The sequence below is a fragment of the Nicotiana sylvestris genome, chromosome 2, assembly GCF_000393655.2.
Source record: "Nicotiana sylvestris chromosome 2, ASM39365v2, whole genome shotgun sequence".
NCBI classification, from domain to species: Eukaryota; Viridiplantae; Streptophyta; class Magnoliopsida; order Solanales; family Solanaceae; genus Nicotiana; species Nicotiana sylvestris.
This window is the reverse complement of record NC_091058.1, coordinates 71,362,150-71,434,238: the sequence shown is the minus strand read 5'-3', so window position 1 is coordinate 71,434,238 and position 72,089 is coordinate 71,362,150. Positions and strand designations below refer to the sequence as shown.

Sequence of the window (72,089 nt, the reverse complement as noted above, 5' to 3'; positions counted from 1 at the left end):
TTGGTTTAAATGGGCTTACGTCATTACTATTATTTGTTTCATTAACATTTTTATAGTTTTGCTTTCACGTTAGATTATCTTAGGAGCTACAAATTAATGATACGGAAGAACTATGGTCAGATGTTAATTCTTTAGAGATTTTCTTAGCGTTTAATGGGCCAACATTGGTATTGGATTCAATTTGCTAGATGTTAAGTGCACAGCCTATTGTTCTTGGTATTGGACATGATTTTGTCACACTATAGGAATTGGGTTGCTGTTCGTCAACTGAACTACGTCAAATTAGATTAAAGGGGCTCGGGTGTGCATTTCATGTGACCTTGCCATATTTTTGAATAATAATAAAAAGATAAACATGTTGCAAACCCGGGTTTGCATTTCATGTGACCCGATTCTAATTTTCAACAAGGTTAAACAAAACGTGTCGTGAACCACGGGTGCATTTCATGTAGCATGGCTTACCATGTGTTTTAAATAACCTTGAATTAATTCTTTAAGTAAGTAAAAGCAGTTTTCAAAAGTTAAAAGGCACATAGGTTTAAAAGTGTTTAAAATCAAATAATAGGCCAATTATAATGGTTTAAGGGACCGTGCTAGAACCACGGAACTCGGGAATGCCTAACACCTTCTCCCGAGTTAACAGAATTCCTTACCCAGATTTCTGTATTTTGCAGACTGTAAAATAGAGTCAATCTTTCCTCGATTCGGGATTTAAAATCGGTGACTTGGGACACCATAAATTATCCCAAGTGGCGAATCTGAATCTTAAATAAATAATTCTGTTTCGATTGTCACTTAAATTGGAAAAAACTCTCTTATACCCCTCTCGGGTGTAGGAAAAAGGAGGTGTGATAGCAGGTGTTACCCAGGAAAACTCAAACCAGGACTCCAGAACGGAGCGGAGCAAAGCCAGCAAACGAAGGCACGAACCAACCTCTCCTTACAAAACTTACAATTTTTCTTTGAGCTCGGGCACATTTGACGTAACAGTAGCATTCGCAAATATATTCAGGCAGCAAAATCACTATCAATAGGGCCACCAGACACCGAATATATCTCCAGTTAAGAAATATTCTACTCTTATTTGCTACCTATTCTTTGCACGGGACTAAGCCATGTCCTGCATATTGCATGAGACTAAGTTCTGTCTCCATCTGCATGAGGCTAAGCCCTGCCTCCATTTTTCATAAGGCTAAGCTCTGCCTTCCGTTTGCATAGGACTAAGCTCTGTCCCGAATTTTGCATGAGGCTAAGCCCTGCCTCCACATTTGCATAAGGCTAAGCACTACCTTCCGTTTTCATGGGACTAAGCTCTGTCCCGCATCTTGCATGAGACTAAGCTTTGTCTCCATCTGCATGAGGCTAAGCCATGCCTCCATATTTGCATAAGGCTAAGCACTACCTTCTGTTTACATGGGACTAAGCTCTGTCCCGAATTTTTCATGAGGCTAAGCCCTGCCTCCACATTTGCATAAGGCTAAGCACTACTTTCCGTTTGCATGGGACTAAGTCCTGTCCCAAATTCTACATGAGGCTAAGCCTTACCTCCATATCTGCATAAGGCTAAGTATTGCCTTCTCTCTACATGGGACTAAGCTCTGTCTCAAATCTTGCATAAGGCTAAGCCCTGCCTCCATGTTTGCATAAGGCTAAGCATCGCCTTCTCATGGGACTAAGCATTGTCCCTCCTTGCATAAATGTTGCTCTATTTTGGCACTATCTATTTGCTCAACTTTCGGACTAAGCTCTGCCCGCAACCTCACAAGACTAAGCCTTGTCTTGTTGATTTCGGCATCATATTGTTGCATCTTATAGGCTAAAACATCGCCAACTTGTCCAAAGGCGTCATTGTCTAAAGGCATCATCCTCATAGTTGGAAGACATCATGCCATGGCCAGAGGATCTCTCAAATTTGCATATCATTATTCAAAGGCGTCATGGTTCGGAGGCACCATTCTCATGGCCCGAGAACATCATTTCTTGGCCTGCGAATCTCCTATCTCACAATTCATGGCCCCGGACATCATAGTCTAAGGACGTAATCCGCACCGTCCGAAGACAATTCTCATGGTCTAAAGGGAATATGCATCATGTTTAAATTCCCGCACAAATATATGTTTGTAGTATTTTTTATCTACAGGTGACCTGATAAGCAACCGTTATCCCAACAGGAGCAATCCTGCTCCGATTCCTTCGACTATCTCAAACTTGGCCGCTCACCGTAACCATTCTTTCACCTATCCCGAAATCTCGTGTCCGTTCTTATAATGACTTCATCGGTATATTCCGCCGATGAGTTCGTAACTACATACGGCCTGATTCCTATAAAACCAGGGATATGTAGGCAGCTCAGAAACCAGAGTGCGGCCTAAATCTCTCAAACCATCTCGCCTAGTCAAAATTGGCCATCATATCTTTACCCGATAACTCTTTCATCCTTCCTGGGTAAAGAGAGACAGTTGTTGATATCCAATTTTTCCCTATATTATTTTTCAAAATGCATATATATCTTTAAAACTATGCATTAGCATCAAATGATATTTTTTCATAATTTCAATATTTTTAAATTAATTTATCCCAATATTTTATTTATGTAAACAATTACAAAATTGCATCACAAATGACTTCATAACATTTCTTAATTTAATTTTACTATTTATAGTCATATTAAGTTTAAATTATTTCACAAATGACCCGATTTACACTTTTTGGTTATAATTGCAACAACTTTGCAATTATAGCCCAACCATACATTATTACATTATTTTACCAAAAAATGGTCCATTGTATTTTTAAAATATCGAATAATTATTTCTAGGCATGAAAATTATTTTTTATAATTTGTTATTTATTTTATAAATTAATTTTTACTCAATTACCTGGCCATTTAATAAATAGCCCCTTTTGTTTTTCAGACTTAACTCAAAAGACCAACCCAAAACCTCTTTTAAAATTAGCCCAATCCCTTTAGGCCCAAATACACACCTGCCCGACCCAATACCCCTATTCAATCCTGACCGTTGATCATTCAGATCAACGGTCCATATTCCCGTTTCTTTAATTAAAGCTAGACCTAACCCCCCTCCCCCAAACCCTCTCATTCACTCCTCTCACCCGCCGTCATCACTACCCTCTTCTCTCAACTTTCTTGACCCAACCCTAGTTCCAAACGCTGTCACCAGCGTATATCTCAATCTTGTGATGTTTCCATGTCTTCTCCGGCCAGCCCTGGCCTTCTACGCACCATGGCTCTTTGACTTCTTAGATCCGTGAGACGATCTCAAGGAACCCTACCGGTTCTGATTTGAAACCTTGCTTGTTAGCCTGTCTCGGGTCATTTTCTCGACTGTGAGTAAGAATTTCCTTTTTGTTTTGTTACGAATTTATGGTCTCTTGACCTATTCTCGCATCTCCATTACTTTTCTAAAAACCCTAGTCTATTACCTTCGATCCTTCTCAGATCCGTACAGATCTGAGATGAATCAAGCTCTATTACCTGTTCTTCTTTGAGAATTTCAGATTTTAACTTATTATTCCGACTTTTCCCCAAAACTAGGGTTCATCCCAAGTTACTTTTCAAAGGTTTTTCTGACTCCTAAGTGTTTGATTAATTATTTTTCATCTTCGTGACTAATTTGTGCAAAAAATACTTAAACCTTAGTTGATTTTGTGTGATACTCTGATTTTCTAACCTTTGCTTCAATTTTGAGTATTTCTGTGTTACCAATCGTATTAATTTACTCTGTATTTTTGACTTACATATTGTTTTCTTTGTCAAATCCATTATTCTGTGGTTTTCTCCCTAATTAATCTCTATTAGGGTTCGAATCTGTTTCTCCGGCTAATTTCTATATTTTTGTAAGGTTTTACTTAGCCTAAGTTCTGTTTATGGAAGTTGAGTATTTCTTTCCAGAAATCAATGTTATTTTGAAAGTTTTGGCGGATTGATTTACTCTATTAGAGATCCGTATGCATAAATCTTGTGTGTTTCCTTGTTAATGACCTTAATTGGTCATCTCTGCCTTATTTGATTGCCCGTATAGTTGTGGATTCTTACAGATTCCTTTATATGGTATGATTGGGATTCTTTCCTTAATTAGACCCATGTTATTACCGTTTGATCAATTACCCCTAATTAAGGGGTCTATTTTGAACTCCTTTAATTGACTGAATGCTGATTCCTTTACCTTATTTTGTTCTACTCTTAAACTGCTATATATACACTCTTGTTTTACCTCTCAACACACGAACACTTAGTTCAGAATACACACACACACACACACACACACACACTTAGACTCTCTCTTCTTTCTCTGCTACTTGTGCTAACTATTGGTCTAGCTGGCTGAAAGCCAAGGCTAGACAGTAGCATTATACTTGCTTTACATTTTGCAGTTTGCCTCTTTAAACTGGTATGTCCCTAGTTCAATTTTGAAACTCAAACTCTGTGTGTTCCATGTCTATAAATCTATTCTTGCACAAGTTTGATTGGCTATGTATTCAATTTGTCTTCCTATTTACTGCTTTATTCAGCATGTCTAAATTTTGTCTTCTCTTGTTTAAACGTGTAATCAGCATGTCTAGGTCTCACTTGCTTGTTGGATACTTGACCAGCATGTTTATTAGTCTCTGTTTACTCTTTTCAATTGGGGTGATTATGTTAGTAACTTAGTCTCCTAATGTACTTGATTGATCCTAATCGTATGGCTAATCCTATCCAATGCACCCCTGTCTTCAACATGACGATTCCTACACTCTGCCTCTATGTCTTAATTGCCTATTATCATGACTAACCTGTTAGGTCTCTGAATCTGTAGACTCCTAATTATTCTGTGCATTTGTCGTCCATTCTCTTCCCCCTTGTACCCTGATCATGTGTCCCTGATGTGAGCTTTATATGTTCCTATCCCCCCTGACCCTTGTTTGTAAAGTTGCATGTTAAATGGTTGTGATTCTGGGCATTCCAAGTCTGTGCGATTGTATTTTGAATATTTGTTCTTCCCAGAATTGATTCAAAAATTGTTTTCCACTCTTAGTAGTTTCTCAAAATTGTTTCTATTCCTGAAAATCTTTTCACTCCTGAAAGTTATCTCTACACTGTTTTTACTAAGTGTTTTCTAAACTATGTCAAGCACTCTCACTTTACTCTTAGACTATTAAGTTCTGCCTATCTAGTGTGTGTACTGCCTAGGAATCCATGAGATTCCTCTGAACTCTGGCACACTGGGGCTGGCCCTTCCACACTGGACATAGCCAGTTATCTATTTTAAGAAAGGGTCTTGGTATGAGCACTACCTGGGATCCCTGAGGTCCTTAGGGAATTTTGACACACCAGGACACACCATTGGCTATGAGACTCTTGGCATTTGAGACTGTTCTGAAGGCTTGGCATCCCCAGGTTTACTTTGGGCCTAATTCAGGCTCTCTATAGATAGTTTATATTTATTTATGTAATTCATTCACTATTGGTCTGTATAATGATCTTTGTAAACAGATGTTGGGGAAATTAGTAAAAGGGAAGGGGATTCTTATATGATTTTTGTGAGGAAAATCGGGTAGAAATCATGCCCTTAGGATCACTATGCTCACTTGCATTAGAAATCATGCCTTAGGCTTATTATGTTTACTTGCTTTAGAAACCATGCTTTTAGGATTATTTGGCATACTAGAAAACATGTTATAGTCTCATCACCTCATTTGTTACGAAATTCTGCTTTTACATGATCATGATCACCTAGAAATTCTGTTATTAGATCACTGCTATAATGCTGCTTAACAAAACGTCTATTCATCATGTGCATTAGAGATCCTGCCCTGGGACTGTTATTGCATTCGCTTTAAAACCATGTATACATCGCGTAAATTAGTAAATATCCTGTTTAAGAAAGCAATCTCAACACCTAGATATCACGTTCTAGGATTTAATGTATGTAAACCAGCTATGTAATGTTCAACACCTAGACCAGCATGTCTATAGGACTTAATAAGTTCCAAAACTGTTTGTTTTAAATTGATCTGGTTTGCATTTAGGCAGTATGTTTAGAGGGTATCTCTGTCTAGGCAAGCCTATAGGTAATCAAGGTCTGTGAAACTGCTTTGCTTGTAACTGCTCAGGTTCAACAGGTTCTAAAAATTAGTAGGCAAACTGATTAGGACTTTAACACTTTTGCCTTAACTCAATATTGTATATGCTCTGCTTGTCATGCTCACCTAGATATCCTGTTCTAGGGCTTTTCTTAAATATCTGGAATTTATTGTTTGAGACATGAACTTGCTTGCTCTATTTGTGGAGGTAAAATGTGAGCCTTTTAATTGTTCTATATTTGGTCCAGTCCTATATGTTTTATATGTCGCCTAGAGTTTTGTCCTTTTAATTACTGTAGGAAAGTCTAGATCCACCTTAACTAGAAGTCCTAAATATCTCCGGACTATATAAATAGAGGGACGGGTAGTGCACGCATAGGATATATCTTAAGATTGCTAGAACGCTTTAGGCTATGACCAAGGGAAGGGAAATTGGGTAGTAAAAGGATGTGATGACATGTGCGCCAATGCCACGCGTAACCCCTCTGGTTGAGGAAGGCTTACCGAGTATGTACATATGTGATCCTATAGGCTAACAAACCTAGGACCTCACTCATCTTATTTATATATATATGCTTAGACTGCTTATTTGTCAAATTTTCTCTATTTTATATGTGTGCTTAAACTGCCTATTTGTTAAATGACTAATTCATATAATCGAGTTCGGCCGGGACCCACCGTTGTGGACCGTGAGGGGTGCCTAACACCTTCCCCTCAAGGTTATTTCGAGTCCTTACCCAATCTCTGGTAATGCAATAGTTATATGAGTTAATTGCTCTAGGTGCCCTAACGCACCTTAATCCGTTAGGTGGAGACTCTTCAAATACCCAATTCCAAAAGGAAACGAGTTGTTCCCAATGAATGTCGAAACCCGGACTCCGCGAGGAAAAAGGGGGCGCGACAATGTGAATATTTGTTTTTCTTGTTTCTTTTAAATTTTGGAGTTCCAATATACTGGTAGGTTGTTTGAGTCTTTGCTATCATTATATCCCTTTCACATTGATAAATTCTCATTTGAATTATGAAGCTATTTTATTAAAGGAGATAATCCCTTCGCCTATTTCTTTCTATTGTGTCAATTTAAGCAAAAGTGAGCATTTAGAAGTTTCCATGAATCCACTTTATAATTGTTAAGTGAAGAAAAAAATGAATTTTCTTTTGTGAATCTTCCATGACTAGCATGTTATTAATTTAGAGTGTCTATTAGTATTTGAATGACAGAAGATAGCTATTTTATCAAGGTGAATGTCTTGGATTTAATTTTGACATATGGACTATGAGTAAATTTAGTTAAAGAAAATTAAGAGGCCACTGATTACTCTTGTTGAGTGAATTGGGCCAAGGGAATAATGTGCGCAAATGAAATTAGATTTAATAAAAAAAAAGGGCCACGTTAGATCTTCAATATACATGAGAGTTGGTCTTGAATCATAATTTATTGGGTCGGGTTTAATAAAGATGCATATTGGCCCAAAGCCAATAAATAAGCAAGTGGCCCATATTTTTTTTCAATAAGTTGTTGGCCCATTCTCTTTATTCAACTGTTGGTGATTCCTCTGGTGGCTCATTTCCTCAAAACAAATAAAGTTGGTCTAAATTTATGTGTTGTATTTCTCTAAATAATAAATTTGAATAAGTTATTTTATTTAAATAATTAAAATAATTCAATCGCTTTCCTAATTAATTAATTTAAATGTCAGGCAATTAGTAGGTGCGCTTTAACTCACGGAATCGCTTGCGTAGCCTGATGTTTAACATTCAATAAATTAATTCAATAATCTCATATCATACTCATTAGTTTTAGTTAATTTTTAATTTAGTTAATTCTTTGCTAAAATCCGGATTCCCTTGCGTAGCGCCACAATTGAATTTTAATCTTCAATAGCTAATTTTCTCAAATATAGTAATTTCTCAAAAGTACTATAAATAATTGATTGTCATGATTTCGCTTTCGCTTGCGAAGCGCAATTATGATAAGTTAATTTTGTTATTCAGTCACGCATTCGATTGCGTAGTGTGGTTATGGCAACGTAATATTATATAAATCATTTTAATAATTCTAATAATCAAGAGATAAAAGCGGATAGGTAAAACATGAAAATCATATAAATCACAGTTTATCCAAAATTAATTCAAGCCAAGTTTTAAGTCAATAAAGCGACTGTGCTAGAACCACGGGACTGGGGGAATGCCTTGCACCTTCTCCCCGGTCAATAGAATTCCTTACCCGAACTTTATTTCGCGGACCGATAAAAAATAGAGTCAAATCTTCCTTTGACTAGGGATTTAAATAAATGGTGACTTGGAACACCGAAAAATAAATTCCAAGTGGCGAATCTGTAAATAAAATAATCCATACTCAAATTTGTCACTTCAATTGAAAAAACTCTTTAACCTACAATCCATAACATACATTCTTTTGGGGGTAAAAAGGGGTGTGACATTGAGTCCACTTAGAAATTGCATTATCCTTTGTTGCTGAAGTTGCTCGACATATTCCTTCGAATTTGGAATGGGCACCATTGCATCAAATTCTGCCCATAGCTCCGTAAGCTTGGTGAAATAGGTAGATAAATAATTTGTTCCCTGGGAGATGGTGGCTATTTCTCTGTGCAATTGAAAAATTCACACACGATTCACCTTGTCGAACCTTTCTGTCAGATCCACCCAAACCAAATGCACATTAGATGCGTATACAATGCCGCTAAGCAAATCCGGAGAAACTGTGTTCATAATCCAGGAAAGTACAGTTGCATTACATGTTTCCCAGTCCTCATGTAACTCAGACTTGAATGAGTCCTTTTTGCATGTCCTGAGCACAAACCCCAACTTCCTCTGAGCTTGCAGTGTAATTCGCATTGATCGACGCCACAGTTCATAATTTTCTAATCCTGTGAGCTTTACCGGAATCAAAATTGAATTAGGAGTATCTGAAGGATGAACGAACAAAGGATGCGTGTGATCGATTTTATTGCCCTCCATTGACGATCGTCAGTCAGAGCTTCGCGAGGAAGACGATGATGAAACTACTGTCAAATTGAATGAAATTTTGCAGAATTATAGATCTTCACCGCTCTGATACCATATGAGTTTGATGAGTCTGAGTCTATCTCTCATATTCATCCATGCATTCACAGATGAAGCTCAATTTAGGAAGAAACTTGAGAGAAGAAGATAGGTGCATAAAATGAGAGAAATGAATTCTATATATCACAAAATATAATTACAGGTGTATATGTATGTCACGACCCAATTCCCGAACCCGGTCGTGATGGCGCCTCTCGTGAAGACAAGGCCCGCAAGACCAAAATAGAACACCTCTTTTAAATAGTTAAATATCATAAATAGTTCTAAAGCATGATATAATATCCATAATTTGTGGAATTAACGATAACAACAGTAAAAGCCATCCCGACACATCCCAAACCGGGGTGTCACAAGTCATGAGCAACTAAGAAAAATCCTGATACAGTCTACTAATCACTAAACCCGATACAATAGTTCTAAGAACATGAAAATGATAAGATAAGGGAGGCACGGGGGCTGCGAACGCCAACAGCTACCTCGTGATCTCCGAAACGCTGTCTGGACGGGAAGATCAACACTCAGGAGCGGACTCTGCGATGCCTGAATCTGCACACACGGTGCAGGGAGTAATGTGAGTACTCCGACCCAGTGAGTAATAATTATAAATAATGGCTGAAAATATGAAAACACGTAAAGGCACAAAACAATTCTATATCAAAGCAGTAAAAATCATGTAAAGCAGTAAACAGTGAAGAAGTCAAGTGAAATCTCTTTAAATCAGGTAAAACAGGTAATTTAGCAGGTAAATAACAAGTAGAAATCCACCCCTCAGGCACAGTATCAATCACTCATAACAGTGTCAGCTCCTCGGGCTCACTCTTATCACTTAGTGCTCATCTCCAGCTCTCGACCCATATATCTCTCATAATAATAGAAATCAGAATAACCACTGCGGCGTGCAGCCCGATCCGTACATCACTGCGACGTGCCGCCCGATCCATATAGATGGTTGACTACGCTCACTGGGGCGTGCAAACTTCGGAGGGGCTCCTACAGCCCAAGCGCTATATTGCTTCGGCGTGCAGCCCGATCCATATAAGTATTGCTGCGGCGTACAGCCCGATCCATAACATACATAATATCCTCACCATTCGGTTCTCAACCCCTCTCAGTCATTAACCTCACAACCTCTCGGGCACAATAATAGAAGATAGGGATCTCAACCCACAAATTCCTCTCATTTAGGAATAGTAAGATAAAACCAACTCGTATCATTTAAAATAGATAGAAACATGACTGAGGATATGATTTTTAACAAGTATAGTGAGGAAATTCAGTCAAAATCCCCGAATGGTTTAAATAGTTGGCACGAAGCCCAAATATGACAATTAGCCCAAATCATGATGAAAACAAATAAGTTTCAGTCAAATACGCGGTAAAATCATCAGTCGAGATGGACCAAGTCTCAATCCCCAGTAGTAAAAGACCCCACGTTCATCATCCAGCGCGTGTCTCACCTCAATATAGCACTACGATGTGCAATCCGGGGTTTCAAACCCTCAAGACATCATTTACAACCATTACTCACCTCAAACCGGCTATAACTCTAGCTCGCGATGCCTTTGCCCCTCGAATCGGCCTCCACGCGCATCGAATCTATCCAAAATCAGAACGATACGTCACAATATGTTAAGGGAACAAAGCCCAAGCGAAAACAATCGAAAAATATCAAAAAACCCGAAATTAGCAAAACCCGAGCCCCGAGCCCACTTATCGAAACTCAGAAATTTTTACATCAACGGGTTCCTTATCCTCCCACGAGTTCATACATATCAAAAGTTCTCAAATCCGACCTCAAATGGCCCTTCAAATCTCTTTTGAACTTTAAATTCAAAATCTCAAGCCCTAGTTCTTCCATTTTTAGCTTAGGTTCCATGAATTTCTAGGTTAATTTCACAATAGAATCACGTTTTAGGTTCATAAATCTTACTTCCAATCACTTCTCCTTGAATCCCTCTTCAATATCCCTCAAAGAGCTCTCAAAATGATCAACTATGGTGCAAAAATGGCTCAAAATCGCGGATAAAATGTTTTATAAACTTACTGCCTAGTTCTGGTATTCCTTCATCGCGATCGTGGCCCAAGCCTCCCGATCGCGAAGAGCAAAATTCCACGACTCCAAAAATACACTATGCGAATGCGATGACTTCACTGCGAACGCGATGCTTGATTTCCTAGACCTGTGCGAACGTGACCCAACTGATGTGAACGCGAAGAACAAAACCACTGGACCCCCAAATACTTATCCGCGAAAGCGAAACACTGCATGCGAACGCGAAGCACAAGATCAAAGCCCTCCGCGAACGCGAGACCTCAAACGCGAACGTGAAGCGTAAACTCAGGCCAACCCAAAATCCTTCTACACGATCGTGATGGACCCTATGCGATCGCAAAGGCTTAAAACCTGCAACATCTGATCAGCCAATTCTACAACTTCTTAAAGCCAAAAATGGTCGAATTGACCATCCGAAACTTACCCGAGGCCCTCGGGACCTCAACCAAAAACACCAACACATCCTAAAACCTCATTCAAACTTGCTCCAATCATCAAAACACCTCAAACAACATCAAATTACCTAAAATTCATCGGATTCAAGCCTAAGTTTTCTAAAAACTTCCGAAATACGCTTTCGATCAAAAACCCAACCAACCACTTCCGAATGACCTGAAATTTTGCACACACATCACAAATGACATAACGAAGCTACAATAACTCTCGGATTTCCATTCCGACCCTCGAATCAAAATCTCGCCTAACAACCGAAAATCGCCAAAATACTAACTTCGCCAATTCAAGCCTAATTCTACACCGGACCTCCAAAACCAATCCTGATACACTCCTAAGCCATAAATCACCTCCCGAAGCTAACTGAACCATTGGAACTCTCATCCGATCCCTTTAATACACAAGTCAACATCCGGTTGACTTTTCCAACTTGAACCTTCTCAAAAGAGACTAAGTGTCTCATTTCTTACCAAATCCACTTCGAACGCAACCTACTCAACTAGATCATATAAAACATGGATAACGAAGCATAATAAAGCAGAAATGGGGGAAACAGAGCGGTAACTCATGAGACAATTGGCGGGTCATCACATCCTCCCCAACTTAAACAGACATTCGTCCTCGAACGAGTCAAGAAACATACATGAAGCCTCAAATAGGTGAGGATATCTGCTCCGCATCTCCTGCTCGGTCTCCCTAGTAGCCTCCTCCACGGGCCGACCTCTCCACTGCACTTTCACTGAAGCTATATCCTTTGACCTCAACTTACGAACCTGACGACCCAAAATAGTTACTGGCTCCACATCATAGGTCAAATCATCATCCAACTGAACCGTGCTAAAGTCCAAAACATGAGACGGATCTCCAATATACTTCCGGAGCATAGAAACATGAAATACCGGATGCACGCTAGACATGCTGGGTAGCAAAGCAAGCTCATAAGCCACCTCCCCAATCCTCCGAAGCACCTCAAAAGGCCCAATGAATCGCGGACTCAACTTTCCCTTCTTACCAAATCTCATAACACCCTTCATGGGCGAAACATTCAGCAAGACCTTCTCACCAACCATGTAGGATACATCTCGAACTTTCCGATCCGTATAACTCTTATGACGCGATTGCGCTGTACGAAGCCACTCCTGAATCACCTTCACCTTCTATAAGGCATCCTAAACCAAATCTGTCTCCAATAGTCTAGCTTCGCCGGGCTCGAACCAACCAACTGGAGATCTACACCGCCTCTCATACAAAGCCTCATACAGAGCCATCTGAATACTCGACTGGTAGCTGTTGTTGTAGGCAAACTCTGCAAGCAGTAGAAACTCATCCCATGAACCTTCGAAATCAATAATACAAGCACGCAACATGTCCTCCAATATCTGAATAGTACGCTCGGACTGCCCGTCCGTCTAAGGATGAAATGTTATGCTCAACTCCAGCTGAGTACCCAACTCTCTCTACACGGATCTCCGAACCTACGAAGTAAACTGAGTACCTCTATTTGAGACGATGGAAACTGGAACACCGTGCAACCGAACAATCTCCCGGATATAAATCCCTGCCAACCACTCTGAAGAATAGGTAGTACATACCGGAATGAAGTGCGCAGACTTGGTCAACCGATCCACAATCACCCAAATAGTATCAAACTTCTTCAAAGTCCGTGGGAGTCCAACAACAAAGTCCATAGTAATCCTCTCCCACTTCCACTCGGGAATAACTATCTGCTGAAGCAAGCCACCCGGTCTCTGATGCTCATATTTCACCTGCTGACAATTGAGACACCGAGTTACAAATCCCACAATATCTTTCTTCATTCTTCTCCACCAATAGTGCTGCCTCAAATCCTGGTACATCTTCGCGGCACTCGGATGAATAGAATACCGCGAGCTATGGGCCTCCTCCAGAATCAACTCTCTAAGCACATCTACATTGGGCACGCAAATCCAGCCCTGCATTTTCAACACCCCATCATCCCCGATGGTCACATCCCTGGCATCATCATGCTGAACTATGTCCTTAAGGACAAGCAAATGTGGATCATCGTATTGGCGCTCTTTGATGCGATCATATAAGGAAGACCGAGAAACCACACAAGCCAACACTGTTGATACCCAATTTTTCCCTATGTATTTCTTTTACATGCAAATACTTTCAAATATCATATACATACATATATAAGTATGCCCAAGTGTTTTAGTATTTTTCCAATTTTTTAAAAAAGATTTTTTAAATTGATTTATTGCTCAATAATTATTCCCAAAATTATCACTTTGGTGAATAACTTATTTTATTCTCATATTTATACCAAAATATAGGTAGGTTACTTTTCATATATTTTTACAAATTAATTTGGTATTTTAAAAGCTAAATTGCATATAATTGCAATTTTAGCCTGCTTTAAGATTTAATAGCAATTTTAGCATGCTTTAAGATTTAATAGCATTTTATAATTATGAAACTGGTTCCAATATTTTTTAATTAATATTTATATACTATTAACGGATCCAGTGCTTTTAATTTGCTTTCAAAATTATTTTTTACTATGTTTATAAAATAAAAAGGGAAAACTGGCTATTTAAATTTTGGCCTCAGTTCGTTTCAATTGTAGCCCCATTACATTTTGATTTTAGCCTAAAATTGACCCAATTTCAAACTCAAATTTGGACCAGCCCAATTACCACTCTAACCCAACCCAGCACTTATTCAACCGACCCAGCCCATAACCCCTTTTAATCCCGGTCGTTGATCATTTAGATCAACGGCCACCGTTGCTTCTTACCTTTTTTAATCCAAACGAACCTAAACCCTACCTCATTCTTTCATAGACGCCGCCTTTGAATCCCTTCTTTCTCTCAACTCTCTCTCAACTCACCTCAAACCCTAGCCGTCGCCTCTCACTGAAACCCTAATCCATGGCTTTTCAGGCTCATCAAAGGCCTATACCAGCCTCTCATGGCTTCTACGTGCTCGTTTCTGAGGTCCTATGACCAGATCTTGAAAGGTTTCGACCAAGCCTTTGCTTGATGACTGTTCTCCGGTCGTCTTCAGCCTTTGTCCGGCCAACCATGGCTATCCGAGTTCGACCTTCGACTCTCCTACTTAGATCGATGGTTTTCAAAGCCTTCCTCATCACCTGGTTTCTTACGAAACCCCAAACTCTAAGGTTCCTCCAATTTTATTTCAGATCTGCTCCGGATCTATGTGTGTTTTGAACTTTCTAAGCATTTTTTCTCGAAGTTTCTTTAATTTTGCTTTCAAAACTCTTTATTCTTCAACTAGGGTTTCATGTTAAGTTATTTCGAATCTCTACTCTGATTCTCGACATGTTTTGCTGTGTTTTGCTTGTGTTGTTTTTCTATTTGAGTTTGCATGTTGAAAACCCTAATTTTTTGAATTTTGTTTGAGTTTCTTAGTCTGTTTGTTTGTATTAGTTTGATTTACCTTGTTTACACCTGATTAGCGTTGAAAACCCTAATTTTTGGGGTTTATTTGAGATTCTGAATTCGCTTGTTTGTTTCACTTGTTTATCGCCTCTAAACTCGACTAATTTTCGAAAAACCTTAGTTCTTTGGGGCCTATTCGAGTCCCTTGAGTTTATTCGTGCAATTCGTCTGTCTGAAGTTGCTCAGCCTGATTCTTTTTGTTTCAGCATCTCTCTTCCTTATGTGATTCCTTTTTGTTCTGAGTTCCGACTATCTGTCAAACTCGACTGTGTTTTCAGAAAGGTTTTTACTTGATTCTTCGCATGCTTCTAATCTTTTCCTCTACTACTAAATCACTGAAACCTGACCTACGTGACTATCATGCTATAAATGTTTGCTCTATGCTATTACTGTATGATGTTCCTTCTTGCCATAGCTTGGCCTCGCATGCTTATTACTTGTGCACTTCATTTATATACTGAGTCCCTTCTGTGATTGATTTTCAAACTTGTGATTGATTTTCAAAACTTTTCCTTATGAAATTCTGATTTTTTTACTCGCCCGTTAAGGGTTAATTGATTCTCTCTCTTTGTTTGGCCTTACCAGATCCTTTCCAAAATAAGTACATTCCTGTATTTAGACTTAATCCCTTACTATATGGTTTTACTGCTCCTTCTATGGTAACAATCATTCTGCTTACAAATTGATCTTCTTTCCTTATATTAATCTTGTTAGTGTCCGTTTGAGCAGTAATCCCTTGATTAAAGGGGAATACCTGTGTTAATTGATTCTGACTGTGTTTATTTCCATGTTTGTGTTGAAACCTTATTTGTTACCTTATTCTCTACTCGTTTTCAAAACTATAAATACTTGTACCTCTTCTCTTTCAAAAAACAAGTTCGAACACACAGCATAAGTCACCACTTCTTCTCTCAAATACACTTAGGTTTTCTAAAAAGCATTCGAGTTTTCTCTGAACTCATAAGCTCTCTTCTTTGATTGTGTTTTGGCTGCAAGTATCCTGCTTTTCTTTGTACTTACTTTTCTGCAACTGGTATGTCTCTTCTTGTTTAAATTCTGCCCCTCTCTTATGTGTTTATGCTTCAGTCTTTTCTTTGTTTATTTTACTGCTTTCTGCAAGCTTGTTATTCCTTCTCCTATATGAATCCCCATCCCTGAACCCTTTGTCTGCTGAGTTATGGTTCAGAAAACATGACAACCCTTGACATTGTTGTTTATGTATATGGAATGGACCCCCTGAGTCCTAAACTCTTTCAATTCTCATTCCTTTTCCCCCTTATATGTATTCGGAGCTTGAGACCTTGGTCTGGCAGTGTCCTAATCACTGCCTAGACCACAATCTGACCTTCAATAGGTCTATACTCTTATTTGTTGGTTGAACAGGCTTGGTCAGGGGTGTGCCAGCCTACCTTGTGGCTAGGCATGACCACCAGCCTGCCATGGCATTCCCCAACCCCCTCTCTTGCACTTACACTCATTCTTAGAACCTAAGTTCTGCCCCTCTTTTGTGAGCCTTGATTTGGGATCCATGATCTCCCTCTGAACTTGTACACCTGAGGGCTGGCTCTTCCACACTGCACTGTAACTCTTTCTAATTAACATCTTGGGTGTAAGCACTGCCTAGAGTTCCTGAAACTCCTTGGATCTCTGAAACACCCTAGATAAGAGAAGGCTTTAGAAATCTGGATCTCGGAAGTGGTTCAATCTCATATTGTTAGATACTAAGTCTGAATTAGGCTGCTCGGATGTAGTTGTAATTTCTGATGTATTTTTTATTTCTGTCTTATTTTTTACTGGTCTGTAATAATTTGTATAAACTCATGGGATTTTAGTGAAAAGGGGAGGGGTTACTTTTCATGCACAAAAGGGTAGAAATCATGTCTATAGGTTTAATTTCTACACTGCACAATTTCACACGTAGAGACCATGCCTATAGGATTTAACTTCTAAACTTTCTGCAACTATGCATATAGATACCGTGCTCATAGGGGTTTACATTTCTGCACATAATGATATCATTAGGCAAACTGTAGGCTTAATTATAAAGTTGCATATAGATACCATATTTGTAAGACTCTTGTTAAAAAGTGTTAAAATTAGTTGACGTATAGAAAGCATGCCTATAGGAACTTCGAGTCGGAACTGTCTCATTTGTTCAAAACAGCACCAACCGTTTAAATTAATATATACTTTGGTAAAACTGGCAGTCTTCTGTGATTTTCTGAACCTCGTAAGTTAACAAACATTTTCTAAACCAAATTGGCATTTCTGAAACTCACTTTTTTCTGATAAGGTTTGTGAAAACTCTTTTTTTTCCAACTAGTATGCATGTCTTCTGAAGCTCCTTTCTTTTCTTTTAAATATTTTTCAAAACAGTACATTCTTTTTCTGAAACTCGTTTCACTCTGATAAAAAACTGGTAACTCTTCATAACCAGTTCGCTTTTCGAAATCGTTAGTTCTATCCAACACATAGCTGAAAGTAGACTAGTCCTTAAGAACTGCATTTGAGCGAGCCTAATGCGGACTTCCTGTCTAAAAGTATGTGTTGAACCAGTCCGCTTATCGCTTTAATTTTAAAGACCAAACCAGTACATGCAAGACATGCTAAACTCTATGGCTTATCCGACTTAAGGAGGTTTTTACTTGAGCCTTACTTGCTTATCTGCTTCCCCTTTTACTTGCATTATGTGTTTTGATTGACGCCTAGTGTTTTTGTCCTTTGAAAGCTCTCAAAAGGCCCCAAATATCTTTCCCTTTAGGATTAGTAGTCCTAAATGCCTCCGGGACTGATAGGATTGGGACGGGTACTAGCATGCAATAAGTAACGTAACTTTCCGCGTTTTAATACCTTAACGGGGTGGGATGCGTAGAATATGGATATGATGACCGGTGCGCTAATATCATGTGCGACCCCTCTTTGAGGAGTGGTTGCTGGATATTGCATTGATGTGATCCATATTATTTGTAAACCTAGGACCCTCTCCCCTTTACTTGTTAATTTTTAAGTTTTCTTTTAAATTAAATTTCCAAACTCTCTACTCCTTCAACTCTTAAACTTGTTTGCAAAACTATGTGAAAAATCCTTTTCTTTTCTACTTGTCTGCTTAAAGTCACAATTGTAGCATGGCCGGGAACCACACCAGTGGATCTTGAGGGGTGCCTAACACCTTCCCCTCGAGATAATTTCTAGCCCTTACCCAACCTCTGGTTCTTCATCTCAATTCTTTCTTAAAGTGTCCTAATGCACTATAATCATTAGGTGGCGACTCTTCAAATTCTAAACCCAATTCTTGAAAGGGAATAGAGTTGTCCTCCCAAATGTCGTATACCCGATTTCGACTCTTAGAAAAAGGGGGCATCGACAAACACTCGACTGGGTTCCAAAATATCTAATCTCACAAACCGATTGGCCAAGGCCTGAACATCAACTGCAAGGAGTCTCTCCCCAACTGGAATATATGCCAAACTCCCTATACTCACTGCCTTTCGGCTCAAAGCATCGGCCACCACATTGGCCTTTTCCGGATGGTACAATATGGTGATATCATAATCCTTAAGCAACTCTAACCATCTCCGCTGCCTCAAATTAAGATCCTTTTGCTTGAACAAATGTTGAAGATTGCGATGATCAGTGAATACCTCACAAGATACGCCATACAAGTAGTGCCTCCAAATCTTCAATGCATGAACTATGGCAGCCAACTCCAAATCATGAACAGGGTAATTCTTCTCATGGGGCTTCAACCGACGAGAAGCATAAGCAATAACTCTACCCTCCTGCATCAGTACACAACTAATCCCAACTCTCGAGGCATCACAATATACGGTATATGAACCTGAAGTTGATGGCAAAACCAATACTGGAGTTGTGGTCAAAGCTGTCTTGAGCTTTTGAAAGCTCTCCTCACACTCATCCGACCATACAAATGGAGAACCCTTCTGAGTCAACTTGGTCAAGGGCGATGCGATAGATGAGAATACCTGAACAAACCGGCGATAATAGCCTACCAACCCAGGAAAGCTACGAATCTCTATGACTGAGGACGGTCTAGGCCAACTCTGAACCGCCCATATCTTCTTTGGATCTACCTGAATACCCTTACTGGACACCACGTGTCCCAAGAAAGCCACTGAACTAAGCCAAAATTCACACTTAGAGAACTTTGCATAAAGCTTCTCCTCCCTCAGTCTCTGCAATACAACCCTCAAATGCTCCGCGTGCTCCTCCTAACTACGAGAGTATACCAAAATATCATCAATGAATACTATAATGAACGAATCCAGATAAGGCCGAAATACATTGTTTATCGAATGCATGAACGCTGCTGGGGCATTGGTCAGCCCGAAAGACATGACAAGAAACTCATAATGACCATATCTGGTCCTGAAAGCAGTCTTAAGAATATCTGAATCTCTGATCTTCAACTGGTGATAGCCCGAACGGAGATCAATCTTGGAGAACACTCTCGCTCCCTGAAGCTGGTCAAATAAATCATCAATGCGAGGCAAGGGATACTTGTTCTTAATCGTTACCTTGTTCAATTGCCTATAATCGATGTACATTCTCATTGTGTCATCCTTCTTCTTTACAAACAGAACCGGCGCACCCCAAGGTGACACACTGGCCGAATAAACCCCTTATTTAGGAGTTCCTGAAGCTGCTCCTTCAATTCTTTCAACTCTGTTAGTGCCATACGATACGGCAGAATAGAAATAGGCTGAGTGTCCGGCACCAGGTCAATACTAAAATCAATATCCTTGTCTGGTGGCATGCCCGGCAGGTCTGCAGGAAAAACATCGGGAAAATCCCTCACAACAGGAACAGAATCAATGCTAGGAGTCTCAGCTCCCGCATCCCTCACAAATGCTAATTATGAAAGGCAACCCTTCCCAACCATACGTTGGGCCTTCAAGAAAGATATCACTCAGCTAGGAACATAATCAGTCACACCACGCCACTCGATCCGCGGTACACCCGGTATAGCCAAAGTGACTGTCTTAGCATGACAGTCTAGAATAGCACGACATGGAGATAACCAATCCATGCCCAAAATGACATCAAAATCCCCCATGATCAATAGCAATAGATCCACTCGGGTCTCCAGACCCCCAAAAGTCACCACACATGACTGGTACACACGGTCTACAACAATAGTATCGCCCACCGGGGTAGATACATGAGCAAGTAAAGCAAGAAACTCTCGGGACGTACCCAAATGATGAGAAAAATACGAGGACACATAAGAATAGGTGGAACCGGGATCAAATAATACAGAGGCATCTCTGTGGCGGACTAAAACAATACCTGTAATGACAGCATCTGAAGCAATAGCATCTGTCCTGCCTGGAATAGCATAAAAATGAGCCTGGCCACCGCATGATTGACCTTCCCATCTGGAGCAACCCTTGGCTGTTGACCCCCACCCCTAGCTGGCTGGGCTGGTGGTGAAGTAACTGGAGCAGAAGTCGAGGGCAGTGCCTCCTCATATGTCCAAACTCTCTGCACTCATAACAACTACCCGGTGCTGGAGATGGGGACTGAAGGGAACCCCTGGCACCAGAATGACCAGTAGAAGGACATAGCATGGAAAAACCCTAGACTGATGGGGCACGTGACGAGATCTGGGCTGATAGGGCACTGAGTGATGACTGGCCCCACTGAGATCCATGATTACCATGACCCGAAGATGCCCCGCGATACTTTGGACGGGCCGACTGAGCGGGCCTGAAAGAACGACCTCTACTATGCTGGAACTGGCCCCTCGAAGGAGCACCACTGTAACTGTCAGACCCTCGAGGCCTCTTGGCCCCCCTCTCCTCTCGATCCTGATGGCGAACCGTCTCAATCTCGTGCGCGATATCAACCACCTTCTCACATGTAGCACCCAATACTCTCTCTCTAGTCATAAGAATACGGAGATGGTAGTTTAGGCCATCAACAAATCTCCTGATCCTCTCACGGTCTGTCGGAACCATCCAGACGACATGACGAGCCAACTCAGAATACCTCACCTCATACTGTGACATAGTCATATCTCCCTGCTTCAGCCACTCAAATTGCCTACGCAGCTCCTCTCTGCGGGACTGCATTACATACTTCTCCAAGAAGAGAGTGGAGAACTCCTGCCAAGAAAGGGGCACTGCACCAACCGGCCTACACCTCTCATACGCCTCCCACCAAGTGAAAGCAGCCCCAGTAAACTGAAAGGTAGTAAATGCCACACCACTAGTCTCAAGAATCCCTGTTATACGGAGCATCCGCTGACACTTATCAAGAAAACCCTGGGCATCCTCGCCCTCAGCACCACTGAATAACGGAGGCTGGAGTCTACCAAACCTCTCAAGATGACGTTGCTCATCCTCTGACATAACTGGTACAATGAACTCTTGAGCTGGTGTAACCGGCTGGGCTGGAGGTGCCCCCGATGTCTGTAGTCCCTGCACTACCTGCTCAGATGTGCGAGCAGTGGGGGTCTGATTGCCTCCACCGGCCTGTAAAGTAGTTGTTGTTGCTGTGGTGGCTGAAACTACCTGAGCCAAGCCAGTGCAAACTGTCAAGATCTGTGCCAAGGCCTCCTGTAGACCCGGGATCACGATGGGCACAACTGGTGCCTGAACTGGTGTCGCTGGAGCCTGATCCAGAGCTGGGGTAGCTAGTGGATCAACAAGTCCTGCCCTCGTTGCTCTGCCTCTGCTACGACTACGACCGCGTCCACGGCCTCTGGTAGCCTCAATGGGTGGCACTGGTGGTCGTCCACCTCGTCTGGTAGCTCGCGTCCTCACTATCTGTGAGAGAATAGAATAACAGAAGTTTAGTTCTCGGATCAACAAGGTCGCACGACAAGAATTTCAAGAATATGAAGTTTTTCCTAAAAAGGTTCTGCAGCCTCTCGAGGATAAATACAGATGTCTCCATACCGATCAGCGAGACTCTACTAAACCCGCTCATGACTCGTGAGACCTATGTAACCTAGGCTCTGATACCAACTTGTCACAACCCAATTTCCGAACCCGATCGTAATGGTGCCTCTTGTGAAGACAAGGCCAGCCCGACCAAAACAGAACACATCTTTTAAACAATTAAATATCATAAACAGTTTTAAAGCATGATATAATATCCATAATTTGCGGAATTAACGATAACAACAGTAAAAGCCATCCCGACACAGCCCAAACCGGGGTGTCACAAGTCATAAGCAACTAAGAGAAATCCTGATACAGTCTACTAATCACTAAACCCGATACAATAGTTCTAAGAACATGAAAATGATAAGATAAGGGAGGCATGGGGGCTGTGGACGCCAACAGCTACCTCGTGAGCTCCGAAACACTACCTGGACGGGAAGATCAGCACTCAGGAGCGGATCTGCGATGCCTGAATCTGCACACACGGTGCAGGGAGTAATGTGAGTACTCTGACCCAGTGAGTAATAATTATAAATAATGGCTGAAAGCATGAAAACACGTAAAGGCACAAAGCAATTCTATATCAAAGTAGTAAAAATCACGTAAAGCAGTAAATCAGTGAAGAAGTCAAGTGAAATCTCTTTAAATCAGGTAAAACAGGTAATTTAGCAGGTAAATAACAAGTAGAAATCCGCCCCTCGGGCACAGTATCAATAACTCAGAACAGTATCAGCTCCTCGGGCTCACTCTCATCACTTAGTGCTCATTCCCAGCTCTCGACCCATATATATGTCATAATAATAGAAATCAGAATAACCACTGCGGCGTGTAGCCCGATCCATATAGATAGTCGACTGCGCTCAGTGGGGGTGTGCAGACTCCGAAGGAGCTCCTATAGCCCAAACGCTATATTGTTGCGGTGTGTAGCCCGATCCAAATAAGTATTGCTGCGGCGTACAGCCCGATCCATAACATATATAATATCCTCACCATTGGGTTCTCAACCCCTCTCAGTCATTAACCTCACAGCCTCTCGGACACAATAATAGAAGATAGGGATCTCAGCCTGCAAATTCCTCTCATTTAGGAATAGTATGATAAAATAGCTCGAATCGTTTAAAACAGATAGAAACATGACTGAGGATATGAATTTTAACAAGTATAGTGAGGAAAATCAGTCAAAATTCCCGAAGGGTTCAAATAGTTGGCACGAAGCCCAAATATGGTAATTAGCCCAAATCATGATGATAACAAATAAGTTTCAGTCAATACGCAGTAAAATCATCAGTCGGGACGGACCAAGTCTCAATCCCCAGTAGTAAAAGACCTCATGCTCATCATCTAGCGTGCGTCTTACCTCAATATAGCACTACGATCTGCAATCCGGGGTTTCAAACCCTCAGGACATCATTTATAACCATTACTCACCTCGAACCGGCTACAACTCTAGCTCGTGACGCCTTTGCCCCTCGAATCGGGCTCCACGCGCATCGAATCTATCCAAAATCAGAACAAGTATATCACAATATGCTAAAGGAACAAAGCCCAAGCGAAAACAATCGAAAAATATCAAAAATCCCGAAATTAGCAAAACCCGAGCTTTGGGCCCACTTCTCGAAACTCAGAAATTTTTACATCAACGGGTTCCTTATCCTCCCACGAGTTCATACATATCAAAAGTTCTCAAATCTAACCTCAAATGGTCCTTCAAATCCCAATTTAAAAATTCAAAATCTCAAGCCCTAGTTCTTCCATTTTTAGCTTAGGTTCCATGAATTTCTAGTTTAATTTCACAATAGAATCATGTTTAGGTTCATAAATCTTACCTCCAATCACTTCTCCTTGAATCCCTCTTCAATTTCCCTCAAAGAGCTCTCAAAATGATCAACTATGGTGGAAAAATGGCTCAAAATCGCGGATGAAATGTTTTATAAACTTATTGCCCAGTTCTGGTATTCCTTCATCGCGATCGCGGCCCAAGCCTCGCGATCGCGAAGAGCAAAATTCCACGACTCCAAAAATACACTGTGAACGCGATGACTTCACTGCGAACGTGATGCTTGATTTCCCAGACCTGTGCGAACGCGACCCAACTGATGTGAACGCGAAGAACAAAACCACTGGACCCCCAAATACTTATACGCGAACGCGAAACACTACATGCGAACGCGAAGCACAAGATCAAATCCCTCCGCGAACGCGAGACCTCAAACACGAACGCGAAGGCTAAACTCAGGCCAACCCAAAATCCTTCTACGCGATCGCGATGGACCCTATGCGATCGCGAAGGCTTAAAACCTGCAACATCTAATCAGCCAATTCTGCAACTTCTCAAAGCCAAAAATGGTCCGATTGACCATCCAAAACTCACCCGAGGCCCTCGGGACTTCAACCAAAAACACCAACACATCCTAAAACCTCATTCAAACTTGCTACAATCATCAAAACACCTCAAACAATATCAAATTACCCAAAATTCATCGGATTCAAGCCTAAGTTTTCTAAAAACTTCCGAAATACGCTTTCGATCAAAAACCCAACCAACCACGTCCGAATGACCTGAAATTTTGCACACACATCACAAATGACGTAACGAAGCTACAACAACTCTCGAATTTCCATTCCGACCCTCGGATCAAAATCTCGCCTAACAACCGGAAATCGCCAAAATACTAACTTCGTCAATTCAAGCCTAATTCTACACCGGACCTCCAAAACCAATCTCGATCACACTCCTAAGCAAATCACCTCCCGAAGCTAACCGAACCATCGGAACTCTCATCCGAGCCCTCTAACACACAAGTCAACATCATGTTGACTTTTCCAACTTGAACCTTCTCAAAAGAGACTAAGTGTCTCATTTCTTACCAAATCCACTCCGAACGCAACCTACTCAACTCGTTCATCAAAAACAGGATAACGAAGCATAATAAAGCAGAAATGGGGGAAACGGAACGGTAACTCATGAGACGACTGGCCGGGTCGTCACAATGTACTACTAATTTAACTATGGTTCTAACAACTTAACAATGGTCAGCTGGGACCCACCACTAACTACTTTTTAACTAACTAAAGTCAAGCTTAATTAACCACTTATTAACCACTTAGTCTTCACAGGTTTATATAATTACGAGTCTCCAATTTCTATTCCTTGCTATCACACAAAGAAGGCCGAATATTCCAGCTTTTTTTGGATTCTGTCTCTAGTACTTTTCTTTTTTCTTCTTGTATTTTTATCTATCTTATGATTCTATGTATTTTAGCCAAATACTGAAATACAACATTAAAAGATTTCATCTCAATTATCTTTCTAGTTGGTCATGTCTTTAAAAAAGAATTTGCTTTTGCTTGGACAATATTAAATTTTTTAGAACAAATGAAAAAGGTACAAAATCTTTATAAAAAGAAAGAAAAGAATGGATAATTTTTACTAATATAAATATTTTAGAACTTTTAATAAAATTATTCAAATCTTCAAATTAGTAAATAAAGTTTTATAACAAGATCCAAGGTAATATATTGCAAACAATAGCTAACATCTTTAATGATCTTAAAGACATTATGTCTTGTAAGCATACTACATTATAAACAACAAAGTGCAAAAAAGAAAAAAAGACAACACTAGCCTAAAGTCAAGTGTTAATAAGAAGTCTTAAACTTTTAATTATATACAAATATTAATTAAAAAAAGTTTAGGTCTTTTATTAAAATTTGACTTTAGGTTACTAATTTTATTGAGAGCTCCTTGTTTCTTCCCCGTTATCCCACATTGCCATTGCTTAGCACTCACTTGTTTATATTTACCAAACACCGATTTGGCACTATTGTTGTTGCGGTAAAGCTTTATTGATGGAAAGAAAATATTATCTACTTCCTTGTAAGTTTACACATTTAAGCATTTTCTAATATGGTATTGCTTCAATTAATAGTTTGTTTATTAGTTATAAATAATTGGACACCCTCTTCTTTGTTTTGCTTACTCTGCTAGTTATTTTTTCTATTGTGTTTGTTTTAATTTAGCTTTGATACTTGTTCATTTCTTCCTTATTTTATTTTTAATTTTCGTTTCTTTTCTAATTGTTATTTTCAGCATTTTTCGCTTTGGCCCCGGCTGTCTTTGGTTGATCTACTGAAACTGAATTAGGCTTTGCTTGAATATTTCATTCTTGATTCTTTGTTTCATTCATTTTCTTCTTAGTCCATGGATTTCAATCTAATTCGAATTAGTAATATATAGGTTGAAAAAGTGTTAAGAGAGATGTCACAATTAGTGTCAAGAGAAAAGTAGCTCATATCATTGGTTCTAAGTCGTTTGATAGGATGCATTAGATAAAATAATACATGCATCAGCTTTTGGTATTACTAATTCATTGTTTGGTATACTTTTTTCAGCCTATGTATTACTAATGCAAGTATTAGTTATACAACATATTTGGTATTATCATATATATAACTAATACATAACTATGATATTAGCAATACCAAGGTTATTAATGCATGTATAAGCATGATTAAAGATAAAATTATCCTTAAAGTTCCTTAAAGCTAAAGAATATAGAGTGCATTTTTGTAAACAATTAATTTCTTTAAAATTATACAATGCATTTTAATACGTCACACTAGGGCTGTGCATTTGGATCGGATATCCGAAATCCGATCCGATCCACTCTATTTCGGATTTCAAATTTCGGATTTTCGGATTGGATACGGATTGTGTTTTATGAAATTTCGGATTTTCGGATTGGATTCGGATTGGTATGATTTTAATCCGATCCGATCCGATATCCGAAATTATATGTACCTATATAAATACACACTAAAATTTTAGGGTTATGCTTATTCATTTTTCACACACCCCCTCACTCACTTAGATTTTTCCGCCTCTCTTGCACCTCTCTTCTCTTCAGTGAAGACTAAAAGAGTCTCAATGACTCAAACTTCCGATTTTACTTTGATTTTATGTCTCTTTCTTCCGCCTCTCTTCTCTTCTCTTCTGTCTTTTATGTCTATTTCATGTTCTATTCTTCAACTTTTGATTTTATTTTGATTTTTTTGTTTGTTTTGGTAGATGGAAGATGAGATAGAGACACCGAATGAACTTTAAATTGTTGAAAAATTTTGTGACAATCCGATCCGACAATCCGAAAAATTATCCGATCCAAAGTTTAAAATCCGATCCAATCCAATGTTAATTCGGATCGGATTCGGATTGCCCTTTTCAGAATCCGAAATCCGAAATCCGAATCCGAAATAGGCTAAATCCGATCCAATCCGATCCATGCACAACCCTACGTCACACCAAACATTAAGTAAAAAATAATCTTTGTGTAACTAACGCAAACATTATTGATACACTTTATCAATACTATTCTTATATATCCTGTCAAACCACACCAAACATTGGGTGCAAGCATTACTTTTTTCGTTTGGACTGAAAAAAGCATGCATGTTTCGGAATTTAGACAAGTTGTGGGAGAAACTTTTACACCTTGTTTTTCGAAATAAACGTTATACATTCATTAGAAATTGCAGATTGACGTCATAGAAATGATGGGACGGCTTGCGTCAATCTGTCAAAATTCAATAATGTTTCTTCCAGGTCATTGTCCTACAGTAATAGGGAATAATAACTAACGGACAAACAAAAAGGCTTTAGGTTGAATACATGATAATGTTTCTTTCTTACCAAAAAAAGAAGAAGATAATATAATGTTTCTTGAAGTGATAGACATATTAAGTCTAACAACGGCATTAAGTACGTCGAAGATCAATTTAGTGAAAGTTTATATGTTAATTAATTTAAATACTATTTCCTTTATATCATTTTGTTTGAACTTGTTTAGAGATAAACATATAATTCAAGAAAAATAAAATACTTTTGAAACTTGTAATTTTAAACAAGTTCAACTTTTTTTTTTTTTGTAACTATAAAATTTTGACATTAAGGATAAAATAAAAAAATTAAAAGTAAATTATTTTAAAATTTTAAAAAGCAGCATTCTCTTCAAAAAGAAAATAAAAAGTATACCATAAATGAAACAAGGGTCAAGGAGTAGTTATTTTGGTCTTTTGTTTCTATATCCCAAGCTTGATTATAGGAAGAGATATGACGTGATCTATAGGTTAAGGATTCGAACAGTAAAAACAGTTACTAATATTTGCCTTATAATGTACTATCTACGTTGTATTTTTGGGGTGCGTCCAAATGCTGTATAAATACAGTAATGGTATGCGCATCGAATTACCTTTTTCTTTAATCATCGGAAGAGATAAGAATCCCTGCTGAGAAGACCATTCACAGGGGCAATGTAGGCACACGTGAAGGCCACGAAGGGACAACAATATATAATGACTTTGCCTTTTGCATTGATAAGAATAAGGCCATGCTCCAATGTATGTAGCCTTTTAAACGACCAGTTACATTGAGGGAGTACTGTAGGGTATACCCATCATTTTAAAAAAGGGATCATGAATTTCTTAAACCTTTTGTCTTGTTTGTGAGATTTTAATAAATCATATTGCAGTACATAATTTATTTTGGTTTGATTACATACTTCTGATATTAGTGCTACTCACCAACAATCATTGCAAATTCAAAATTTCCTCTTCTTTGTTTGCATCCTCACTTTTTAATGCCTATATCAGTTTTGTTCGTTTCTTTTGTTAATATTTCTTCCACTTTGTACTGTTTTAGAAATGACATCTCTATTAGTGAGCGAGCTAGCCACTGTTGCAAAGAGGAAGTAAATACACTGAAGGCTATGTTATCAGCATTTCTATTTTTATTTGATAATCATCATCATTTTTATATAAAAAAACCACAAATAGATATTAATGGTTCAGTTTTCTCATTCTAAAATTGGAATTTCGTAAATTTAGAAAGTTTCTGTTGCCTAATTGGTTTTAGATAATTAAATGTAAAAATAATAATTCATATATACATATAATTAACAAAAAGAATTAACAGAAACATGCGCACATGACAACTGTTGCGAGGTTGCATTTCATCGAAGAGGTAGACAGGTAATATCAAGTGGCACATGGACTGGCTAAGGAAGCACTGGAAAACCTCCCCCATCATCAACTACTACTTAGGCCCCCTAGTAATATCATAAATAAATTAGATGTAGATATGCTTGGTTATGTTTATCTAGTTAAGAAATTATCTACTGTTGTTTTGTGTGATCTTGCCGATCTGGGCAATATGAATATCCTCAGTATTACTATCACTGAGGACGATGTAATGAACTATGTTACATAACTCTATGTAAGTATCTATCTTTGTTTGTCAAAAAAGAAAAGAAAAGAAGAGGTAGACAGGTAGTTAAGTTACTAAATGCGCTAAAGGTGTATGCTGTTAGTTGAATTTCTTATAGGAGTAAAATGATGTAGGACTAACGCAATATATGTAAAATACAAACTGTTAGTGTATATGTATACTCAATCTAAAACTTTAATTTTCCCACTGCTTCTATGTCCTAAAAGCTAATACCTTCAAATTTTCTAATGCTCTGAAAAAGAGTGTTTATATTATTCCTTTGGTATTATTTATCTCATCGCATCTATTTTTTAAAAATACTGATCTAAATAAGTGTGAAATATTTTAAAAAAAAATATGGATAAATAGTTCAATAAAACTATATATAGTTGTTAGTGTTTAGTATGATCGAAAATGGTTTTTAGAAAATGGCCTACTTTTTGAAAATTATTTCATGTATAGAGAGTGAATATATTTTGATTTATAAAAAAATGAAGACTAATTAATAATGTTAGTAAATTAAACAAGTACTTTTAAAACATACGAAAAATTCCTATGGTCCAAAATGTCCCAAAATTGCGTCTTCCTCAATCAACCACACGGAACCCCAAAACGTAAAAGATAAAAGCAAAACAAAACATCATGAAAACCCCCTTGAACCCCCCCCCCCCCCCCACTCTCCAACGCCCCCACCTCCAACCCCCCCACCCCTAGTTGGTTGTAGCAAAAAGTTCAGTGTTTACACTTTAGATTTTACCATCATCATCATATTCTTCTTCCTTCCGTATCTCCTCCTTTTATTCTCTTTCTCTCTCATTTTCAACGGTTCATCATTGCATGCACCCTATAATGGAACCCTAGGAGTCTTCAGTACTTTTCTACAACACGTGGGTGCTCCTAGTCCTATATTAAAACACTAAAAATACATATATTAGTCTCTTCTCTTTGAATGGCTTGTTTGAGCGACGACACTTGGTTCGCTCTTTCTCAAATGCGTACCTTAACCCTCCAAGAAAACCCAGAAAATTTTGGACCTAATAATTCAGCTATGGCGGAGTACCGCTTGGAAAAAGTCTTTCCAGTTTACGCTGTCGGAGTATCCGAGCCCGACCCGAACTTGATCGTCTCAGTTGCCAATACAGCTTCTACTGTAGGTGACCCTATCTGGGATGCTGTTAAGCTTGAAGCTAAGTTGGAGGTATTCTTGAATCCATCGAGATTTTAGCTTTACATATCTTTCTTTTAACAACTTGTGTACACCTAACTAATTCATCCGTACCTGCATCGTTTCACAAGAATCAAGATATCTGCATCTTTCCGCCTACGTTTAGGTAGATAAGAAGAAACCAAGACTTTGTTGGTATATCATGAGCCAGCTTTTTGACATAGCTTTACATTAATTTGAGAACTGTTTCATTCAAGTTACAATGAACAAACTAGGATCAAGATTTATTTTTGCATCAGTCTCTTAGTTCGTATTCTTTTCCTTTTATCTGCGATTTTTTTTTTGCTAATAGTCGTTCTTGGGATTGGATTTATATCAGTGGTATAATTGCTAAAGATTTAAGTTGTATATACTAATAGTTTAATTGGTTGAAGCAAGTTATTTATCCTTGTTTCCGGGTTAAGTTATTTATCCTTGTTTCCAGGTTACCGATTCAAACATGCTATAGATGGTTACTTGGAGGTTAATTTTAGGTAACCTGATAGATTAATTCTCAACACTGATAATTATATCAATTAATCCGACTTCTAATGCTCTATGTTAGTTTTACAATGAAATAGATGTTTTTGAGTGTCCCAAGTGTTTGTAATCTTTCAGGCCGGAGTTAATGTAACAATTTGATAGTTAAATAGTTTGAAAGAAGTAATAAGGAGTAACATAGTGACCAACTGGCCAAACCAGTTGTCTCTTCTACAATCTTGCTATTATGCAATTGTTTCAGCTTTCGGTCATTAAGAGTAATGTGTCAAATAAAGATCTAAATCTACTATGTAAGCTTAGGTAGTTTGATTCTCTCGATTTGTTAGTTCTGCGTAAAGACCCCTACCCCTAACTTATTTCGGAATGATTTAGAAAGCTGCGAATCAGGCTTTCAGAGTGGTGGCAAGATTTTTAAAATGTTCTTAGCTGATAGATTTCTGGAACCATTTAATGTTGTTTCTATTCTGTGATCCAGGCAGAGAAGGAGCCAATATTAAGCAGCTTCTTGTATGCGAGTATTTTGACTCATGATTGTTTGGAGCGGGCATTGAGTTTTGTTCTTTCCAACCGCTTGCAAAATCCTACACTTTTGGCAACTCAATTAATGGACATATTTTCTGATGTAATAATGCACGATAGGTGCATCCAATGTTCTATTCGACTTGATTTACAGGTAATCGGGATTCTAAAAGTATATTCTATTTTTATATACTTTTTGACAAGTACTGACAGTTCCTTTTGTCCCTCGTTCTTGACAGGCATGTAAAGACAGGGATCCTTCTTGTTTGTCATATTGTTCTGCTCTTTTGTACCTTAAGGTGCTGTTCTTTTGGTCTTTTATCCTAGTTAGCTAATTATTGTTAATATTTTTGTTTTATCCCGTTTCATCTCTTCACTCTGAAGGATCTGCTTTTATGTCCGCATCATTTTGTTGATTATTGTTTACCATTACATCAACTTCTTTTGGTAAATGCTGTCAATTGCCATACTTCATCTAAACGCTATTTAAATGCAACAGCCATTAGCATCTATATTCCAATGAACTTGTAAAGGAACCTCATTAAATTTATCCTTGGTTTTTATCTGTTGTCCTGAAAGGCAAACTATATTTTAGGAAGTCTGTTTCTTATCTTAGTTACCTCCATGCTTGATACCGGTATTTCTGAATATTATCACCACGTTTTAGTTGATTTCTAGAGGAAGGGGCACAGGGAAAGATAATCATGGTTCTGTGTCCACTTAGAATTTTGCTTTTCTTATATTTGATTGCAATTTTCAAGTTCCTGATATTGAAGCTAATCTACTCAGGGTTATCATTCTTTACAAACACATCGAGTTGCACATGCATTATGGAAACAAGGGCGCAAAGTTTTGGCATTGGCGTTGCAAAGTCGAGTTAGCGAGGTAATGTTATATCCTCTACTTGGTGATAGCCATCATTGTCAGGCATTGCACCTATTTCTCGATGTTGCTTCCTTCTAACATAAAACTGTCACTTCAATACAGGTTTTTGGAGTTGATATACATCCAGGTAATCGTTCGAGTTACTCCCCTAACACTGCAACAAAAGATATGGCTTCTGTTGTATTCTTATCAGTTATATTCTCACAAGAGTTACTTTCGCAAGGGATAATTATGACTAGGTTATACCTGTGTTTGCCTATAAAACAGCTGCCCAAATTGGAGAGGGAATTCTTCTGGATCATGCGACTGGTGTTGTAATTGGTGAAACCGCTGTCATAGGGAATAGAGTTTCGCTAATGCAGGTGACTTATGCTGATTCCTCTATATTGGGTGTTGGTGTCATTTTATACAAGTTTCCTGCAATATGGTTTATTTGATTGAGGGGATAAGAAAATTAAGCGTTTGCTTCATTTTGCTTATTCGCTTTACCTTTATATTAAAAGATCTAACAGAAATTTGAGTATAATGACTGGTAAATTAAGTGTTTATATGCCTGTCAACATTTTTCGACTTCTTCAAGCTTAACACAAATCATTGATCAAACATTTTCATTGTCTTGTATCTTCCAGGTTGTTAGAAATAGCGAGTGCTAGCCTTATTAGTGTATGGGATACTTACAGCTGATACACTTATATTTAACTTTTCTTTGCTCTCATTGCACTGTTTTGATTCTTACTTTTCACATTGAAACTTCTACTTCTGCCTTCTTTTTCTTATTTTATGTTTTCCCATTAGCCAAAAAAAGCTAGCAAAAGGTTATGTTCAGCAGATACTTTCGTTCTTTTGGAGGTTTTTTCCCGATGTTCTGCTATTGTAAAGGGCTGGTAAAGATGTTGAGCAAGGAGATTCCATTCCTTTGGCGCTCTAATTGGTTGATTGAATTTGGTTAGGTGTTCAGAAGTACCTTCAATGAGTGGAGTTTGTGTTTCACGTTTACTCTATAATTTTAAGTTTACAAGTGACAGTGCAGCTTGTCATTAGTCACTTTTTAGGGTATGCGATTTAATCTCTGTGACACGCAATGCAGAGAGTATATTTTAGAATCAGTTCATACACCCTCCAGAAGGAAATGTAGTTGTGGACACGGGGGAAGGAAGCCTGCCAAAAAGTTCTGCACTAAGGCCATTCGTGTAGTTTGTGTAGTGATTTTCAGTGATGTCCAGAAGTTGCAATTAGCAGAATCCTTTACGTGAAAGGAAAGGGAAGCCATGTGCATTATTACCTAACGAATTCATTCCATCACCTAGACCATAATCAGTATGTGCTATATATAGCTGCGGAACTTGAATGTCAAAGCTCATAAAATATGTACTCCCTCCATCCAAAGATAGACCGGATTTCTTTTTGGTCAGTCTCAAAATAGCATCCACTTCTCCAAAATGGGAAGTTAAATACACTTTATATAACAAAAAGTTTGGATGCTTGTTACACTTATCAGTATTCCTCCCATTTTAATCTTCTACACTAAACTTAAAATACAGGTCCGCATGTCATTGCAATAAACTACTGAACGACTTGTATGTTTAACTCTTGTCCTAATAACCGCACAAAGTCAAAGCTGGACAAAATTGGGAGGGGATTACTAACATTTTACTTGCCTTGGCCAAGTTAGGGAAGTGTCCTTTTACCTACGCTTTGACCAACTCAAACAAAAACCCTGAATCCTATAGAGAATTCCATTTACTACCTCTCAGGTGATGAGTGAGTTATAAACTAGAGCGTCAACCCCTGTGAACCTGCTCTCTAACCAACTTAAACTTTAAATCTCTGAATCCTATTGTGAAGCTTATTTATTGCCTCCCAGCATAGACAGTAGAACCCCATGCTCTTCCTCATGTATTTGTCTTTAAACATAGCATAACTTATTATTCATTCTCCACAGCATGTCTATATATTTGGTCGGTGGAGATGCTTGTCGGTAGAAATTCTCTTTAAGACTCTTTCTTCACCTAAATATATTTTGGGCAGGGGGTAACCTTAGGAGGAACTGGGAAAGAAACTGGTGACAGGCATCCCAAAATAGGTCAAGGTGCACTCATTGGAGCTAGTGCAACTATACTTGGAAATATAAAAATTGGGGAAGGTGCAATGGTTGGTGCTGGTTCCCTTGTAATGAAGGATGTCCCTCCCCACAGGTGGGGTACCATATATTTTAAACTTCTGGTTTATCTGTAAAATAGTTCTGATAATACATGATGAATTGGTTGTGATGTGCCTTCTATTGGTTTTACAGTATGGTGACAGGAATACCAGCAAAGGTGATTGGTTATGTAGATGATCAAGATCCATCTTTAACAATGAAGCATGGTATGTTTGTTTTAGCAGACTGGCAGTATATTCTTTTCTCTTGGAAGCTCGCTCTATTGCGGTTTAGTTTTATTATGATATATATACCACATATGCATGTAAATATTAGTAGAAATTGGTTGTTTCGAGAAGAAGGGAAAAAGAAAGTAATGCTGCCCTCTCCTGCAAGAGTTAGCTCCTCTAGTCTTTACTTAAGGAGGAACAATTTGACGGATCTTCTTTATCAGGTTGTTTTGGTCTTGCAGTTGCCGTCTTAGAGGATGGTAAAAGGGAGAATTCTGAGTCTCTGACTCTAAAAGGTTTTCCTGGAAGATCGGATCGAAGTTTCTTTGTTTAAAATACATATATTTGTCTACATGAATATGGGAATGCTAAGGTGGAGAAAAGAGATTCTACATTTAACCCTTTCTCCTAGGAAGCCAATGAATTGCCGCCCATTTTGGGCTTAAGTAAGCAGAATAATATAGGTTGGCACTTGGCAGTATGTCTCCAAATTATTATTTACTGATTATATTTTTTCCTTTCTTTTCTAAAACGACGCAGAGATAATGTCAAAACATGAGCGAAGCAAGGTGCCATAGATTTGAATAAACAGATCCTAGATGGAAACATTAAACAGAGACAGTAAGATGTAATACAATTCAAAATGAAAAGAACGTGGAAGGTCGTTACGGTCATGATTAATATTCATCTTTACTCCATCAAATTATGATGATATTTAAAAGTGTCAAAGTAAACGTCTTCATTAGAAGATAACTTTCTCGCAAGAAAATTTTCTAATTTCCTTGAATTAGTAAGAGTTGACATATTAGACCCCTGAATTCTCACCAGTCTAATATCCTGATAGCTCATACTGACTGATTATCCAGAAAATTTTACATTGTTGAAAATTTCATTGCTTTCTGCATTCCCTTTGCTTAGAAGTTAACTGCTCATGGCTTTTTACTGCCATATTGCAGATGCCAGCAAGGAGTTTTTTAAACAAGTAGCCATAAGCTGCAATGAAGCAAGATCCAACGGTGAGATTTCATTATGCAGTATGTTGCTTAAAGTAGGGATTTATTTGCCTTAGTTAGAATAAACCAACAGTCATCCAGTTTGTCTTGAGCTTTGCCCCTACAGCAGTTTCTGCCTGGAAGCAAGCTATCCTCTTTGCCACATCCAAATAAATGATATCGATGTTATAGATATTCCAATTCGCCTTCTCCTCTTTTCTTTCTTCACCCAAGTAGGTGAGGTGCTTCTCAAATATTGCCCAGTATCTTTTCTGTTTTCAAACTCCAGTAGTCAAATCTGTTGAAAAACTTTTCTTGCCACTTTTAGCAGTCATGAGTGCTAAGTCAGGCCTACATTTCTGGTTAGCAATCTGATTTCCACATAATTCTTATTGTGCTCTGTATCTCTTCTTGACAGGAGCTGTGGCTTCAGAAAGGGACGATGCTGCAACATGAGAGATTAATGAACTCCATTTGACTTAACTTACCCCATTCACTTCAACGTGGTGAAAAAGGTTTTAGTGTTTTCACCATCTTAAATATAGGATTCTGAAAAGAAAAATAAAGCTCCTTTTTAGATTGATGGTCATTCAATCTGCGTGTAGTGCCATGTAATTTGTGCCAAGATGAATTATGTATTTCTTATTCCAAAAGATTCATTTGTATATTAGACTCATCAATCTGCAACATTGTTTGAATTAGTGCCGGAATGAGGCTCTTTGCAAATATTTGGGACAAGTTGCTGTCTAGTACTCAGTAAGCCTTGCAAATACAGTTCGGTGTGTCTTTTGAAGTGCAACACGGCAATACAGATTTCCTTTGTTGATCTGAAAATAGTCTTACTCTGAATTCATCGAGTTTATGTGACAGCTCTGACCTGTTTGGCCAAGCGTCTTTTGAGGCAAAAATACTTTTTTTTGGTCTAAAGTGTTTTTCTCCTAAAATATTAAGGTGTTTGACCAAGCTTTTGAAAGTAAAAAAAAGTACTTTTGAGGAGAAACAGAAGCAGTTTTAAAGAAGCAGAAAAAAATAGTTTTACTCCAAAATCACTTTTTAGGAAAAAACACGTTTTTAAAACACTAATTGCTGCTCAGAAGTGTTCTTCAAATTAATTAGTCAAACATAAATTACTTCTCACCAAAAGTATTTTGCACTTCTCAAAATAAATTTATTTTTGCTACTTGGCCAAACCGGCTATTAGTCAAAGCTCAAGATATATGCGTTACAACTTAGAACTTTCACGTTATTGGTGGGTTCAATTCCCCCACCTTGTAATCCTTTTCCCCATTTCTCTTGGTAGAAAAAAAAGTTAATATTCTACTTATAAATTATTAGATATAACATTTAAACTCATGAATTTAACTAGCTTGAAACTGCCATATATTTTATTTATCAAACCAACTTTTCAATTATTACTTTAATATTTCCTTTCGCTACTACTAATGTGATGTATTATATTAAATTAATAGCTAAAGTCGTTTGCGCAATTAAATATCTCCAAATAGCATGGGCTAGCCAGTTTTCGTAGTAGTAGTTAAAAAATAATGTGCAAAGTCATTTAAAAATAGTCATTATTTTATGCAGAGATAAAACTTGGACAAAAATACCCTAGTTGGAATACGAAAAGTTCCAGCATAATATATTAGATTATGAAGCTCATGCGTTAAACGTCCAACATATTATATCGGAAATCCAACACATTATGAAATTTTAATCATGGTGGAATTTCATATGTAAAAAAGTCATGCTGGAATTTTTTCGAATTTTTAAGGGTGTCTTTATTCAGATTTTATTTTTACATGCAAAAGTGACTAAATCTCGATTACTTTTGAAACTGTAGCTAATTTTCAATTAGCAGTTGTAAATAATATTATTTTTTCCCATTTAAATGAGTTGTGAGAAGTACTTGATTTGGTTACGTCATGTTACCTCTACTTTCTCATAATGTGATAACCAATTAACAACCATTCTAATTTCTCACATATACTTAGTGAGTCAAGTCTTTTAGTAAGTAATTTTCTATGAGATCAGTTCGATTTGACAATTCTACATTATTTGTTACTCCAATTAACACTTGTTATTAATTTTTAATTTAATATCCAAAATTTCATCAAAATATTATCCAATTTGTTGATATTATTGTGGATCTTTAATAAATATTTATTTACAAAATAGTTTTCATTAAAATATTTTTCTTCCTACTAAACAAGAGAAAGTTAGAAAATGGGATTGACAAAATAGAAGCGCAGATGGTATGCGGGAAGCTGTAGTCTGGGAAGCGTGAGACTGCAAGCTCCACCCACGCCTCACGCGATCTCAGAGTTTTTCCCCTGCCTTCTCACGCCCTTTGCGGACTATTGAGATTTCTCAATTGATACGTTAATCATAAAGAGATTTAATAATAAGCACTCTCAAACCCATTAAATTCTCTCTGTTAGCAGCTCTGTACATTTCACCAGATCTGCAGTTCCCCACTGCTTCATCCATATTACTTCAAAGGTCAGCCTTTTTTTTCTGTGTCGATGCATTGGTAATTTAGCTTTGTGAATAAAATTGAGGTGGTTCAATTTAGTTAAGCGTACGATCTTGTTGATACTGTAATCTGCAAATGTTTAATTCAGCAACAGAAATATGAATTCAGCTATTAAAGCTCAACTTCTATTGAATTTCCAGTGTTCTTTGGAAAAAATTAGAAGGAGCCAATTTCCTGTGTTTGCACAAAAAAAAAGGTTACATTGGTGTGAACAATGTGAGGTGATGATTGGGAGATAGTCTGTGATGTTTGGAAGCTTATACTAGCTTCCATTTCATCGAATTAACTTGCCCTTTGGATCTTTCTGTGTCACTTCTATCTACTTTCCAGAATTTGACATTCAAATAGGAGCTTCTTTAATCAACGGAGACAAAAAAACACTAGGTTCTTTCCTTGGTGGGCAGACTTACTCGGTACCTGTGTTGGTGGGAGGTAGCAGGTACCCGGTGGAATTATCGAGGTGCCGCAAGCTGGCTAAAAGGAGCTTTTTTAATTTTGTTGATAGTAAGGAGCTTTCAAAGCTGATATTTGTGTTACTTTATCTTCGTTTTTTACTTTCAAGGCTGAATTACATGATGCGGTATTTGTGGATTATTTGTTTCGTGTTTTATGATTGTTACTCATTGCAGTTGATGGTGAAACAATTTAAGCCCTCCTTCTTTGAGGCAAAAGCCGAAACGATGGAGGGAGATATTAATAGTGGGGCTGCAGATAATCACTCAGAAGATGCTAGCAAAACAGAGAAACAGATCAATAACTTCAATATTGAGAGTAATCATGTAAAGGAGAACGGAATTCATGATGGTTATCAACAGACAGGTGATAGCCATGATGATCTTGTGCAAATGCTCGTTGAACTCAATTTCCAGAATGAATATCTGAAATCTCAGATTGTGGGGTGGCAAAACATCAACCTGTATTCTGGTGAATCTGGCCAACAAGTGAGAGCAGTTGGGCATGAAAATGGGGCAAGTGATAATTCAGTTGATCTTAATGAGAAGATAGAATCCTTGGAGAGGGAACTTTTGGAGGAAAAGCAAACACGAGGTGCGGCTGAGGAAGCACTAAAGCATGTTCAGACTCTATACTTGGAAGCAGACACAAAGGTCCAAGAGCTGTCTGCCAAAGTTGCTGAAGGTTGTGATTTACTTTGACTTCTATTTTCATCTTCAAGTTGCTTAAATTCAACATCAAATATAGAACTTGAGCTTTGATGATAAGTTCTAAAAGTGTAGTGATGTATTTTCACTGGTAGTTGCAGATTATTTTGGTTTTCTTTTCTTAGTTTCAATTGATAAAGCAGATAAGCTATTCTGAAGTTGATAAATGGTTTGTTTGAATAGTGCAACATAAGATGGATCAAGAAATAAAAGAACGTGACGAAAGGTACTCAGAGCTAGACTCAAAGTTCAACAGACTTCACAAACGAGCAAAGCAGCGCATTCAAGAGGTGCAGAAGGTAAATTCTGAGATCATCCTCTTTTATTTGATCAGTCGATGTCTTTCATTAATATCTCATCAGAACTTGGTCAACTTTACTAAAGCTTTTTACATGGACAACACTTTCGGAATTCTAGCAAATATCCATAGATAACAGTATTTTCTCACAAACCAAAAACACAAATGAAACCGAAGAGGACTTTTGCTTATGGATAGTTGGTTATCAACTCCTTCAAATTTTACTAACTCTTTTCCCTCCAAATCGTCCAAAGATGCGAAGGGGCATGCATTTCTACTACTCTTTTCTTCTTTATATGCATCTTCCTTGCCCTTCAGCTTATCGTTGCCTTCGCACTAGGAGTCACTCATGATATATTGAAGAGGGGGCACTGTGGACCATAACTCCGACGTGAAACTACCTGATCATCCCCCCCCCCCCAAAAAAAAAAAAAAAAAAAAAATCCGACGTGAAATTACATTGTAGAGGAAGATAGCCTACTCTTCCATATAGGTTGAGATGGCTGCTAGTTGTTGGATTGGTGTTGATAGTAAGTTACTTATGCTCAGTAGACTGTCCCTTAGTTCAAAAGAATTGTAGCTCAAAAGAATCGGACTAGTTCACTTGTGAATCTGCCCTTTGTGAATTACAGCATTGTGGAATAGTTTAAGAGCTGCTGATTAAAAACATAAATGTGTCCTTGATGAAAACAAGTCCAAAAGTAGAGCTCAATTCGCCTGAACTTTAAATCAACTAAGATAAGCATGAAAGCGCTGTTTGAATGAAGTGGAGGAATCACGAATGTGGTCATGATGTGGTCTTATTTTCTTCTCTTCCTAAAGATGCAACTGGCTTGGAATTAAAATAAAAAATGCCACGGACAAGTTAGTCAAGTTGTACGTTAGTTGTTTTCAATTTTTTTTTTCATTTTTAAAGAGAGAATCACAATAATTAACTGTTTTTTGTCGAAGTTCTGTTTATTTAGGAAAAAGATGATCTTGAGGCCCAGTTTCGTGATGTCAATGAGAAATCCGAGTGTGCGGCTTCTCAACTGTCTGCATTGCAGCAAGAACTGGAACGCAGTCGGCAACACGCTCAGGAGGCACTGAAAGCAATGGATATGGAGAGACAACAGTTACGAAGTACTAACAACAAGTATGTTCTCCTCATGGCTTAGCTGACACTGCTCATCTACAAGTGATTTTGATGGATTATCTGCTTATTTTAATAAAAATTAGCTTTAAAGGAAAAATGCAGGGTAAGGCTGTGTGCGATAGACCCTTGTGGTCCGGCCCTTCCGGGACCCCGCGCATAGCGGGAGCTTAGTGCACCGGGCTGTCCCCCCCTTTTTTTTAGCTTTAAAGGAAAAAGAAAAAGGAAAAGAACAAAGAGATACCATCAGAGCTACATGTCGAAAAACTTCTTGATTTTTTCTTTTGATGAAGTAAGAAGATTTCATTAAAATTGCATCAAGAAGATGCAGTAGGTAGAAAAGAGATGAAGTAGTTAGCTACTTAGCCCCGATAGATGAGTAGCTACGTTAAGATCAGGGAGCTAACAAAGTCCAAAAAAATTTCAGTACTATTTATAGGGGTCAGAAAGTTCCAGCTAAACAAGATAACCAAGCATCTGGCTTTCAAGGAGTATGTTGGAGCTGAGATACCTTAAAACACCTGAGTTTCCTCTCTATCCAGATACACCAAAAAATAGTTGCTGGGATCATTTTCCAGATCCCTTTGATGGCATTATCAGCTGTCCAATAACACCAGCTTACACAGGCTTCTTTAATTGTCTGTGGCATGACTCAACGAATAAAAGATGCTCCAAAGGTCGAACAACTTCTTGATTGAGCTACAACATCATCTTTTGAGCTCCTCCAGTGTCCATATACTTACTGAGAAAATAATTTTTCAAGTATTTCTGACTACGAAGTTACGCATGTGGACAGACTGGATGCACGCCTAACCAGAATGAAAACTGTCTCCGCGACATTCATGCTTTTGACTTCAATTGATGATCATTTATGGCTCTTTAGTTGGTTAAAATATATGAAGGCCTTGATTTTTGTCAATTTCTTTTTTATCAAGAACATATGTTTGCCTCAGCTCTTATTCAGCTTGCATTCTCTCAATCTGTCTTATCTTTTTCACGTAGAAATTGCTCGCTTTATTTATAGAATCAATGTTCTCTTTTTTTTTTACGCAAGCCAAGTCTTTATTAAATAGTTACATCAGGCTCTGGAATTGTCAATTTTGCTTAGATGCAAAGCTAGTTCATGTCAGCTGGTACCTGATGTTCTATCGATTTTGTTATATCAAATAATTTCAGTATTCCTGTTCTGAATGTGAAACTTTCTTTGAGATTTTCTAATCTTAAGATACTTTCTATGCTTACTTATTTTCACTTTATATAATTATTGATTTTTAGGCTCAGAGACAACATTGAAGAGCTGCGCCGTTCTTTGGCACCAAAAGAAATTGCTCTGGAGGCATCACAACAGGCGCTTTCAGAGAAAGAGCAGGTATGAAGCCCTAAGAAAGTTTTCACATCTTGTGTCAAGTTACATGCCTATAATCAGAAATGGTGTCAACTGCTTAATGGCTTCCTGGGTCAACCTTATGTCTTTACCCATCTTCTAAGCATTTCTTAGTTCCTTTTGGCACTTGTATGCAATTTTCTGTACGTAGGTGGTGAAGCTCTAAGTTGAAACAGGAATATACCCCTGCCACATGGGTGCTCACACCTGACACACACATACCCGTGAAAAAGTAAAAAAAGAAGAGACAGAAAGGAAGAAAATGAAGGCGGAACAAGGGAATAGGAAGAAATAGGACAACCAAATAGGACTGGGTTGAACCATCGCTAATCTACTTATCATGTTTGGTAAACTAAAAAAAAAAACTTAAGAATCTTTATTCCCTCTGCATCACAGGTAAAAAAGGGAGAGGGAATGGAAGGGAGATAGGCAGTGGGCCCTGGAATTAAGGAGAGGACGAAGACATTTAGGATACTGTACTGGCCTGAAGAAAGGAGGGAGACAGTTATCTCCCTATTCTTTTTCCAATGTCACTGTATGCTCACTATTTTTATTTGTCAGTTCTGCAGAATAAATCCAGCCCTTCAATCTACTTGTTAAAGCAGGAACAGTGGGCAGTTTTCTTGATAATTCGAATTAATAGTTCTGCTTACATTACACCAAAGGCAAGCTCTTCATTAGCTCAATTATCCCATTTGCTCGGCATAGATCATCACGTGAGTTGTCTTCACTTCCCTCAGCATAAGGTCGGGATTGAAAGATCCAATCCTAGTCTTGAAAATGGAGTGTTGGTCTTTGTATCTGACGACAGGAAGTTTCAACTTCCTTGAAGCGTAGTGCGAGAAAGTCCTTTGACTTTTATTGTGCGGGTAAATGGCTATATAGAAATATTATTAGTAATACTGAAAGAAATAGGACAAGGCCGGGCTCCAGTTTGAGGTGGGCTCTTGGGGGAAGGATAAGAAGAAAAGAGTCTGATTATTAGCATCAAGGTTGGTTTCAATGCTAAATGTTTGTACACCCAAAGCTGGTTGCTTGTTATAGACTTTTGTGCTATTGGAGGCTTATGAATTTTTATCCTTTGCTATGTCATTTCCATGTTCGAGAAAGCTATTCTGAAATCAGATAACCTGAGTGATGTGTGAGGCATTAGATGAAAGCTTTCAGACTAGTGAGTAGACAAGTTGATCTGGCAGAACTCATTAAAACAACAGCATAAGTTGATTTGGCAGTGTGGCATTTGTAACTGATCTGTCCTTACCTGGTTTCTTTTATAAGAAAATTGTTACTCCCTCCGTTCCAATTTATGTGAACCTGTTTGACTGGGTACAGAGTTTAAGAAAAAAATGAAGACTTTTGGAATTTGTAGTCCTAAACAAGTCCAAATGGGGCCCAGAGTATTTGTGTGGTTATAAAAGCTTCTCATTAAGGGTAGAGTTGTAACTTTAAGCTAAATTGTTACCAAATTTAGAAAGGGTTCATTCTTTTTGGAACGGACCAAAAAGGAAATAGGTTCACATAAACTGGAACAGAGGGAGTAATAAGTTTACTATTTGTCTTTATTTTCACTGGCAAAGGGCGTTTTTAAAGCTTTTTAAATTTGTAAATACTATTGTCAAAGGAGAAATAGCTCAAAGACAGCCAATTATCAGCTGCGGCTTTAAGTACATGGTGCCGGAGCAAGCTGGTGTTGAGAAGAAAGGCAAGACGAAAAATCTATAAGTATAATGTAAGAAAAAATTAACCGTAAACAATGAAGTAGTGGATTGGGAACTGCAAACAATTGAAATTTGTGAAGTAAAACTCATGTCAATCAAGTTAAGAACTGTTCTAAATCTCCAATTCAGATGCAAGATACAATTTTAAGTTTAATTCAGATATTTGCTAGTTTTCTATACTAAATTTTAATTTCATGTTCTTAATCACTCAATATCCATCCATAATATTATTAACTAATTAATACATCACTCTATCATCGTTATCTATCATATAGTGTTACTCACTTCAAGATAGATCCCGTGGGTTTAGAGGCGACGACCATGGTGCATTGAAGCTTGCATAGGCGGCCAAGCTCTTATCCACCTGCTTTCAATGCTTAAGCGTGCCTCAAGCTGGCCTTTAACTAACATGATTAGACTCTTGAGTTTTTCTTAGATTATTAGTTTCTGATTTTATTGTTGTCCCCTTGTGTCATTTCAGATAAATGTATTTAATCCTTTTGAGATTGAGACAATGTTAATTATTTGTTCTCGTTTTAACAAGATATCTAGTAAGAAAAATCCACTTCTTGAGTTATTTTTTGGGGTTTTCCACTACGATTACTAATTGCACTTCATGTGTGGTGAGGTTATGTGATTTCTTATCTTTTGTATTTAGTCATCTTTAATAGATTGCTAGCTGCCTAGCTGGGTTCAGATTCAAATCAGTGTAAATCTCTGCAGACTTCATGTTCAGATGGTTGTCCAGGGTTTATTCCAGAAGCAAAGACACATTCTGTCTTTTAAATGGCCTCGTGTTCTTTCCAGTTTAAATGGATAAGATTCAATATAAGTCTATCAAGGTCTGGAGAGATGCTATTGTAATTTCAAGGAGAAATTAGAAGTTAATTTGAGGACCAGGAATCTCATATTGGATAGAAAAGGCTAGAAATAAAACAGTTGTTCAATTCTGAAATTCATGGTATTTTTAATGTTCATGGCCTTATCATGGTATAGGTAGCCTATGTTTAAGTTCTCTCTCTGATACACCTCTTGAACTTGGAGGATCTTTGCTTTAATTAGCATTTATGTAACTGAATCTTGGTTTGCAGAAATTAGAAGAGATGGGAGTATTGCTGCAGGCAGCAGATGAGAAGAGGCAAGCTTCACTTGATGACCTCTCTTCAAAGCACCAGAAGGTACAAAGGCAGTATTACTGTTGATCATGCTTTAGCTTCTTTCTTTAGTTCTGAGTAGTTTATTTCCTATATAAAATTCTCTTTTATATCAGCAAAGAGAGAGTCTGGAAGCCCAAATTACTGAGGCATTGGCTGAAAGAAGCAAAGCAACTGAAACAATTTCATCCCTACGGGTAATAATTCTATTCATAGTTGTACACAAGAGGTGGAAGGAATACAAGAGATTTAAAACAACTTCATCTTGCTCATCAATATTTTGGTAATTTAATGAGGCATTAACGATCTGACAAATGACATTTAATGAGGTTTATATTTCTTACTCAGCCGATTATTGGTTCCATAGCATTCTCAGGATCCTGTCATTATGTATTAATTGTTCAAGTTTTGTATCTTCTGGATATACGGAGTTTTAGTGTGTGTTTTTCCTTGTAGGCTCTGATTGCGGAGAAGGAGTCTAAGATTGCAGAGATGGATGCAGCTTCCAGTGGCGAAGCAGCAAGACTTAGAGCTGCTGTTGAAACTCTAAAAGGAGACATTATTCATCTGAAAAGTGAACACGTATGAGCTGACACCTTTTGCCAATTTGACCTGACAAGTCATTCCTAATTGATGTTTTTCGATTCATGTCAGTCATTCGAACATTACATTATTCCAAGACAATGAAGTTGCTAAAGTTCCACTCCCTTTTGAGATTGCTAAACTTGAAAAGGAAGTTACTACTTCAATTGCAGTCACACACCTGATAATGAGCTTAATGGTTGGGAGTCCAAATTATACTTGTTACTCTCTGCCTACCAAAATTTCTTTCCCAACCCGTCCCTTTTTAGTTGAGTAGGAAAATATGGTGGATGAAACTGCTGATCTTCTAAAGAATAATTTTGCAGTTACTCCTCAGCAGTCATAATATCTAGCTTCGAGAGCCAGTACGGAAACATAGTTAAATATGTGCTGGAAATTACCCCTTTTTGTTTAACAATTTGATGCATGTCCCCATAAGGGTCGATTCTCGATCTCCCATGATGTAGTCTTTTATGATCAAATTTGGTCATATGTCCATTATTATTTGTGCTTTTGTCAAGTGATATATGTAATGGAGCAAATAACTAACTAATTTGGCATAACCATTTTCATTTTCTCTCGTCTCTGCTAAGATGTGTAAACTATTTTTTTTTTTATATCTTTTTACAACTGTAATGTTTTTTATTCATTCAGGAGAAAGAAAAAGATAGTTGGGAAACCACCTGCCATTCACTCAGAACAAAGCTGGAGATTGCTGAGAGTAACTGCATCCGTGCCGAGATTGAAGTAGCCAAATTTAGAAGTACATCCCTGTATTCTGGTTATTTACAGTCAAACCTCTCTATAACAGCCTCGTTTCTTCCAGATATTTTTGGATGTTATAACGAATTGCTGTTATAGAAAACATATATTATAACAGAACATGAAATTTGGTTTCAGAAAAACTTGGCTTTTATAGTGAAGTGTTGTTATATAAGGATGTTGTTACAGATAGGTCTGACTCTACCTTGTTTTAGGAGATGAATTTGGATCTTATACTTGTTTTCCTCATTGTAGGTCAGCTGGAGTCAGAATTATCAGCTCAGTCTCGGGTGTTAAACGCAAAAGAGGCTGAATTAATGGCGACCAAAGAAGAGGTAATTCTAATCTCTTATTCTAACTCGTATTTTTCGTCCTCTCGCAAATGTTTAGGCCCCATTTGTTTTTATCAGATTACGAGGACTGAATGTATATACACATCTGAATTTTAAGATGTTGCATCAAGATCTGAATGCTGAATAACTAGGATTGTTTTCTCCAGCAATTGCATGTTGATTATCTTTATTTAAAAACTCATATATATATAATTCAAATAAATTGCTAATAAATATTATATCTACAAAACATTAGAAAATATTTATTAACATGGTGTTATATAAATTGTTTATTGATGAATCACACTATAAAAACTAGCAGCAGTGACTGGCGGCGGTGGTGGTCGGCTATAATAGTTGTAAGGTGGTCGGTGGTGCTCGTGGTTGTATGGAGGAGATTGGAGATGGTGGTTGTGCAGCGGTGGCAGAGCTGATGTGAAGGTGATGGTTGTGCAATAGAAGTTAGTGGTAGAGGTGGTTGGTAGTGGTGAAGGTGGTTTGTGGTGGTGATTGTGCAGAGGAGACTGGTGGTAGAGGCAGTTGGTGGTGGTGACTAGTTTTGAAGGTGGTTTGGGGGTCAGCACTGGTGGTCGTGCGGTGGAGGTGGTTGGTTATTTGGTGGTAATGGTTGACAGTTGTGGAGGTAGCTGGTGCCTGGTGGTGGAGGTGGAGGTGGTTGGTGGTTGTGGTTGCGCGGTGGTGGTTGGGGGTGGTAAGATATTCACTGGAATTTTAAGTGAACGGTCTTAATGATTTTAAGATTTTGTACAAGATCCGAATTACTTAGACCTATTAATAGCTAATAAGTGGTTGTGAAAGAAGAAAAATGCACTCAATAGGCTGGCGTTCGATGATTTAGATTCAGAGCTTTGCCTGATAAAAAAAAATGAATCAGTTTCAGAATCAACAGCAAGCAAATAGGCCTTAGTCGGAGATATTCCAAGTTGATGGATGTTTGATGCTTATTACTCTTTTCTGTTTCTGCTGGTTATTAGACTGCTTTCTTTAACCAAAAATCTACCCAAAAATGCATATGCATTAAATAATTTCATCATTCTTTAATTCCCACATTATAATCCCAGTATTACTTGTCCATAACCAAACCCCTCAATAGAATTAGGCGAGTTTAGGATGTTGTGTAGCTCTTTTTTAGAATCAGTTTAGGATGTTGAATAACTCATCATTGACTTTAACTATTCCCTCCGTAGGAGTTTGGTCCTAGAGAGAGTTTCTTGCATGAAAAGTGGGCTAATATTTATTACTGCGATACCAAATGTTGACGCAAAGGCTCTTTGCCTTATGTATCATGATTTGCTCTTCTATGGCAACTTGCAGATCAATCGCATTCAAAGTGAATTTTCGTCTTACAAGGCTCGTGCTCACGCACTTCTTCAGCGAAAGGATGCAGAATTGGCTGCTGCTAGGGACAACGAACAACTTAAAGCACTTGAGGAAGCATTGAAGGTACATGCTTCCTGGTGTTACTATCTAACATGCGAAATGCTTTGGATTAACAGTTTAACATTAAGGTTGTTTAATTGTTGCTAAAACATTAAAATCTTTGCTCTTTTAGGAGGCTGAGAAAGAGGTAATGTCAGTCTCTTCTGAAAGGGATAAAGCCCTTGAAGATCTAAAGGACACTTTAGCTAATCATGAGAAGGAACTTTCAGACAGGTAATCCGAGTTTGATGACTTGTTTCAATGTCCAGATTGACCTGAAAACAAATTTTGCGCGGTTTTGTTTTTGATGTGCTTTTTCCAGACATTCACAGTATGCATCTCAATAAATCTGGTTGCAGTTTGTTATCTTCTTCTGTTTGTTGAATATTAAGCTCACACACGTTGACTCACTCTTAGCTCATTCACTCCTTCAGGCTCTATTGTTTTGAATCTAAATTGTTGAAGTACAGTGAGCTTTTACAGAGTTGATTTAGTTTTTATTGCTTTAGGAGAATGAATTAACACACTTATCCGTCAAATCCTTTCCAGAGATGAAGCTCTTCGTGCTACAGAGCAACAGATCAGAAGCATGGAAATGAAGCTCAATTCTGCTTTTTCTGCCCACCAAAAAGAGAAGGAAGCATGGGAAATAAACCTTCACAATGTGGAAGAAACATGGCGATGTAATCTTAATTTTATGTATTGCCAGTTATTTAGCTTCCAAACAGATATATCATTCAAGATACTATTTTGCAGTGAGATGTGATGCATTTAAAGCGGAGAGTGTGGTTACCTCCAGTGATGATGTTCAAAAAGAACTAGAGGACCTCAAACTAAGCTGTAAAAAACTGAAGGTAATGATTTAAAATCATATTATGATCATAACACTTTTTAGTTTTAGTGATACTGAGTTACTAAAACTGAGTTCTTTAACTTGTAGGAAGAGCTTGATTCTTTCCGTGACCTTGCTGATAAGATGATTGAGGAGAAGGACAATGAGATCTCTAGACTTCTAGATGATAACGAGAACCTTCGCCACAAACTTCAGTCCAAATCCTTTGTAAGTGTGAATTAGTCTCCAATTATCTATTCATACTGAGTCGTTCATGTATCTGCTTTAGCAATGCACCTATTTAACATTTGTATTCAAGCATTCTGTTAAAATCATTATCTTTCTTCTGCAAATCCCAGGCCGATCATTATGGCAATTCCAATGCAGGTATAAGATCTTCAGCACCTTTTAGTTCATTCTACAGTTTAAAAGAGAATTCTTAAGTAGTTGCTTCAGTGACTAATACTGCTCTTGGAAATGATTGTACAGTGTATGACAAGCAGGATGCTCCAAATTCGACTACCTCAGCTGCTGAACAACAGATTCTAGTATTTACAATTTTCTAATTACATTATTGTGCAATATTTTCATCAAGTTACTGCGAAGGGGAAAAATGAAATAAAAAAGAGTGAGATATAGATGGTATGGGTGGCAACAGTTTTTAAGTCCGTCCAAACATGGTCTGACATGCTTTATGCAATTCTTTGAAGACGATAGTTGGATGTCAGGGGACAGGCATTGCCGTTCGATTATGTACGAATGTTTAGGAGTAGGACTGACTTCTATTTCTCGAATCATTTGAGTACATGCAAAAGGTCTACTGACATACGTGAGGAGCAGGGGCAGATTTACCCTTGTTGAAGCGGTGTCATCCGACACCGCTTCGCTGATTTTTTTTATTAAATATATATAAGTAATATGCAAAAGAAAAAAGGCGTACAAGTAAAATAAAATGACAAAACTTAGTCAAAGCAACATAGTTAGTTCACTGGTAAATCCTCTGAAATTTAAGGCAGTGGTCAGCGGTTCAAGGCTTTCGCAGCTTCATTTTTGAGCAATATGGTTTCCGTTTTTCCAAAAGCAGCACACTTTTACTAATTAGAGAATTAGATGCCATGGTCGACCTTCGCTTTCGGGCTTTCAGTTTTAGAATTACATTGTGATGTCCGAGATCATGATAAAAGTTTTTCAGGCCTTAGGGAACTTGGTAATCTTTCCATAAAACTAGTGGAGACAAAGAAACATGTGACTTATCTTCTTTGTTTTTCAACTTAAGAAATTTGCTTTGCTTTTGCCAATTACTACTGCTACAGTTGAGAGAGCTTTTTCGGCAATGAAGTTGATTAAAGACCGATTTGTAGAGTCGAATGGATGATGAGTTTTTCAGTAGCTGTTTGGTGCCTTACATAGAAAATGATGTATTTAGTCTTATTCCTAATGAGGTTGTTATGAATACCTTCCAAAATATGAGAACTCATCTAGGAGAGTTATAGTAAGGTACTTTTTTAAAAAAAATATGATGTCGTTACTATATTTGTTTCTTTGTCTACTTCTTTAAATGTCGACACCACTTATGAAAAATCCTGCGCACGCCCTGGTGAGGAGAAAGAATTTCAGTCTTCTTTCCACCTAATAAAGAAGTAATTATCTGGGGGTTGGAAGTTATCGAATCAACATTATAAAATCTTGTAGGTATTTGAGGTACTCCTTGCAAACCCTCCACATGTAAGAAATTTCGTTCGATAGTTACAACATGCAAGTTGAGTCATCAATATGGTAATGTTCTGTGAAAGTCTTGTAAATTTATGTTTTTGTGTATTAATAGACTGCCAAATAATTTCTTAGCCTTGAGGGTGCTATAATGAAGTGGGTATGGTGTGAGGTTTCGATCCCTCAACTCTTAACCAGAGGTCTAGGTTCAAGCCCTAGGAATGGAGAATCTTTCAGTAGGGAGCATATTACCCCCCCCCCCTAGTGGGCCTACCTAGCACGAATGGGGATCAGTTAGGTTAGTGAGCTTCGGGTACCGAGTGGTTAAACTAGACAAAAAAGAAGAAGATGGATTCATAATAGAGGTAAAAGGTTCAGCCTCTGTTTGTGTGACATATTTACAGTGCAAGTTGGTAACGCCATTGGAAGACAGTATAACCACATTCCAATCTGTAATTTGAGTGGATGGAACTTTTTTTGTTCATCAAAAGCTCTGTATCCGGGTTTTGGTTATTGAACATTAGTTTTTAGCACTCAAAGACTCCATTTCTGTCTCACTAGTCAATACCATTGCTTATTTAAATGTCTTTGGTTTTCAGGTTTTGGCAAGGCAGCAAGCGCAAAGAGAAGAAGAGCTTTCTCAGTCACAACGTCACATTCTCGCACTTCAAGTAAGTTATTCTCTCCAAGAACATCAAATATTCTTAAGAGATAGTTCCCTCTTTAGACTCTGATGTATTGATTCAGGAGGAGATAGAAGAGCTCGAGCGTGAAAATCGTCTCCACAACCAGCAGGTATGTCTAATATAGAAGTCTTGTATCTGTCAATATACATCATGTTCTCTTCTAACTGGTGTACTCCGTCTCAATAACTAATTATCTTCTTTCTTGTGGATTGGCTGGGGGAGTGGTTGCTTGAGTTGTTTGGCCATTGGTTTAATGTTTGAGTGGGCTTAGGCAGCTGAATCTTTTTTTGTCGGCTTAGACAACCTCTTTGATTTTGATTCGAATATAAGTTTGCTTTTATGAGTGCAGGTAGCTAAGTTGAAAGAAGAGCTAAGAAACATGGATAGATCACAGAAGAGGGAAGGGGTAGATATGACGTATCTTAAGAATGTCATTTTAAAACTTCTCGAGACAGGTAACTTTTCAGTGTTACACTGAAAAGGTTTAAAATCTGTTCCCTGCAAAAGCAGGAGTCATTTTCAGTTGAACTAAATGTTTCCATACGTAATTATTTACTTGTTTGTGATAAATATTTCACAGGTGAAGTAGAGGCTCTGTTACCTGTGGTTGCAATGCTTCTCCAGTTCAGTCCTGAGGAGGTGATATTCTTGTTACCCAATTGTAGTTGTAAACTACTGCTTTCATTTTTAAAATATTGCTGATGGTTATGTCAATATATCTCGATAATATTCATGAATATCTGTTAACATAGGAACATGGAGACTTATTGTGATTGGTACCTTTTACCTCATCTGACGTCGGCAAGTGTCTGCATTTTAACTGCAGATATAGAAAACTTATTCAGATAATCATCTTATGTGTTTATGAAATGCAAAAAGCAGTTCTATAAAATGAGTAGAAATTGCAAAATGTGCTATCACTTGCGTATATTTTAATTTGGAAGGCATATGCAGCAGAAACTTTTTGCAGTTTTCAGTCTCATGCTGGTATTTACTCTGTTAAATACTCCTACGTCGATACTGAGTAAAACCATAGGAGTGTAATAACCTGAAAACCTCATGAGTTTACTCGTGCAGATGCGGAAGTGCCAACAAGCATATCGCTCCTCTATAGAAGCTCAAGCCAGCCCTGCAAAAGATACTTCAGGATCTGGGACTTCACTGTTTTCTAGATTCTCATTCTCTTAATAGCCATTAGATGGTTGCAGAGGTGCTATATGTTGTATAATCCAGCTTCAAGTAGATTGGATAGCCTGGAGCCGACGTGGAAGCAGAGTTGCAGTAGAGGAAATTTTTGTGTTCTTATGTAATTAACAAAGAAATGCCGTGTGAAAAGAGATTATGTTTACTGTATAGAACGGATGCAAAAGAAAAGCAGAAAAAACGCAATACGAGATACAGGCAAGAATAGGGCATCCTTTGTCGTTCTTCACTTGAGTTGTATACCAGTGGTATTTCGTTCTTCCATTTTTCCTTTTTGGGTGTAGAGAGAGGGAAGATTACATTTGTTAAAATCATGAAATAATAGTGGAAGAGTTATTTTGAAAAGTGAAATCAAAGATTTACTTTCTGATTGCCGGAGGTTATTTGATTACCGCTATGGAGCCAATTGCTTATCACATTTAAGCGCTGTGTAAGGGGTAGTCATAGTTGTAATTAGGAGAAGCTTTAATGCTGCGCCTACGTGCATAAAAACAGTTGCTGGTGGGGTGATTTTCTCGGTGTTGGTGCGATGACTGTTATGATTCTCTGGCTGATTGTCAAAATAAATGTGTATGCTAGACTATGCATCTTGTAAATCTATTTAAATTATACGATTGCTTGTACAACTCGTCTGCTAAAATCAGAGGAAAAAAGAAAAACAATGATCAGCCAATATTTATCAGTTAAACATCAATCGAACTTGAAAATTTTCATTGAATATCTATAGTTGGAAGTTTCAAATGAGAATTGCAATACTAGATGTGATGTCTATGCCTAGACCAAAAGATTAGTCAAATTCGCATGTTATACAATGTCTTTAGCCAAGCAGTAAACATGCAACTTGCTCCAGCGTAATGCAGCTTCCATTGCCGTAATTGGCAAATGAGGAGTCTTACCCTTTGGCAGTTTCCATTAGTTAGGTCATTATAAATGCTTTATTTCGGGGCGAGCAAATTGATCTAGAGTTGTGGTCTAGTATTTAAACTATCTATAATAAGGAGGAAGATGCAAAGCAAGAGGGATTCTTGACAAGTAGTGGCGGATGCAGTATAGAACCATCGGGTTCAACTGAACCCAATACTTTTAACGGGGAGCATAAATTTATGTATAAAAAATCAGTAAAATTGTAATAAATAGTAGATATGAACCCATAACTTTAAATGCTGAACCCATAGATCTAAAATCTTAGATCCGCCTCTATAATGACAACCACGTATTTGACTTGTAGACTATATCTTAAAGAATGAAGCATTAACAATAGCACGTTTTCACTTGTAAAGCTTCCATCAGTGTCTTGAGTCATAGTTGGGGTTGGTGATATAGAAAATGACTGGATCTTGAATGGTGAATCTAACTCATCTTCTTTTGCCCTATTTTTCCACCCGAAAGAAGGAAAATATGGAAGATTCACTAGTTCTATTTTGATATCCCAAGCACCAGACTGGAGAGATTAAAATGGGTGATTAACAGAAATGACCCTAGGGTTAATCTTTAAATATTGTCTATGTTTTCTAATGTATTTAGAAGATGACCCTTGGCCTTACACATCCTTATTGCTTGTCAGGGATTTCACTATCGGATTTGAAGATTTTATGCTATATTTACTGTACCAGTATTGTTAATTATTTATTAACTCTATCAGGTTAATATGACTTTGTGATTGTTCAATTATTCACCTAACTCAATCATATTGTCATGACTTTATGTTATGCATTCAACCTATTTGTTAGGAGTATTTTTTTTTTACAAATTCTACCCAGCTGGCATGATTTTGTGCTTGTCCAATTGTTCACGAAACTCTATCAGATTGGCATAAGTTTTTGTCATCTGCAAATGATATGTCTGTTAAATTATTCATCAAAGTCTATCCCATCACTTTTAGCCCGTGTCAGAAAATAGTTACATTTGATAGCCGAAAAAGTATATAAAATTTGTATAATTTTTGTATATAACATACAGAATGTACATATATATATATATATATATATATACAAAGAAATATACAAAAAAGTATATATTTTTTCTGCTATTATTTTAAGAGCGGTTATATAATGTCATTTCCCTTGTTGTAACTTTTTTGTGTTGTTCAACAAAGTGCTCTTCGAAATTGCAATTCTAATTTAGATCAAATCACCCCCGAATCTTCTCCAAATAAGCTCAAATTTAAAATAAAACCTCTAGATACCAACACAAATGATCCACAATCACCATTTTCGTAAATTAACATTAAATCAAGGCCCACTTTGTATTTTTCAACACTTTTTAAGGACGAATAATAGAGTTTTTAGAATTTTCAAATAAATCACTAAATCAATATTTGAACTAAAAATTTAAGCATAAAATATTAATATTCAAATAATTTTAATAATAATCAATCATTAATTTCAGTTTCCACTCTCAAGTAAGGATTCCAAGTTTCCAATATTGAGGAACTATGATATTTTTGACGAAGAAGAAGCCTATTTTGCAACAAAGTAAAAACTGCTATAGTAGTTAATGATCAGTTCCCAAGGAGGACCACCAATGTAATTTTTCAGATTAAAATGGGTGAATTACAACCAGACCCAATAGTTAAAGGGAGATATGCACGGAGATGAACAAAGTAGCTGATCTGCTGGCAAAAGAGGGTGTCAAGAAGGTTTTTTTTGATAAACTTTTTGCAACAACAGTTCCTCCGATGTTTGCTACTCTCGCTTTTTGGGCAGACATCACAAGAACTGTTTTCTCAATAGAGGTTTTGAATTGTAATAGTACTAGTTATGCTCATAGCGCAAGGGAACTAGTATACCCGGTAAACAATGCTACTGTTTTATACCCTAGCGGGTAGCGTTTATAATTAATGTTTGAAAGGCACCCTTTAAAAAAAAGGGGGAGGGGGGAGGGGGGGGGGGATGTGCCTCTAGACCGGACAATTTTATGAGCAGGGAAGGCCAAATCATTTAAAGAGTCGTAAATTCACACAATATTAACAAGAATAATTCAAAATATAGTACTTAACTAGAATAATTAGAAAGGTATTTCATCGTGATTTAGTATTTTTATTCAAATAAGTTTTACTAATTTGAATTAGTATATTTAACTTCCAAATACACACCTTACTGGAAGTAGGGGTGTACATGGACCGGATTGGTTCAGTTTTTATCAAAACCAAACCAAACCAACTATATCGATTTGGATTGATTCGGTTTTGTCAGATTTTTCGGGTTTTCGGATTACATGAATATTATTTCAATCTTACTTTGTTAAAATTATAGATAAAACTTTGATAAGTGAATATATGTTTAGTAAATATGGAAAAAAATTGACAAACATATGATCTATTAAAATATTCTAATGGAAATTTTTTTAGTAACACATGATAGTTATTTTCTTAGTCGTCTAACAATAATTTTTCGTTAATTTACGCTTTCAAGGTTAATACATGAGAGGATCCCAAATATTTCTACATTTTCTAAAGAAAATTCACTATAAAGTCTTAAAAATATAAATAAAATTTATATATTTATATGTCGGTTTGGTTCGGATTTTTTTACTCAATACCAAACCTAGTCGGGTTTTTTAATCAGTTTGGTTTGGTTTTCGGTTTGGTGCGGTTTTCTGGTTCAATTTGAACACCCCTAACTAGAAGTTACAATTTTTTATAACCGTGGTAGCCGGGCCAGCTTGTGCGCACCTCAACTAATTCCACGGAATACCTGTCATGGTTTGAACCTAAGACTCAAAATTCTCATTTATTTCATTAACCACTAGAACACATCCTTAGTCATGGTTCAATTTGAAAAGTTAAGTTTCTTTTAAATTTGCTCGGGAGTACCTTTTTGAAAGAAACCATTTTAGAGTGTCGAGAAAACTAGGTAACTTGGGTGACTTCCTAGAAATTCATTTTTGATACAACCTAAAGAGAACTACACCCCAAAAGCTAGCTATTGAGGTGGAAGAGATCATAACTATATAAACCCCACATCAGCACTTTGTAGTACCGATGTGGGGCTCAAGTTCCATTCCTTGCAATAGACCATAACAAACTACCGTGCTCCGCATCCGTCGTCCTCGACGACTATGCGCTAGACATTTCTAGCCCCGAGCGAACACTGCAATACCGACGTCAACATTCAAGGCACGGTGGGTAAAGAGAGTGGTGGATGACTCTGATACCATTGATTATATCAATAATGAACAATGTTCGAATCAGCTTGCGTAGACCTAATCATACCCACCAAAGGAGTTCCTATACATTTCTCCCTTGCTATCCTTTGGGCCTGGCCACTCAACCCACATCATTTTTGTTTGTGATTTCAAATTCTTTTGACTTGGCTTATACAAAAATTTCACGTACAAAATGCTTGATCCAATTTTTGTCCTGAATTCACGGTTCTTGGCTAATCATCCTTTCATCAATATTCTCATCTATAAACTCCTTCCTACCAACCCCTTTGCTATTGGTGTTATTAGCAATTTCACTTAACCAAGTTTGCGAAAATCTTTATTTTAGATCATAACTTATTAGTCCCTCTATTTCATATTAGATGAAGTATTTTCTTTTTTGGTCTGTTCCAAAAAAAATGATACATTTCTAAATTTGGAAATAATTCAACTTTAAACTCTTTTATTTTACCCATTTACCCTTAATGAGAAGCTTTTATAGTCACACAAATATCATGACACCACAAACTTTTTACCCCTTAAGCTTTAAGACCACAAGTTTCAAAAAAAATTCTTTTTTCTTAAATTCTATGTCGGATCAAACTACCTCGTCTAGTATGAAACGGATGGAGTAACTAATACCTATATAGAGGTTGGTAGCAGGTCCCAAAGCAGCAATCAATGGGACAACTACACTACCGACAAGTTAGAAGTCAACAACAGTTGAAAACTGGAATCTAAGGTGTGCGGATCTCTCATGATTCAGTAACACTAACAAATAACATGGCACGTCCGATATTAAACAGAATAAATTCGTCATACTGTTCTGCCCCTACAAGTCTACAAAACAACCCCTGCAAATCTTGAAAAGATCTCACCTTCACTTGTTCAATCATAGTGCAATCTTTCCTCATAAAGTGAAAGATCCAACAGCTCAACCATGAAAGAAAAAGCAAAAGAAAATCTTTTTTTCCATTAAGCTTTTAGTACTAATAATAGTTTCAATATTTCTAAAAAACTAGGACCAACACATGCTTAAGTATCATTCATTTTGACTCATAAACCCAAATAAACCAACAGAACATAGAGACACCAAAAGAAAATAATGAAAACATAAAAGACAAAATATAACACAACAAGATACTAATCAAGCATGCTTAGCTTGGAAATCCTTCATGAAAGCAACCAACTTTTCAACACCAGCCAAAGGCATAGCATTGTATATTGATGCCCTCATTCCTCCAACAGACCTATGCCCTTTCAGCTGCACCATCTTCTCAGCAGCTGCTGCCTTCACAAACTCAGCCTCCAATTCTGGTTTAGCCAATGTAAATGGCACATTCATCAATGACCTCACTGATTTCTCAACCGGGCACCTAAAAAACCCATTGCTTGAATCAATAGCATTGTATAAAATCTCAGCCTTTTTCTTGTTCTTCTTCTCAACTTCCACCAATCCACCTTGAGCTAACAGATCTTCAAATACAAGCCCACACATGTAAATCCCATAACAAGGGGGTGTATTATACAATGAATTGTTCTCAGCATGGATCTTGTAATCCAACATCACAGGGGTACTTTCCTGTGCATTTCCAATCAAATCTTTCCTTATTATAACAATTGTAACTCCAGATGGACCAACATTTTTCTGGGCACCAGCGTAAATAACACCAAATTTGCTAACATCAACTGGCTTTGAGCAGAAATTGGATGACATGTCAGCAACAAGAATGGTATTTTCATTAATGGGTTTAGGATAATCCTTGAATTCAACTCCGTGAATAGTTTCATTGGCGCATATATGCAAATACTTGGCACCTGGGGTTTGTAGTAGAGAATCGAAAGCCGGGATCTTGGTGTATTTTTCAGATTTACCACTCCAAATGACGTTAGGCTTGCAGTATTTAACTGCCTCCTTGTATGCCTTGTCACCCCACGAACCGGTGACGACGTAATCGACGGCGTCGTCCGGTGAGCAGAGGTTGAGGGGAAGGGCGGCGAATTGGGTGGTGGCGCCGCCTTGGAGGAAGAGAACGGCGTAGTTTTCGGGGATATTAAGGAGGGTTTTGAGATCTGATTCGGCTTTTTGGATAATGGAGAGGAATTCTTTACCACGGTGGCTCATTTCCATGACAGACATGCCACAGCCGCGCCAGTTGACGAGGTCGGCTTGGGCTTTTTGGAGGACGTTTTCTGGTAAAGTGGCGGGGCCCGCAGCGAAGTTGAAGACCCGATCTGAGGAGGTGGAGGATGAGGCTGTTTGGAGGGGGGTAGTTGTGGTGGCGGCGGCTGAGCAGGTGATGGAAATAGATTTATAGGTAGAGGTGAGGGTGGTGGTAGGGTGGACATGGGTGGTGGGGAAGGTGGCGAGATGGGTGGTGGATTTGAGGGTTGGGTGGTTCTGGTGGGTGGTGGGGTTGTTGAGGAGGAAAGATCGGGAGGTGGCAGCTGACATAGCCATGGGTATTAGATTGTTGTTTGCTTTTTTCTTTTCCCTTGGGCTCTGGTGTTTGAGAGGGTTGGGCGATGCAGAGGAAAAAGGAGAAAGTTGGTGTTATTTATATTAGGGAACGTGAGAAAAAATTTCTTCACATAAAGTAGATTCGGGATAAGTTCTAATTTTTTTATTTTGAAAAAAAATTCTTTTTTTTTTTTGGCCAACTATTGTAAAAAATTTCATTACATTGGGGTCAGAAAAACGGAAGAGGGAAATGGAAAAGTGAAAATCTAACCACGCATATTTTGTGGAATACTCTCCGCTCATTTGAAATTTTAAATGAGTATATTTTATGTACTTATCTAGTTTATATAACCCTACTTTTTTGTAATATTCTCATTAATCTAATATAAATCTAGTCGCATCTATTACTTTATTTGAAGGTTTCAAGTTTAGCTCATGCATGTGTAATTCGTCCAACCCATCTAAAGTTGAATTTATTAAGAGCCCGTTTGGATATAAAAAAAATTCACTTTTTTTTTTTAATTTTTTTTACTTTTTTTAGAATGGTCATAAAATTTTCAATTTTCACTTGAAGATGAATTTTATAATTTTTCAAAAATTTTAAAAACTTCAAAAAATTATTTTCCAAAATTTTCATTCAGATCACTTATAAAACTTCAAAAACAACCCAAAATTATATATATACATATATATATATATATATATATATATATATATTTTAAATGCCACTTTGAAAATGCTCCTGACAGTAATATAACATTAATTATAGTTACATTACACAAGAAGCAACACGAAAATGTATTACAAGCCCAAAACACAGACCAAGTATCTATGTGATTTACCACACATCTATTTAATTAGAAATCACCTTTTTCTCCGAAGCTAGGTGCCACACGACAGATGCCTAAGAGAAAAATTTGTAATCCTTGGCTTGTATGATGATGGTTCTTAAGCCACCAATTGGTGCTAAAACAGTCAACATTACTCCCACTATTATGCAAATCCAGTTAGTAGTCCAAGAGAGACCCTATCTCTTTGTTTTGTAGATTGAAAGCCACATGATGCAAGGGAGAAAATAGGTTGTTGGGGCAAAAGCAAATCCTCCCCCAAAGAAAGGGAAGATGATTCCAACAAACTTTGTGAAAGCAACATAAAGGTTTCTGGTCATGAATCGCAAGTACCAAGTTGGCTTGAACTTAAGTTTCTTTACAAGGTAAGTCTCAAGCATGTCAAACACCGGAATTGCATACAACTGATAGCTCCCAATAATGTGGATAACAACAAAGGCATTAGCCAAGACAATGAGTCAAGTAGGTTTCTCCAAAGAGATAAGAATGTTGTCTGATACTGAATTCCCAAAGATCCAATAGCCAATAATAGCAACAGGGAAGTAACAAAGAGCCACAATAATGTAAGCAACAAGAACTCCTTTCCACATTGGTCCTTTAGAAGGTTTCTCAGCTGTTGAAGGGATTGTAGCTTGAATTTCTAACACAACATTATGACCTGCATATGCAAATGCCACTTCTCCCAATCCACTGAAAAAGTTGAAAATACCTTCCCCTGTGTTTTCAGCCCTGTATTCATATTCCACATCTGGTTGCACACCCTTATCAATTGAAGCCCCCCAAGCAATTGTACAGTAACTTAAGGACATGATAGCTGCTACCAAAGACACACCAGATATGGCATTGAAGTTAGGAAGATGAGAAAGCACAAAATGGACAGAAGCAAATATCATGATGTAATAAGTCAGTTTGATATCTTTGCAATTATCTTTGCAGACTAAATCATGGATTTTCTGGAATGATTTTCCTCCAGTCACCATATAAACAATGTCAAGGCCAACTTCAACAACCAATTGCTGAGGCACCACGATCCATAAGCCGAGCTTGTTACCAAAAACATGTTGCCCCAATTCATGATATCTATCGAAACGTTTCCCTGGAACCATTTCGTGTATCTCAACCATTTGCCATAGTGTGTATAATGTTATAACCCATGATACCACCATCACTGTTACACCAGGTCCCCATCCGAGCTCTGACATGGCATAAGGAAGACCGAGGATACCAGCTCCAACCATAGCAGTAACATTGTGGAATGCAGAATACCACAATTTTGCATTCCTAGAAGAAGTAATGGGAAGCCATTCGTCTATCGCCTTTTGTTCTTCAGTTCTTCCGTCAGCCGCATTGTTGTCTGGAGAGGCTACCATATTGTTGTGTTACAACTTACAAGGGCTTGAAAAATGAATAAGATTTACAGTTATTTGATGGAAGGTATGAAGAATGAAGCCAGATGTGAACCAGTTGTGATTATGAATTCCCAAATTGTAACCATGACACAGGTTTTCAAACACGACTTTAATTATATTCATGTACAAACACAACTTTAATTTTCAAACACCATTTTACTTGAAAAAAGATTCACTTTTTTTTGGAATTTTACAATTCTTATGTCCAAACGCCCACTAAGTTGAGTACAACTTAGTTTTTTTTCATCTGGGCGCAACCAAGTAAAATCATTTAAAAGTTTGATAAATTTGGATGTAGCTTCAATTACAACAACAACAACAACAATCTAGTGTAATCTCAGAAGTGGGGTTTGGGAAGGGTAGTGTGTACGCAGACCTTACCCCTACCCTATGGTATAGAGAGGTTGTTTCTGATAGACCCTCAGCACAAAAAGATGAAAAAAGAAAATAGAACAGTGACATTAATAGAAGCCATAAAGATATGATCATAAAAATAAATGAAAAAAAGTGATAAAAAGGGCAAGATACAAGGAAACTGGAGTGGAAAAATAATAAGAACACAACATGTAATACTAGCATACGAAAACAAAACACTAACAAACTAGCCTAATACCCCGTACGGAGTAGGTAAATACTAAGCTACCTTCTAACCTACAACTCTAATATTCATTCCACACCTTTCTATCAAAGGTCATGTCCTCAGTAAGCTGGAGACGCTCCATGTCCTGCCTGATCACCTCTCTCCAATACTTCTTAGGCCGTCCTCTATCTCTCCTCAAACCCGCCAAGGTCAACCGCTTGCACCTCCTCATCGGGGCATCTAGGCGTGTTCTCTGCACGTGCCCGAACCATCTGAGCCTCGTTTCTCGCATTTTGTCTTCTAGAGGAGCCACGCCCACCTTCGCCCGTATATCTTTATTCCTAATCTTATCCAACCTAGTGTGCCCACAACCCGTCTCAACATCCTCATTTCTGCTACTTTCATCTTCTGAACATGAAATTTTTTAACCGGCCAACACTCTACCCCATATAACATGGCCAGTCTAACCATCGCTCTATAGAACTTACCTTTAAGTTCCGGTGGCACCTTCTTGTTACACAGGACGCTAGATACCAACCTTCATTTCATCACTCTGCCCCTATATGGTGTGTGACATTCTCGTCGATCTCCCCATTTCCTTAGATAACCGACCCAAGATATTTGAAACTTCCTCTCTCGGAGATGACTCGTGAATCCAGCCTAACATCCATGTCCGCTTCCCATTCGCATTGCTGAACTTGCACTCCAAATATTCTGTCTTTGTCCTACTCAACTTGAAACCTTTAGACTTCAAGGGTCTGTCTCCAAATCTCTAATTTCTCGTCAGCACCTCATCGGGTCTCATCAATCAAAACTATATCATCAGCAAATAACATACACCACGGCACATTCTCTTGAATATGGTGGTTCAGTGTGTCCATTGCCAGTGCAAATAAGAATGGTTTGAGCGCGGATCCTTGGTGTAGCCCCATAACCACCGAAAAATGCTCTAAGTCTCCTCCCATTATCCTAACTTAAGTCTTAGATCCATCATACATGTCCTTAATCACCCTAATGTATGCTACCGGAACGCCTTTTTACCTCCAAGCACCTTTAAAAAAAAGCTCCTTAAGGACCTTGTCATATCAATAGATACCACGTGTAAATTTTTTTTCCTATTCCTGTATTGTTCCACCAACATCCTAATAAGATGGAAAAGTTGGATCAATTTGGATGTAGCTTCAATTGATTTTAAAAAAAAAAACTTTGTCGAAGAATGAAAAAGAATTCGATGAATTCAGTTTGGTTTGCTAATTAAACAGATATATTTAAAAAAAAAACAAATGAAAAAATAGTTTTTGAGTTCAACATGTTGAGTTACAACTAATTTTTTAGCCTAAGCTAACTCAATTCGTTTTGATTTGAGGAACCTTTAGTCGAATTAAATAATGATTCATTATTTAGTCACTCCATTTTAATTGAATTTGTATACTGTCTGTGATTTAGACACAGGATGTATTTGGTCACAGGGCCCCAAAGGTTGGTGAAGGATTTAAAAAAAAGTGTAAGGACTCAAGTTCGATGTCGTATTAGTGAGGTTGGTGACTAATAACTTGTTTGGCCAAGCGGTAAAAATTAACTTATTTTGAGAAGTGTTTTTTCTCAAAAGTATTTTTGATGAGAATCAGTTTGTGTTTAATTAATTAATTTAAAAAATACTTCTGAGCAGCAATTAGTGTTTGGCTAAGCTTTTAAAAACTACTTGTAAGTGTATTTTTCTCAAAAGTGATTTTTGAGAAAAACTATTTTTTTCTGCTTTTCAAAAATTGTTTTTGCATCTCCTCAAAAATACTTTTTTTTTCTTCCAAAAGCTTGGCCAAAGACTTCAACTTTGAAGAAGAAAAACTTTTTTTAAAATAAAAGAAAAGAAGATGATTCTAGGTTTGGGGAAGCTTGACCAAAGAGGGTATAATACGTCAAAGAGTAGCAGCAATTTGGGCAATTGGCATATGCTTTTGCGCCACTCCTCTAGTGTTTTATTGGCGATTGGTCTCCTTTTCTTTTTATCTTTCAACCAAAATACTTGTCCTCTCCAATAATAATTTATTTTATCTCATTTGACGACCCAAATCCCTTGTGTCGTTTCCTTTCTGTTAGTCTGTGGAATGGGAAAAAAAAGAAGAAGAAAGGAAATGGTCAATTACGATGAAAAGCTTGTAGTAAAATTATGTTCCATTTCATAATCTCAACCATTCTTTTATGAGTCTATTAAAAAATGTTTTCAGAATAAGTTTTCGAAATGCCAAAAGTTACGGTATTTTTTGATTGGTGACACTTATTGAGTTCCAAATTTTGATTGATTAATATTTTGATAAATTTCACATAAAGAAAAGAAGAATCTTAACGGCACCATATTTTGTACCATGTGAATAAAATAGGGAATGAAATTCATTCAATTTCGTCAGTCCCCTACTAATAATTTATGCAAATCAAATGGTACCTTCAATTGGAGGTTCCGACTTTCTCGTAGTTTTGTAAGGACGTTAGGGAAAAACGGACTTTCTCGTCAGGACAGACGGATTCAGAATTTAAAGTTTATCGTAATTTTAAATTAATATACAATAATAATTGGATTCACAATTAAATATTTATAAATTTTTAATAGATTTCTTAGTAAAAATACAATATTTATACAAAAATTGTTGTATACAAAAGTTACTGGGTTACGAAAACCCAATAATAACACCCTAGATTCGCTTACCTTCCTATGCCACATATGAAATCTTATTACCCTCAATGTTTAAGGTTAGAGATAATTACATTTAGTATACTAAATTACCATTTATATATCATAATTTAAAACAGGGATATAATTAATGGGGCATTTATATGAGGCATAATTATAAGACCGTATATTCCCACGTTTCTCTTTCCTTTCAGCTCAACCCCCCCTCCCCATGTTTTACCTTTACCCTTCACTCCCCCACGTTTAGCGTCTGTTTTCTTCTTTACAGAACAAAAGCTACCCACATTCTTCATTATTCTCCATTTAAATTCACCAAATATTGAAGTTATCATTCTAAAAATTTCGTTCAAATCTTTAGTCAAGTTGAAGTTAAACCATGAAGAACATCAAATCTCCCAAAAAATACCTAAAAAATCTACAGTATGTGATATCCCCTCTTTCGATTTGGGTGTTTTAACACCAAAATCACCACAAAAATAAGTAAAATCTACACATGCAATAGAACCTACTACTCACAGTTCATCTCCTAGACAAATCCGCGCTGAGATGAGAACAAAGCAAATGCACGATGTAGATGTTGGAGTAAGTGCTACAACTGGCGGCAAACAACTCAAAAGAAAGGGGAAAGAGGTATGTGTAGATGACGACTTTGTTGAAGATGTCCCTAAAATTCCAACAGTTAAAAAACCCAAGTGGTCTCCTACTTCCTCAAAACAAAAAACGAAGAAACAGTCCAAAAAACTCCCAAAATTGGTTCAGAAAAAAAATTTGGTGAAGGTAAATATTTATTATTTTCGTTTTCAGTTTTTTAGTTTTGTTTTGGATGTAAAAATCTCTGTTTTAAGTGTTTTGGTAAATTGTAGATTAGTTGTCTTAATTTTGTAGATTATTTGTAGTTGTGATTTTCTACAGTTTATAATTGTAGTTATTTTGTAGTCGTTTTGTAGTTATATTGTCGTTAGCTTTTAAATTTTGAAACAGAGTTGTAGTTACTTTTTTCTTCCTGCATTTTTGTAGATAATGTTTATATATGTAGATGTCTTGTGGTGTTTTGTAGTTATATGTGTGGATAGGCTGTATTTTTGTAAGCAGATTTATATGTGTAAGCACGTGATTTTTGCTCCACGAACAATCACTCCAAAAGAAATCAAAAAATAATAATAAATGGCATCGCGGTACAATTTTTACGTGAGATGCGCTGGTAGTCATTTGTGTTTCTGTCCATTTTTCATTGAATTTTATCGAACAAAATACAAAATATGTATGCCATGTATTTGAGCCATAATTCGGTCATTAAAAGAAAATTCCCAAAAATATGCATATTTTATTCTAGGCTGTGATTTAACCATTTAAAATTTTTTAATATGTGTGTGATAATTGTGTTAAGTGTTGATTAATGGGTGTTTTAAATTCATTTTAATTTAGTTGTATTTTAAAATTAGAAAACAAAAGAAAAGAGTGCAAATTATTTAGAAAATCGGATTGGGCCTATTTGTTTCAAAAATTTTGAGGCCCAGAAGCAGCCCAAGACCTATCCTCAGGCCACCAAAACGACGTAGTTCAACCCCAAAACTACGTTGTTTCAGGGACGGTTCATCTCAGCCGTTCCAACCAGTCCAATCCAACGGCCAGGATCATACCCCAGATCCATGTAACATGACCCGGTCCATCCCCCTTACCCGGTCAACCCAACCCCTCACTTAAACCAAAACGACCTCGTTCCCATACCAAACGACCCTCGTCCTGTCACTCACCAGTAGATCCAAGCCGTTGAGATCACTTGATCTAACGGCCCTGATCTATCTTCCCCTTCCGTATATAAACCCTCCATCACACCCCACGCCCCCCTATCCAAACACCCCCCTGGTTCCATCGTCCCCAAGAGCCCAACCCTAAAATCCTAAACCCTAGCCACCACCCTTCACCTTCACTGTAAAGTCGGCGGCAAGGATGCCGGTGACTGCCAAAACAACACCTCCGATACATCCAACCACCCTGAACACGAATCCACCAACCATGTACCTCGAATCACACTCCTTCGTCTCGAATCTTGATTTGAAGATTCGAGACCAAACCCCGATCTACACCAAGCCAACCCAAATTCACACTGGACAACCCCCTGTCCTCCCTCGTGACCAAACCAAGCTTGGTTTGGTCCGAATCTACCCACAAATCCTAAAATCCCAAATCTGAAGATTCAAACTATGGAACACAAGAACCTGGGGAATCCGGTCAGTTTCATGGGGATTTTGGGACCTGATAGGCTTTAATCAAGGTGTTCTCGGTCGAGAACACCCCGATTAAAGTTTGTTCGGCCTCAAATGGTCAAAACTGGTTCAGGTCTGGTCCGTTCTTGGTTAAGCTTCCACAGTAAGTTTTCCCTTTTCTTTTATGTTTTATTTGAGTACTGATTTAGTTTGTTAGCATGTTCTGTTGTGATTATTTGGTATTTCTGGTATTTTCATTCCAATTTATTCCTTCTTTGTAAGGCCTTTTATTTGGTCGATTATTTTTTGTGCATATTGGAATATACTCTGTGATATACATGTTCGATTAGATTAGTCGTCGCATAAATAATTCATATGGCCTCCCAGTATTGTGCAATGTTGTCTGAAGTTATTCAGGACCCCGTACGTATTGTTTATTTAATCGATTGATTATGCCTTGTTATAATTAGTGTGGTCGACTTGATAAACGTCGTCGATTAGTTTCCTATAACTGAAGGTTCAAATATTCTAATTCGTACAACTTCACATGAGTGAACGAACCTGTTGTTGTTAATTGATTGCTTGACATTGTTTGAAAATAGTTTGTAACTGCATTATAAACAACTAAAAGACTCAAGCTAGGGCAGTTTTGAATTTGAACTTTCAGAAGTTCAAAATGCCCTGATGCTGCAATGGTTTAGGACAGTAATAATCAGGGTTTAACAAGGGTAATTTGGGTGTTAAAAAGAACAGAAATAATTAGTTTAAGTGAGCTGACAAATAGGGTACTGAATTAGGATTAAACTAAAGACAATGGGGAACAAAACATCAAGGCATGGGTTCAAAATGAATACTTTAATACACCCATGACTCTTGATTAGAGTATTAAAACAGGCATGGGGAAATGAAGGGGATGGGCAGACCTGGGGGCTGTGAAGTTCTAGGCAGCCCTTAGGGGTTCTCGTTCAGTTATAAATAGAGTTGTTTCTAGTTAAGAAAGGGGCTAGACACTTTTATTCTTCAGAGAGGGAAAAACAGAAAGAAATTTCAGAATACTGTGAATGAGTACTGTCTGAAAACTGCATAAGAGTTCAAATTGGTCAAGCTATCTTTGCTAATTGTTGTTGGTTATTTGCCGAGCTGTTTGTGATTGTTGAACTGCTGGTGCTGTTACATAGAATACCCTGGTTTTCTGTTGGTTCACCATTCTGTTTCTGGGATTGCTTGTTTATTGCTCGACCACTTGTGAGCTTCATCATTGTGGCTGGTTGTTTGTTGCTGTGTTGATGCTGTTTATCTGTTGTTGCTGTGTTTGTTGCATACTACTCAACTGGTCATTATCCTTCTTCTTTTGCTTTGCTATACCAGGTACACGATTAATACTGTCCATGTAACTTGAAAGTTGAGCATGAATACAAAAAGAGAAGAGTTGAAGATTGTTCATTTTTAGAAGTAGCTTGTATACTGAATATCACGGAATGTATAGTAGTTTTACATTTCTGTTTGGATACTTGAGTTAGCTCTCATATATAGCAAATGCCAATGGTAGGGTAACTTGATATTTTATTATGTGTGTAGGTTGACAGATAAAAGGTTTGACAGTATAATAGGCTACAGCTCAGAAATGAGCTATGTCTGTGATTAGCATGTCCATTAATGCATAAAACTATCCATCATTAGTTAAACCTCCTTCCCTTTTGATAAACTGCCTTATTATAATTGATAAACCACATCTTAAGAACAAAGAACACAAGTTTACGGTCTCAACCTCATGAAGGTCGAGCCCAAGTTGAAATGGACCAAGCAGGACCTCGTCAGAAAGTCAGTGGCCCAGGCTTGGCCAACCTCGCACAAGCTGGGTTTGGGCCCATGAGATTCGATCGCGTGTCCGTAGGCGTGGCCCTGTTTCTGAATTTTGTAAAAGTATTCGGAATCCTGCTGTAAATAACCGACAAGCATGTAATTAACTAGGGCTATTTCTGCTTTCGATTAGTAGAGACAAACGCGACAAGAAACGTAGCTGCTATAGGATATCCTTTTAAAATAAAGACGAGATGAGCCTCGACAAATAAAAAACTCACCAGCTGTGGGGCCCTCGTTAAATGTATATATCGAAGCATTCAGTTTCCAGGACGGGTCGTTTAGCAAATCTCACGGCCCTCTCAGAATAATAACGCGATAGTCTCTTTAAGCGCGTATTTAATAATGTTATCTCCTTAAACTCGGGTGCACATTTATGTGATCCAAATCCAAATCTCAACGGAATCGAAATGTGTCTCTAATCACGGGTACATTGATTGTGGCGTGGTCTGAGATGCATTTCCATGACGTTGCAAAATTCTTTTGTTTTTTATAAGGAATGAGACGAGCCTCGACAAACAAAAAATGTACAAAGTGCGGGGTCCTCTAAATGTATATATATTAAAATACTTAGAATTCGGGATAGGTCGTTTAGCGAATTTCATGGCCTTCCCCAAAATAACAATACGCTAGTTGCTTTAAGCGCGCCTTTAATAATTTATTTTCCTTAGCTCGGGTGCACATTTATGTGACCCAAATCCAAATCTCAACCGAGTCGAGATATGTCAACAACCACGTGTACATTGATATAACGTGGTTCGAGATATGTTTTCACGACGTTGCAATTCCTCGTAAAAATAATGATAATAATTATGAAAGCGGTAAAAAGTTAAAATTTGCACATAAGTTCATACTTGCATAAAATCAGATAATCAAGCCGAATATGACAGTTGAGCGACCGTGCTAGAACCACGGAACTCGGGAATGCCTAACACCTTCTCCCGGGTTAACAAAATTCCTTATCCGGATTTCTGGTACGCAGACTGTAATATGGAGTCATTCTTTTCCTCGATTCGGGATTAAAATTGGTGACTTGGGACACCCTAAATCTCCCAAGTGGCGACTCTGAAATAAACAAATAAATCCTCTTTCGATTGTCCTTTAATTGGAAAAAACTCCCTTGTACCCTCGCGGGTACGGAAAAAAGAGGTGTGACAGCTCTGGCGACTCTGCTGGGGATAACCCAGAACCACTGGTTCAGGGTTAGAAATTCGAGCTTAGATAAATTGTTATATTTGGTTTTATCTGATTTTGTTATATGTTTGGGCTCAATGTGCTAAATGATGCTTTTACCGCTTTGATATTATTTGAACTATATATAAACTGTGCTGAAACCCTTCTCTTCTTACCTCCGGGAAGAAGCTCGCTGGTCAAGGCTCCCTATTCTATTAGTGTCAATACCCGAAATATGAAAGAGGACGGATAAGTTACGAAGCCGGACGGCCTTTTGGTTCCCGGTAAGTTGCCCCCTCCTCGACTCGAGTTGTCCGCTCGGGTACACAGTCTAGAACATATACCCAGGTTATAAACCTAGTATAACGAAACCTCATGCCGGATCCCTAGTAGGAACGCTTATCTGCATCATGTTGCATTCGACATAGGGGACTCAACACAGGGGTTGGGTCTGTCTAGGGCAGGCAGCCTGAAATGAAAAGACCATCCTGCTGCATCCCGTTTGTTTTGCGCATCTATTCGCTTCGGATCTGCATGCTGACCGGTTTCCGAAAAATTTTCAAAAAAAAAAAAAAGAATAGTAGGGTAGGGAAATAATTACTTATTTTTGGAGAAATAAAACCAATGTCCAAGTAATGTCAAAACCTCATCGGAATTTTTCTTTAAAAAAAATGAATGAAAAATGAAAAAAAAATGCATAAATATTTCCTTAGTCTCTTTTCAGAAATAAAAATATATATTCTTTTTTTTAAAAGATTTTATTTGCTTCCCCCTATTTCTGATCCGCCCGAACTAGCCCGGTTTGATTCTCGCAGGGTGTGAGATACGTAGGCAACTCTCGTCGGGTCCAACCTCCCATTCTGCAAAAACAAAGAGGAGTCTTTGAAAAAAGAGATCTAGATAAAGTTTTTTTTCTTCACTTGGCATAATCACCCTAATAAATGTGCAGGATGAGCACAATACAAAACGAACCTTTTTCAGTAATGACCAAGATCCTTTTTGAGTTGCGATTATGGTGAAACGACTTAGCAAAGAGGGGCAAGACAAAGTAAGGAAAAATATCTGAAAGATCTCCCGGATCTACTAAATGTTCAGCCTCGGGGTGATATTATCAGATCATTGGTCACTTGTTGGGATTCAGCACACAACGTGTTCCATTTTTCGGACTTTGAGCTCACCCCGACATTGGAAGAAATAGCAGGATACATCGGAAGTGATGAAGCTCCTTTAAGGTTCAAATACTTGATTGCACCTAGGGCTGTCACGGTACACCGGTTTCTGGATTTCCTAAAAATACCTCGAACGTTCCACCATCCAGATCTTGCCAAAGGATTCTGCAGTCTCCACCTCATATATGCTGGATACGGCCACGTGGGCGGATTCAATAAGCCGGATTTCAAACTATGCAGTAGAGGCAACCGACAAAAGTGGGACGAACACAGGCTAGTAGCTTTTATGACAGCCTTTCTGGATCTTATAGTGTTCCCAAGGAAAGACGGAAACATTGATCTAAAAGTAACCGGGGTCGTCAATACTTTGCTTACCCAAGATAAAAGTACTCTGGCGCCTATGATTATGGCTGACATTTTCCAGGCTCTCACTGCTTGTCGAGCCAGGGACAACTTTTTCGAAGGATGTAACCTACTGTTGCAAATGTGGATGACCGATCATTTATGCCATCGCTCCTCGCTCTTGGGTTATGGTTCGCCCGAGAAAACTTGTATTGGAGAATTCTACACGAGAATCAAAGGGTTCAATTTACCTGAGGGAGTCACATCATGGACCTCATTTCTCCGAACTCTCACTGCCAGCCAAATCCAGTGGACGCTCGGATGGTCGCCTATTGAGGAAATCATATACATGCCGACAACCAGGCCCCACTTTCTGTTGATGGGACTTAAAAGCATCCAACCCTATGCACCATATCGGGTTTTGAGGCAACTTGGGAGGTATCAAGTGGTGCCGAAAGATGAAGATTTGAGTACCCAAGTGATTGAAATCAGTCCGAACGGTCATTTCACTGAAGAAGAAGTTCG

The 72,089-nt window shown here is 37.9% G+C and overlaps 3 protein-coding genes and 1 pseudogene across 3 annotated transcripts; 2 read left to right on the top strand and 2 right to left on the bottom strand.

Annotated features, from left to right (window-relative positions):
• The first annotated feature begins 30,044 nt into the window (after positions 1–30,044).
• LOC104239731 (serine acetyltransferase 2-like) lies at positions 30,045–36,509 on the top strand. Its single transcript, XM_009794451.2, has 10 exons — positions 30,045–30,487; positions 31,470–31,667; positions 31,753–31,812; positions 32,303–32,398; positions 32,501–32,525; positions 32,666–32,760; positions 34,427–34,593; positions 34,692–34,765; positions 35,725–35,784; positions 36,179–36,509. Exons 1-10 carry the CDS (start codon positions 30,239–30,241, stop codon positions 36,214–36,216), a joined length of 1,062 nt encoding a protein of 353 aa, XP_009792753.1. The 5' UTR covers positions 30,045–30,238; the 3' UTR covers positions 36,217–36,509.
• Positions 36,510–37,955: 1,446 nt separating this feature from the next.
• LOC104239738 (protein GRIP) lies at positions 37,956–53,056 on the top strand. Its single transcript, XM_009794462.2, has 22 exons — positions 37,956–38,259; positions 38,923–39,430; positions 39,637–39,752; positions 40,717–40,886; positions 42,159–42,252; positions 45,077–45,163; positions 45,256–45,336; positions 45,596–45,721; positions 46,376–46,484; positions 46,739–46,818; positions 48,151–48,279; positions 48,389–48,489; positions 48,805–48,938; positions 49,012–49,109; positions 49,196–49,315; positions 49,447–49,474; positions 49,577–49,635; positions 51,397–51,468; positions 51,545–51,592; positions 51,833–51,938; positions 52,064–52,122; positions 52,561–53,056. The coding sequence occupies exons 2-22, from the start codon at positions 38,926–38,928 to the stop codon at positions 52,669–52,671; spliced, it is 2,433 nt and encodes an 810-aa protein (XP_009792764.1). The 5' UTR covers positions 37,956–38,259; positions 38,923–38,925; the 3' UTR covers positions 52,672–53,056.
• A 4,727-nt stretch (positions 53,057–57,783) lies between these two features.
• LOC104239752 (phosphoserine aminotransferase 2, chloroplastic-like) lies at positions 57,784–59,378 on the bottom strand. The gene has a single exon (XM_009794477.2). The coding sequence runs from the start codon at positions 59,288–59,290 to the stop codon at positions 57,977–57,979; it is 1,314 nt and encodes a 437-aa protein (XP_009792779.1). The 5' UTR covers positions 59,291–59,378; the 3' UTR covers positions 57,784–57,976.
• Positions 59,379–60,194: 816 nt separating this feature from the next.
• LOC104239761 (lysine histidine transporter 1-like) lies at positions 60,195–61,517 on the bottom strand (annotated as a pseudogene).
• Positions 61,518–72,089: the final 10,572 nt, after the last annotated feature.

Coding starts and splice junctions, on each gene's coding strand:
- LOC104239738 (XM_009794462.2), top strand. CDS start 38,926: ATGGTGAAACAATTTAAGCCCTCCTTCTTTGAGGCAAAAGCCGAAACG. Junction 46,485..46,738: donor TGAAGTAGCCAAATTTAGAA/GTACATCCCTGT, acceptor TCCTCATTGTAG/GTCAGCTGGAGTCAGAATTA. Junction 49,110..49,195: donor TAAGCTGTAAAAAACTGAAG/GTAATGATTTAA, acceptor TTTAACTTGTAG/GAAGAGCTTGATTCTTTCCG.
- LOC104239752 (XM_009794477.2), bottom strand. CDS start 59,290: ATGGCTATGTCAGCTGCCACCTCCCGATCTTTCCTCCTCAACAACCCC.
- LOC104239731 (XM_009794451.2), top strand. CDS start 30,239: ATGGCTTGTTTGAGCGACGACACTTGGTTCGCTCTTTCTCAAATGCGT. Junction 32,399..32,500: donor TGCAAAGTCGAGTTAGCGAG/GTAATGTTATAT, acceptor ACTTCAATACAG/GTTTTTGGAGTTGATATACA. Junction 32,761..34,426: donor ATAGAGTTTCGCTAATGCAG/GTGACTTATGCT, acceptor TATTTTGGGCAG/GGGGTAACCTTAGGAGGAAC.